Here is a 72,089-nt window from a genome sequence, read left to right on the forward strand (position 1 = left end):
ACAGTAACAAGTGTCCAGACGGGGGATCTCTATGCTTCAACTGTGGGGAAAGCGGGCACTATGCCAGTAGGTGCAAGATCAAGGAAAGTCTATGCTTCAATTGCAACCAACCGGGACATTTCTCCAGAGATTGTAAGGCACCCAAGGGCGAATCATCAGGGAATGTTGGGAAAGGAAAACAACTTGCTACAGAGGAAAGGATTCATACCAAGGAGGGGGCAAGAGCTGAGGGGTTGAACGAGGAAGAACGTGGGAACGATGGTAATATTTTAACTGTTCTCTTATTCTAGAATAACTTACTCCTTTATCTTCGAAACGAGTGTGACGCGCCTAACTTGTATTTACTACTTAGACTATGATCTTATGATTATTATTTCTAGTAGGACCTTATTCGAGGTTGCTCGTAATTTAACTATAGAAGTTACACGGGGTCTAGGATAGCACGCTGAGCTAGGGAGTTGTTTTACCGATGCGTCGATAAGGAAGCTAGGATTTCAGGGAAATTCCTTATGGGTGCGATACGTAGGATTTTAGGGCGTTTAGTTTTGAAGCGGAGTCGTTAAAGGATCTTTTGGCAAAAGGATTCATTCGACCAAGTGTTTCACCATGGGGAGCGCCAGTGCTTTTAGTTAAGAAGAAAGACGGAAGGTCGAGATTGTGTGTGGATTATCGACAACTGAACAAGGCGACGATCAAGAACCGATACCCGTTACCGAGGATAGATGATTTGATGGATCAATTACGAGGGGCTGCCGTATTTTCCAAGATAGACTTGAAGTCAGGCTTTCATCGTATCAGAGTGAAGATTGAGGATATACCGAAGACTGCTTTCAGAAACACGTTAAGGACACTACGAGTACTTAGTGGTGCCGTTTGGAGTGACGAATGTACCTGCTGTTTTCATGGATTACATGAACCGCATCTTTCATGAGTTCTTAGATCGGTTTGTGGTGGTGTTTATTGATGACATACTGATATATTCAAAGGACGCTAAGGAACATGAAGAACATTTGCGCCAAGTTTTGCAAGTGTTGAGGGAGAAAAAGCTGTATGCGAACCCTTCCAAGTGTGAATTCTGGCTGGAGGGAGTAAATTTCTTAGGCCATGCTATCTCGAAGGAGGGCATAGCTGTGGATCCAGCGAAAGTGGAGACTGTTTTGGCTTGGGAGCAACCGAAGACGGTGACAGAGATCAGAAGTTTTGTGGGTTTAGCTGGATATTATAGACTCTTCATTGAGGGATTTGCCAAGATTGTTGGACCTTTGACTCAACTGACGAGGAAGGATCAACCTTTTGCATGGACTGAGGCGTGTGAATCAAGTTTTCAGACACTGAATGAACGTTTGACGACGTCACCTGTGCTTATTTTGCCACAACCGGAGGAACCTTATGAAGTTTATTGTGATGCTTCGTATCAAGGCTTAAGATATAATATCAGGATATTTGTGACTACTGGAGGATAGGAACTCATTGTCTGTTCCAGTGGGTTTTTCTAAATTTCCACCTTCGATGTATTAGGCCTGATCAACCTAATATTGAGGGGGTGATATTCGGAATCACAGCTGGTCATGGACTTTGATAGAAGGATGTGTAAGATGAATTTGAGTCGATCGAGGATTAGTCTCGGGTTTGAGAGGAAAGTTCGTGTTAAGTAATTGATTTTCCTTGGGAAGGAGTTGTAGCTTTAAGAAATGAATATTCATTTAAGAAGTGTTGGAGAGTTAAAGGATATTGGTGGTCCAAACTTAGTGAAGGTTTAGATTTTAAGCCAATTGATTTTATTCCAAACGCGTGAGACATGAAGTCTTGTCAGGTTCTGATTGAGAGGCTAAGTGTTGGATTGATTGGAGGATGATTAAGTTACAGAAAGGAAAATGTTAGTGTTAAGATGAAGTCCGACAACGCTAATTTCTTTGCTTCGAAACCCAGATTCGAGCGATGGATGAAGACTTTTTCTATTCGGGACTTCTAACGAAGTTTCCGTCCATGTTGCCAGATTTGTTTCGACATTTCCAATCTTTCTCCAGAACAAAGTTTTGTCGTCCGACATTCACAGCAAAAAGTAGTTTTTCGGGACAGATTAACTTACACGCTTTTGGGATTTTAGATATCGTTTTTCCCAAATGTTAGAGATTTGTTTTGAGTTCTGGAATTCCGTCGCCAGAATCTCTCTTAGAATTCATCGGTGAACGTGGTGCAAAAATCGGAATTGCGAAATTTTCATTTTCCTGCGATTTCACCTAAAAATATCTCCCATTTTCTTCCCAAGGAGGCCGCGGATTGAGGAGAGGAGAGGGAGAGGAGATTTTCGCCGAAACTCGACCGATCTTCGCGCAGTTTGTTCCTACTACAAGGTATCGAGGTAACTAGCTTGATTCTTACCTCTGATCATCGTTTCTACTGCTTTTCTGTAGTCGTTTCTGTGCTCAAAGTTTCGAGCTTTTTGTAAAACTGTCCGTTTTTCCTGATTTCTCTGTTGGGGTATGTTCTCTACGTGCCCAAGAGCCTAGAACCTTCGTCAGTATTCGCCGATTGTGATCGAGTTGTCCAGGATCTGAAAAACTGATTCAAAACCCTTTTTGTCCCACATTTCGAAACTTTACTGTCGAAAAGTCGTAATCTGAATTCGTGCCTTTAGGATTTGTTGTCACGGCTGTCGTTAGGATCATTGCTGTCAAATTTGTTTTCCGAACTGATAACTTTGAGGTTTTGAGCTTTTATTTTGGACTAAAACGCCCCTGAACGGCCGTATTTTGATCGGATTGTCCGAAAATTGTTCCGACAGTTTCTTTGCCTTAGTTTTACCCTAAAACTACCTTGTAAACAGATTTGATCGAAGAAAAAGAGCCGGAGGCCTTTTTCCTTTTTGGCCGAGAGCTTGTATTGTTGGGGGGGGGGGGAGTTTTCGTTTTCGAAAACTTGTCTTTTCGTACCCGATTATCGTATTCTGAAGCTTTAATGCTTTGTCTATCGTTTATGATGTGTATTGCGATCGAACTAATCGATTTTGTTTGGATTCTGCTTTGTTTTCTCCGAGGTTCAGTTGAAGGAACTTTGGAAGTTTCAGAGCATTTGAGTGAAGGAACCTTTGATCACGAGACAGGAACAACTCGAGGTTAGGGCAACTTACTATTAGTTATGAATGCATGATAGGCGTCGATGAATTCGACTTATGCTTTATCTGATGATGAGTTGATGTTATGATGTTTTTCCATAACTTGTGATATTGTGACATTGTTGGATTGTGCGTTTTGACGCGACTTCGGAGTGGGGAACCTCTGAACTGATTGAAGTTGGTATTTCGGGTTGGATGAACAACCCTAGGCAAGTCCAAATGTGGGGTTTGAGACTTAGCCATTTGTTGTGTACTTAGACTTTCCCCGGGAAACTTCTTTTGGAGGGTTTTTGGAAAATTAGAATGAATAGAGTTTCGAAAACTAGAGACTTTGGGAAACTTAGACTTTGAGAAATAAACTCATAACTTGACTAATTCGAATTGAAACAATTTTTATTAACGTTTAAGCATAGGAGAACTGAAGGGGAAAATATTTACGAAAGACGGGGAAAAGTCGACTTTTGTTGTGGGTTTTGGGAATTGGGGAAAGCCACTGAGGTGAGCTACGGTGATGATTGAAAGTCACCGAGTACTTTAAGTACTCTTGTTGTTGGGGTGTGTTGTATTGACCGACACTAAACCCTTGTGTACTCTTGTTGTTGGGGTGTGTTGTATTGACCGACACTAAACCCTTGTGTACTCTTGTTGTTGGGGTTGTGTTGTATTGACCAACACATTAATAAATTCGCTAGCACTTTACAGCCAAAACACTGCTCGGTAAAATTCGAATATCTCGAGCTACAAAGGTCGGAATGACCTGATTCCACTTCGAGAATTTTCTACACGTAAAGGGCTACAACGCTCTTGAAGGAAGTTTTCCCAAATGAGATCGTTAAGACCCTCTAAAAATTCACTCAAGTTGACAGGCGTAATCTGTCAAAACTCAAACATAGCCAAAAGTCTCATTTTATTCAATATATCACTTAAGCATTACATAAGTAAGTCTAGGGTCTTACAGACCATGTTAAGTTCAAACGCATCATAACATTTTTAAAATCTTATTTTGATCATAACAATTTTATAGTAGAAGTTGAAGGTATGAAAAACGGTAGAAAGGGGGGGGGGTTTGAATAACGTTTTCAGTATAAAACTTCCACCTTAAAGATTTTGACAAATCTTTCGAGAACTTAAGTGCTAAAGATAAGAGATAGAGAAGCACACAAGGATTTTATCCTGGTTCACTTGATAAATCACTCAAGCTACTCCAGTCCACCCGTTAAGGTGATTTCTTCCTTCTTAGAATGAAGGCAATCCACTAATCAGGTAAGAGTTACAACTGCACTTGAAACCTACAAGTGACTAACAATTACACTGACTTAGCTCACACTAAGATTCACTCTCTTAGTCTTCTCTAGGATCCGATCAGCCTTGATCTCCTAAAGGAACTAAACAAACTGTTTATCAAAGAATTGTTTACAAGAGATTTGCTTCTAAAAAGCTAATAGTAAACTCAATGAATTTCAGATGAAAGAAAGCTTAGAAGAATTTAAGTTTGTCTTGCGCGTATGTGAATGCTTCTAGCCGTTTCTTTCAGTCTTCAGCCTCTTTATATACTCCAAGGATTAGGGTTGAGCGTTGCATGGGAAATGCTACCGTTGGAGGGCAGTTCTGGAAAATCCAGCTTCTGCTGTGTCTGAGACTGTTAGGTAAGTCGTCAGGAAGGTACAGTTGCTTTTGTACTTGGATAGCGACGCGACCTTTAAACCTAGGAGACTTCTGATTAGGGGAATGCTACATATTGGAACTTGTGAAGCCGGTTGATCAGAGTCAGAGGGAAAGCCCAGATCCTCTGACCATTGTTTCTTCTGATTCTGAACTCAGAGGGAAGAATATGGTCTTCAGAGTATCTTGCTTCTGGACATCAGAACTTCACTAATCAGCTTCTGGATCTTCAGAGTCTTCTACACCATCAGAACATCTGAGCCTTCAGTGTTTCTTGGTTATCAGACTTTCTGGATCTTCAGAACTTCTAGTGACTGAGTCCACATCAGAGTTTGTATAACTTCAGAACTTCTGAAGCTTTTCCACTGTTCATACTGAACATGGTGAATGCGAAAGCGTTGCTTGGGTTGCTCTTTATACACAGTGCTTCTGATTTGTGTGAGATTGAGTTGAGGTCAGAGCCTGCAAATAGCACACTCAGAAAAACACGTTAGAGTACCACAATTGTTCATATCAAAAGGTTAACTTGTAATCATCAAAACATAGAGTTGTACTACTAGATCAAAACTTGATCTTACAATCTCCCCCTTTTTGATGATGACAAAACTAAGATTTTTGATGAACAATTCTTAAACATTAAACTGAATTCACTCAGAGTTTAGAGATATAGAATAAGACTTATCCTGATGTGAATAGTTTATCTTGCTCATTCTGAAATCAAGTCACTGCTTGATTCTGAGCTTAGCTCCCCCTGAATCTAATACTTGATGAAAACGTTAGTAAAGTCTAGATTCTGAGCTAAATGATATAAGAGTTCAGAGTGAAAAACTTATGACATAGATGAAAATCGAGTAATCAGAGCGCATAAGTAATCAGAGTCACGGACAAGGTATCAGAGTCTTGGGTATCAGAGTCAACTTAGAATCACTTCAGAAGAAGTGAAATATATTCCTTGTATTTGCCCAGTGACACATCTATGGTCATGAAGGTGGAACTCTTAAATTCTCCAAAAGAAAAAATAAATCACACTAACACATCTTACACATCAAAAACTGGGTGTACTCCCCCTTTTTGTCATAAGCAAAAAGCTTGGGGTGTGAAAAACTTAGCTTGAAGTACAAGGTACTCCCCCTTAGAGAAGGTCTAAGTTTAAAGGAAACGAAAACGATGCAAGAACCAGAGTTAGGCGAAATAAATAGAAGAGTTAATGCAAGAGAAGAACGTTTACCACCGGTCAAGTGAGTAAAGAGAAGGGTCAGTTACCAAGAACTTAACCTCGAGAAACCGTAGGAGCATTAACTTTCAGAGAGAAAGTGAAGCCTATATAAAGTGTTGGAGAGAAAGGTAAGCTTCACACCTCGAACAATTTTCAGTAAAAAAAAATGGCATCATACATCGTAGCACTAGAAGATCTGAGGAAGAAGGCCTTTGAGGAGGACTTGTTCCTGAACATCAGGCATCCAGAGGGTACAACGACCATCGCGGAGCTGACACGGACACTGCTGGAAGAGGACCTGCGTCCAGAGGTGAAGAGAGACCTGAGGGAATTTTTTGCCTTCGTGGAGGAGGTGCAAGAACTTAGCCGGCTTGAACTCAAGCTGCTGGAAGAAAAAAGAGTTTGGAAGAGAAGCTCAATACCGCAGAAGAGATTCTGGAGAGGGATGAGCTAAAGGACAGGCTCAACAACATCCAGCATGCACTGGAGCGTCTGGAGAAGGATAGGTCAGAGCAGCGCCAGGAGTGCAGAAGAATGAGGAGGGATCCTCCATTCTAGACTTTAGGGAAAGAATGTATGATGTAAACATAAAGATATGATGAATAAAAAGATTTTTGCAAACATATGTGACACAAATATATATAGATATGCATAGATAATCACAAACGAACAAAGTAGAATAAGTAAATAAAAAGAAACAGAGTTTAACAAAAATAAAACAACGTTAAAGAAAAAGAAAAACGAAGAGATCCTAAAACTAAGGTTTATCAGTTCGTCGCATAAGTTCCATCATCATGTGCTTCATTTCAATTAGCATGGATTCATGAGTGTCAAGACGCTGTTCCATGATGTCGAGTCTGGATGAGCTTGACTGAGCAGAACCGGAAGGAACATTCTGAGCAGCTTGAGGATCTGGAATGGAAGCAGAAGCAGCAGGAGTAAACACTACTGGTGCAAGTGCTTGGCATCTAAGAGCCTCAGCCTCAGCCTCAAGTCGTTCTGCCTCTAATCGGGCTTGTTCAGCTTGAGCTGCTACTTGACGTGCAGCTTCTTCTGCTTGAGCTTTCTTTCTCTTGGCTTCTTCAATAGCTTCAAGAAGCTTATGTCTCTGTTCTTGTTCATGAAGAGCCACCCTTCGAGCAAACCTTTGCTTTGCAGCCTCAATGCTCTGACTTCCCTCTGCATGCAGGAGCTGCATCATAATTGGAACTTGAGCCACTAGCCAAGTGCCCAGATTGTTCCACTCATCAGCCACACGTTCAGCATTCTCACTGAGGTCAGTCTGACCGTGCACATTGCGTAGCATCAAAGAAGCTTCATGATAGAAAGTATTGATGCACTCAGAGAGAGATGTGGGTCGGAGGTGAGTGTAAGGAATTATGGAGAGGTTGGTTTCAGGAGAGGCTGGGTGATTGCTGCTGTGAGCTTCAGAGGCACCTTGTGGAGAGCCAATGTTAAACGTTTGAGCATTGGGTTCAGAGGTTCCAAGGTGAGGTTCTGAAGTTTCAACCAGAGGATGGGGTGATCTAACCGAGGATTGGTTAGACACGGATTGTTCGGGTTCAGGTTCTGGTTGAATAGGCTCTTGTTGGTCTGGGGCAGGGTGAGCTTGTTGAGCCAAAGGGTCTGCCTCTTGTAAAGGATTGGCCAAGATAGGTTCATCTAGGTCAACTAGACGTTCAGGTCTAGGGCCAGGATATCTCCTAGGGCTTGGACAAGTGAGGTAATACTCTTCTAAGGTAGACACCTTTTCTTTTCTGACCTCCATGAATTTTCTAATGGATTCAGAGTTATTGGAGGGAGAAGAATCAGCAACATTGGTTGGGAAGGATACAGGTGTAAAGGCTGTGGAAGAGTCTGTATCCGTGGGTTTGAGAGCCAGACGTTCTGATGCTCTTGGGATAGAGTGATCAGAGGTTCTGGGTTCAGGTTCTGTGTGGGTAGGCTCTGGTTGTGCATGAATGATGGGTTCAGAAGATAATGGGTTGTACTGAATGGTAATGGGAGAGGTAGGTTCTTCTGACCTAGAGGGTTGGTTCTGAAGCAAATTCCAGAGAGGTGCTTCAGTAGGGGAAGGTTGAAAGAATGAAGATCTTGGGGAATGTGGTGGAGAGGTGGTTTGTGCAGCTGGTTGGGATTCAGGAATAGGAGTGAGGGGATTTGAGGAGTGTTTGAGCATGGCAGATATAGGGAGTGCATCAAATAAATTCAAATCATCATCAGAAGCAAGTGCAGACTTACTTGAATGTGCTGATGATCTAGTCACTCTGGCAGGAGGTTCAGTCCTTCGGAGCACTTCAGCAGCTGGTTCCACCCGAGTAGGCTTCACCACGATTCTGACCTGCTTCTTCTTCTTCTTAGGAGGACCATCCTCATTATCACTATCATCACCATCATCAGGCTTTCTCTTCTTCTTTTTGACCAGAGGGACATCTGATTCCTCAGAAGATTCTTCTAGGATCATCTTCCTCTGAGCTTTCTTCTTGGGAGGAGAAGGAAACTCTGGAGCTGGCGGCAGTCTGCTGAAGAAATCATCGAGATCAATTTCGAATCCTTGAGCCCTTAGGTCTTCAACATAGCACCTAATGGCGTCAGGATTGTCTGCCTGAGTCCACAGAGGGTAGTCATTCAGAGGCATCCTTCTACTTCTGATCTCAGAAGATGTGTCTTCACGAGCAGGGGCGATTTTCTTCTGGACCAAACCCATCTTCTTCAGAGAATTTGCAGTGAAGACATCACTGACAATGGTGGTCAGATCCTCTACACATCCAGCATTGACCAGATCTTGCACCAGGTTGCTTTCAATGAAAAAGTCTGAGAGCAGTCTCCCAAAGGGGATATACTTGATTGCTGACTTGATGGAGGCAGTGGTACGAGACTTCCGGATACATTCCTTCAAGTAGGAGAACAGGAAGTAGGGAAGGCAGATCTTCTTCTGGTCTTGGATGAAGAACAACATCACCTTCTGGTTGAAGTTGATGTAGTCTGGAGAACTGCCCTTTGGTTTCTGGTTTATGCAGTGGAGCAAAATTTTGTGCCAGATCCTGAGCTTGGGATGAAGGTCCATCACCTTGTAATTCGTCTTGCCCGGTTTGTAATTGGTGTACAGGGCCTGGTTGATTGTATCCTTGGTGCTGGGTTTCAGCTTCGATTCCGTGAGTTGGAAACGATACCCAAAAGCAGTGTCTGCACCCAGCAAATTCACGAAAGACTTCTCTGTGATGATGATCTTTCTTCCAAGAATGTGAGATACCACCTGAGTATCATCGCAGTCGGCGTGCTTCCAGAATTCCTTGATTAGTTTATCATACACCGGTCCTCGAAGTCTGTTGAAGTAATTTCCCCAACCTTGAACTTGGACTTCAGGACGAAGATCATACCCATTTGTAGCCAGGTTGTCGAGGTCGAATCTCCATTCTGCCAGGACTTGAAGTTCCTCAGGAGCATATACGCAGTGAACGGCACAGCCCCGTTCTGCAATTGGAACAATCTGCTCTTGTGCTTGACCTTGATCTTGTGTCGGATTCTCAGGGCCCCTTTGACCCGTTGCTAGACCAACTACTATGTGAGGGAACTGGGGTGCATCTGCAGTAGATCTTCTGGTTTGACTCACCATTTTTGAAGCGGTTGAAGGTTTGAGGTAGAAGATGAAGGTTGAAAGATGAAGAGAGATCGAGAGAGAAATCGAGGATAAGCGGTTTTTGAAAAGCAGAGAGGGCGAGAGTAAAAACCGGAAGTGAAAGAGATCGTGTGTGTATAGTGGGTTTTGACAAATAACCGTTGTTGATTCAAAAAGCAATTTAAGATCAACGGTTGAAAATTAAAGATAGATAGTAACAGTAAATACACAAATCACACACAGGAGAGAAGCACATCTACACGCAATCATAACAGACTGTCACACGAGCACAAGGAACTATGCATCAGAAATACTGACACACGTGTTGCTGTCTCAGCTTCAGAGTCAGTACCAGTGGGTACACACACTCTGATTGAGTTACCTTCTGGACTAGACATCTTCTGATCAAGAAGTATCATAGTCAGAGGTTCTGATCCATCTTCACTCTGGACAAAAGTCCATGTTTAGATTTTTTAGAATAAAATTAAATCTATCCTCTGCTAAGGGCTTTGTAAAGATATCTGCCCATTGATGGTCAGTATCAACAAACTTCAGAAGAAGTACGCCCTTCTGTACATAATCTCTAATAAAGTGATACTTTACCTCAATGTGCTTTGCCCTTGAATGCAGGATAGGATTCTTACTCAATGAGATTGCAGCAGTGTTATCACAATAGATTGGGATATTGCTCTCAAGGATCTGATAATCCTCCAGCTGATGTTTCATCCAGAGCATCTGAGTGCTGCATATTGCTGCTGAGATATATTCTGCCTCTGCAGTTGATAGTGCAATGGTTGATTGCCTCTTGCTTGCCCATGAGACTAGATTGCTTCCCAGAAATTGACAATTTCCGGAAGTACTTTTTCTCTCTGTTCTATCTCCAGCATAATCAGCATCACAGTAACCTGAAAGCTTATACTCTGATGTTTTCTTATACATCAAGCCAAGGTTAGTGGTGCCTTTCAGATACCTTAGGATCCTCTTAACAGCAGTTAAGTGGGTTTCCCTTGGATCTGATTGGAAACGAGCACATAAATGAACACTAAATAGTATGTCTGGCCTAGATGCAGTTAAGTATAGAAGTGAACCTATCATGCCACGATAGAGCTTCTGACATACTTTACCACTTTTATCTTCTTTCTCCAGAATGCATGTAGGATGCATTGGAGTCTTGGCCACTGTAGATTCCAGCATATTGAACTTCTTCAGAAGTTCTTTAGTGTACTTGCTCTGATGGATATATGTTCCTTCTGGTGTTTGATCAACTTGTATTCCCAGAAAGTACTTTAATTCTCCCATCATACTCATCTCAAATTCAGCCTGCATCATCTCAGAAAATTCTTTGCATAGGGATTGATTAGCAGAACCAAATATAATGTCATCAACATAAATTTGCACAATTAAGATATCATCTTTATAAGTCTTGCAAAAAAGAGTTGTATCTACTTTACCCCTTACAAACTCATTCTCCAGAAGGAATGAGCTAAGTCTCTCATACCATGCTCTGGGAGCTTGCTTCAGACCGTAGAGTGATTTCTTCAATTTGAACACATGGTCTGGTTTCTTCTCATCTTCAAAACCTGGGGGTTGATGAACATAGACTTCCTCTGAGATATAACCATTTAGGAAGGCACTCTTTACGTCCATCTGATGTAGAATTATGTTGTGATTTACTGAGAAAGAGATCAACAGTCTGATTGCCTCCAGTCTTGCTACTGGAGCAAATGTTTCAGTGTAGTCTATTCCTTCCTGCTGGCTGTAGCCTTGAGCAACTAGCCTTGCCTTGTTTCTGACTACATCTCCTTTCTCATTCAGCTTGTTTCTGAATACCCATTTCGTTCCAATAACATGGACACTCTCAGGCTTCTTCACTAAGCTCCAAACATCGTTCTTGGAAAATTGATTCAATTCTTCTTCCATGGCCAGAATCCAATCCTTGTCCTGAAGAGCTTCATCTATGGACTTGGGTTCAATTAAGGACACCAATTCTTTCAGACTGAGCAAGGTCTCTTCAGAGGGTCTGAAGGCAGATCTGGTTCTGACTGGTTCGTCTTTGTTGCCCAAAATCAATTCCTTAGGGTGAGCTGCAGTGATTCTGCTCTTCTTCAGAGTTTGTGAGTTAGAGGGACCAGCTTCTTCCTCTGGTTCATCTTCCTCTGGCTCAGCTTCCTCTGGAGCTTTGCCTTTGTCAGAAACATTAATGCTTAAATCTGCAAACTTTTCAACTAGCTTTGACTGGTCAGAGTCAAGCTTATCGTCAAATCTAACATGAATAGATTCTTCAATAGTCTTAGCATCAGTATTATAAAATCTAAAACCTTTAGATCTCTCAGAATAACCGAGTAATAGACACTTAGAAGACTTAGCATCAAATTTATGCAATCTATCCTTAGTATTGAGAACATAACAAACACAGCCAAAAGGATGAAAATAAGAAATGTTGGGTTTTATGTTCTTCCACAATTCATAAGGAGTCTTATTCAGAATTGGTCTCATAGAGATTCTGTTCTGAATGTAACATGCTGTATTTACTGCCTCTGCCCAAAAGTGCTTAGCCATGCCAGTTTCTTGGAGCATGGTTCTAGCCATCTCCTGAAGAGTTCTGTTCTTCCTCTCAACAACACCGTTTTGTTGAGGAGTTCTGGGACAAGAGAAATCATGTGCAATTCCATAGGAATCAAACAGACTCTCAAACTTGTCATTCTCAAACTCTCCACCATGGTCACTTCTGACACGCACAATCCTACAAGCCTTCTCGTTTTGCACTTGAGCAATGAAGGTAGAGAACACAGCATGAGACTCATCCTTGCGGGTTAGAAACTTTACCCATGTCCAGCGGCTATAGTCATCAACGATAACCATCCCATATCTCTTGCCACCTATAGACTCAGTTTTCACTGGTCCAAAAAGGTCGATATGCAGAAGTTCTAACGGCCTTGAGGTTGAGACAACATTCTTTGCCTTGAAAGGGACTTTTGTGAATTTGCCTTTCTGACATGCTTCACAAAGAGCGTCTGAAGCGAACTTCAGATTGGGTAAGCCCCTGACAAGGTTTAGCTTGCTCAGCTGAGAAATCTTTCTCATACTGGCATGCCCTAACCGTCTATGCCATACCCACTGCTCTTCATTAACAGACAGAAGGCACTTCACATTCTGAGCCTCCAACTCAGATAATCTGATCTTATAAATGTTGTTCTTCCTCTTGCTGTTAAACAGAACAGAGCCATCGATTTGACTTACAGCCCGGCAGGACTTTTGATTGAATATAACATCATAACCCTTGTCAGCTAATTGACTTATAGACAATAAGTTATGTGTTAAGCCGTCTACCAATAACACATTATCAATGCATGGACTACTATCTACACAAATAGTACCAGTACCAACAATTTTACCCTTTTCATTTCCTCCAAAGCCAACTTCGCCTCCAGGCTTAAGTTTCAGCTCTCGGAACATACGCCTTTCTCCCGTCATGTGACGCGAGCATCCACTGTCCAGATACCATGATTGGTGTTTCAGTGGAGCTATCAAGGATATCTGCAACATAGATAATCTTGTCCTTAGGTACCCACTTTCTGGGTCCTCTCTTGTTAGTTACCCCAGAGGTTCTGATCACCTTGGGTGTCTCAACATGATATTTTAAAGGAATATTTGCATGATATTTAGTCATAGAGAAAGATCCCTTTTTAAGAGGGTTTTTAGCAACTTTAGCAGGTACAGGATCAGGCAATATGGTACCAGAGGGAACAAAGCATTCATACAAGGATTTAGCTTTAGACACAGAGGGCTCATTTCTAATTGGTTTAGAATAGCCAATGCCATGCAATCCATTTCTGCTTACGCCATAGATCATTGAAGCCATTAAGCTTCTATCCACGCTTTTAGCTAGGAATCTTTGAAAAGACTTTTCATACTTAGATTCATTTCTACAATCAGAGGCATCACAGGCAACAATTTCTTCTAACTTAGGAATCTGGTTCTTAAGCACAGAGTTAGAATTGATCAAGGCATGATTATCATTTTTCAAATCAGAAATAATTTTCTCATGTTCAGAAGGAGTCTTGGAAACAGCAGATAAGTTCTTTTTAAGCTTCTTATGCTTAGACAATAAGGAGTTATACTTATCCATAATATCAGACAATGCATGTTTCAGTTCAGAGGTAGAGAAAGAAGCGAATACCTCATTTTCATCGTCTGAGTTAGGATCTCCTTCTGATTCTGAGTCAGAGTCAACAACTCTCTTTGACTCTGCTTCCTTGTCTTTGACAATAGCCATGAGTCCTTGGACTTCACCATCAGAGTCAACATCCTCTGACTCTGATTCATCAAATGTCACCATCAGACTCTTCTTCGTCTTGAAGTGCTTCTTTGGCTTCTTGTCCTTCTTCAATCTTGGACAGTCACTTTTGTAGTGCCCTGATTCTTTGCACTCAAAGCATGTGACTTCCTTAAGCGAGGACTTCTTATGACCTGAGGATTCAGACTTTCCTTTTGCCTTTCCAGAGCCTTTGTATTTGCTCTGCCTGTGCTTCCAGATGCGATTGAGTCTCTTGGAGATCAGAGTCAGCTCATCTTCATCGGAATCTTCTGATGCTTCTTCAGATTCCTCTTCTTCAGCTTGAAGAGCTTTTGACTTCTCAACCTTAGCCTTTTCAGATTTGGATTTCAAGGCTATGGACTTTTTCCTCAGATCTTGCATCTCTGAGCGCTTCAGCTCATGGCATTTCAAAATGCTGATGAGTTCTTCTAAACTCATATTCTCAACGTCTCTCGTGAGCTCTATTGAAGTCACTAAAGGCATCCAACTTTCAGGAAGACACCTGATGACCCTTATGACATGATCTTTTGTTGTGTAGCTCTTGTTGAGAGGTCGTATGCCAGCTACAAGCAACTGAAATCTGGAGAACATTTCTTCAATGGACTCATTTGGCTCCATGATGAAGGATTCATACTTTTGGATCAAAGACAATGCCTTTGATTCTTTGACTTTCTTGTTTCCTTCATGAGACATCTTCAGAGATTCGAAAATGCCTTTCGCAAACTCACGATCTGTAATCTTCTGGTACTCTTCATAGGAAATAGCACTTAGAAGAATTGCTCTTGCTTTGTGATGTTGTGAGTACAGCTTCTTTTGATCTGCAGTCATCTCTGACCTTGGGATCTTCTTGCCATCTGCATCAACTGGACGCTCGTAGCCATCCACAATAATATCCCAGAGATCTGCATCGAAACCCAGAAAGAAACTTTCCAGTCTATCTTTCCAATATTCGAACCTTTGACCGTCGAACATAGGAGGCTTTGCATTGTAACCATCTCTTTGAGTTTCACTGGTGGTGGCAGCCATTGTTTTTCACACCGGCCCGGATCACTGAACACTGTTAGGTGTGGTAATCAGAACTTGCGCTCTGATACCAATTGAAGGTATGAAAAACGGTAGAAAGGGGGGGTTTGAATAACGTTTTCAGTATAAAACTTCCACCTTAAAGATTTTGACAAATCTTTCGAGAACTTAAGTGCTAAAGATAAGAGATAGAGAAGCACACAAGGATTTTATCCTGGTTCACTTGATAAATCACTCAAGCTACTCCAGTCCACCCGTTAAGGTGATTTCTTCCTTCTTAGAATGAAGGCAATCCACTAATCAGGTAAGAGTTACAACTGCACTTGAAACCTACAAGTGACTAACAATTACACTGACTTAGCTCACACTAAGATTCACTCTCTTAGTCTTCTCTAGGATCCGATCAGCCTTGATCTCCTAAAGGAACTAAACAAACTGTTTATCAAAGAATTGTTTACAAGAGATTTGCTTCTAAAAAGCTAATAGTAAACTCAATGAATTTCAGATGAAAGAAAGCTTAGAAGAATTTAAGTTTGTCTTGCGCGTATGTGAATGCTTCTAGCCGTTTCTTTCAGTCTTCAGCCTCTTTATATACTCCAAGGATTAGGGTTGAGCGTTGCATGGGAAATGCTACCGTTGGAGGGCAGTTCTGGAAAATCCAGCTTCTGCTGTGTCTGAGACTGTTAGGTAAGTCGTCAGGAAGGTACAGTTGCTTTTGTACTTGGATAGCGACGCGACCTTTAAACCTAGGAGACTTCTGATCAGGAGAAAGCTTCATGTTGGAACTTGTGAAGCCGGTTGATCAGAGTCAGAGGGAAAGCCCAGATCCTCTGACCATTGTTTCTTCTGATTCTGAACTCAGAGGGAAGAATATGGTCTTCAGAGTATCTTGCTTCTGGACATCAGAACTTCACTAATCAGCTTCTGGATCTTCAGAGTCTTCTACACCATCAGAACATCTGAGCCTTCAGTGTTTCTTGGTTATCAGACTTTCTGGATCTTCAGAACTTCTAGTGACTGAGTCCACATCAGAGTTTGTATAACTTCAGAACTTCTGAAGCTTTTCCACTGTTCATACTGAACATGGTGAATGCGAAAGCGTTGCTTGGGTTGCTCTTTATACACAGTGCTTCTGATTTGTGTGAGATTGAGTTGAGGTCAGAGCCTGCAAATAGCACACTCAGAAAAACACGTTAGAGTACCACAATTGTTCATATCAAAAGGTTAACTTGTAATCATCAAAACATAGAGTTGTACTACTAGATCAAAACTTGATCTTACAGAAGTTTCATTGAATATTTAACTACTGAAAACGTTCTCAATTTCAGGAGAAATTCGAACATATGTCACACGCTTCAACTTTCTATCAATTCTTAAAAACATATCTATCTCAGAAACTAGAAGGAACTCTGTCTTTACAGAACCGTTCTGTAAGTGGTCGCGTAGTTTGAAGACTCTGACCGTTTCAACGCCACGTCATCAGTCAGATATATCAAGACAAATTTTGAGCGCCAAAGTTTTAGTTTGATTTCAACCAGCTGTCTTACATTCAAATCCAATGACAACCATTTGAGTTTTATTCAAACTGAATCACATGAAGACAAGTTTGCTTTAGCAAAAGGCACGCTGACCAACGAGGAAAAGTTCAAGCTGTCAACATCAAATTGCCAAATTGTCTCTTGTCTGAAAAGTAGCCCAAAGTCTATCACCACCTACTAGCTGACAAACATCACCTTTTGAGCTAAAGGATAGACTTGCTTTAGAAGTAACATTTAATGAAGCTACCAACCAAGCCTTTTGAATCAACGGCCCGATATCATTTCTCAACGGCTATCTCAACGATTGGATATTGTCTCACAACGGCTACAACACTAGCAAGCAAGTATTTAAGACATTCTTGAAGATCTGAAGCACAATGAATTAATTCTGAGAATACAAGCATTCATTTTCAAAACTTCTCAACAACATTCAAAGCTCAAGCAGATATTCCCAAGTGTCAAACACAAGCCATTAAATTCTGCTCAGTAAAAGAGAAAACCTCGTACCTTAAAAGAGTCATATCTCTTTATTCTCTTTACACTCCTGTAGTAACTCTTAAGTGATCCAATAGTCAGATCTGAACCCAAACACTTAGATATTGAGTGCTATAAAGTCTCTACCCTTGCTCTTGAAAGAAGAGAATCTCCGTAGAGTGATTTAAATCTTTGTGAGATTTTGGAGAAGTCCGGTACAATACTTATAAGAGGAGTCCTGCAGAATACTTGGAGAAGTCCGTGATAATACTTGGAGAAGTCCTGTCTAATACTTGTATTGGAGAAGTCCTTGATACTTGCTAGTGAAAATCTTGGTGGTGGCCCTGGACGTAGCCCAATTGTTTGGGGTGAACCAGTATAAATCTATGTGTGCTGATCGTTCTGTTCTATTTACTATTTTACTTCCGCTGCACTAAACAGTTTGTGAAAAGTCACACTTAAACGTTTTTACCAAAGAACTAATATTCTTTTCATAAAACAAAGTTTTAAAAAGTAATTTTCAAGAACACAATTCAAACCCCCCCTTTCTTGTGTTACTTATTTCCAACTCAGGCCACATGTAGCAGTTGTCTTTGGATCTCACTTCAGTCATGACCACTTCCTCATTCTCATCAGTAACTTTGCAGCCAACTTTGTTGAATGAGACATTCAGATCCAAGTCACACAGTTGACTTATACTGATCAGGTTTGCAGTTAATCCTTCCAACAGTAGTACATTATTCAAATTTGGAGAACCACCACTAACAATCTTCCCAGATCATTTGATCTTTCCTTTAGCACCATCACCAAAGGTGACATAGATGGTAGAATGTGGCTTGATATTGTCAAGGTACATCTTCACACGTGTCATGTGCCTGGAACATCCACTATCAAAATACCAATCCTCCTTAGAAGATACTCTCGGAGAGGTGTAAGCAACAAGTGTTGTAGCATTGTTCTTAGGTTTCCATTCTCTTCTTTTGGACTAGTATAAGTGTGCTTTTGGGTAAGTTTCCAATTCTGATGAGCTCCATACAATCTGTAACAATATGGTCTTATATGTCCATGCTTACCACAGTGATGACATCTCTAGCTTGAGCTTCTCACTTTCTGAACAGGGGGATAAGAATAAGGAATCTGGCGATACACATGTTGAACACCATGTTGTGACATCTGGTTTGACATCTTGAACTCAGTCTTCTTCTCAGCAGGAATGAATTTGTTAATGACATTTTTGTTTTCTTCTGATGGAGGGTCATCAGCATAGCCTAAACCTGTCATATCCTTCGCCACTTTTCTTGTTTCCAAAATCAGATCAAACACATCAGTTCCTTTATTCAACATACGAACATATTTTATCATACCTTCAATCTTTGATTTCAATAAAGTGACTTCTTCTTGAAGATTGTCATTTTGAATCAGCAAATTCTGCTTCTCAATCTCCAGATCCTTGACAGTCCCTTCCAATTCCTTTCCTTTTCACAAGCATCCTTCCAATTGTTGAACATGAGCTTATAGGTTTCAGCAAGTTCCTCCTCAGATATTTCACCATCACTAGACTCAGTTTCAGGATTACATTTCACAGTGAGACCCATAACTTGAGGTTCATCTTCCTCCTCGGTATCATCATCTGATCAAGTAGCCACCATTCCTTTTCCTAGCTTCTTTAGATAAGTTGCACATTCTGCTTTAATATGCCCATATCCTTCACATTCATGACATTGAACTCCTTTGCTTTTGTTAGGTTTGTCTTCTTCCTTGTTTCTGCGAGCAAAACCAAAGTTCTTCCCAATGTCCGACCGCTTGTCTGGCACATTTGGTCTATGCCTTCTTTCAAACTTCCTCATAACTTTGTTGAATTTTCTTCCAAGCAGAGTTATTGCCTCATACCAATTTTCATCAGACTCTTTCTCACTTAGATCGTCATCTTCAACATTTGACACAAATGCTATGCTTTTATTCTTCTTATCTGACCTTTCATTAAGTGACATCTAAAAGGTTTGCAAAGAGCCAATTAGTTCATCAACCTTTATATTGTCAATATCATGAGCTTCCTCAATAGCTGTAACCTTCATATCAAATCTCTTAGGTAAGGACCTGAGAATTTTTCTGACAAACTTTTCTTCAGGTATTTGTTCTCAACGAGCAAATGAGGCATTTACCATGTCTCGCACCCTCATGTGAAATTCAGAGACAGTTTCATCCTCCTGCATCTTCAGATTCTCAAATTGAGTCGTTAGAAGTTAAAGTCTTGACACTTTGACTCTTGTAGTGCCCTCATGAGCCACCCTGAGGATTTCCCATGCATCCTTTGCCACAATGCAGGTGTTGGTCATTCTGAACATGTTCTTGTCCACTCCATTGAAGATGGCATTCAGTGCCTTTGAGTTTGCTAGTGCTTCATCATCTTCTTCCTTGGTCCATTCTTCCTCAAGCTTCAGTTCAGTGGTTGAAGTTCCTTCTTTGTCACTCTTCACCGGGTGCTTCCAGCCTTTGACAATAGATTTCCAGGTCTTGCTATCAATAGATCTCAAGAATGCAACCATGCGTGCTTTCCAGTAGTCATAATTAGTACCATCCAAGATAGGTAACCTATGAACAGATCCTCCTTCCTTGTTGTTGTCTATAATACCAGAAGTGCTTCCCTAGATCTCACCCAGTAATAGAACAAGGGTGCTTGCTCTGATGCCAATTGAAATTCTGGCAACTGTTGGACCTGTTTTGCACAATGTCTAAAACATCTTCTACAACATTACAACATTACACATTAAATGTAAGACCCTGAATTAAATAACTAGATTATTGATTTATTTTCGATTTATTAATTAATTGAGTGCTTATATTCTATTGTTTTTATGTTATTTTCCTGGCAAGTGTTCCATTACGGAACTTTCGACTGTAAGATCGATAAGTTTCGCTTCCGGAAATCCCATAAAGTTAGACTTTATCTCCGCAGGGACATAAGTGAGACCCTGAACCAAATGAATTTGTGTTCGCGTTGTCTTACTCCTTTCATATCTAGAAATTTTTTCCGTGAAGAAAGTTTTCTCATCCGGAAAATATTTTTCTAATCAGTTTCATGTCAGATTTTGGAACAGACTGATTCTAAATAGATTCCAAAATATTTTCTCCTCAAATGATAATAATTATTATTATCATTTTTCTTATAATTTATTCTAGCTTAGATGCATTAAATGACGACATTACTTTTGCTCTAACTGCCTCACGATTATTCTTTACCTCAGTTTTTATTCATTTTCTTGTCAATGGATCATTTTATTTTGCTCAAAGTGATTCAAATATATATTTTATTATTTCATAGAGTTCCTCATAATTTTTGTGATAATAATATACCACCCTTATATTTTTTCTCTTAACTATATGAGCTAAATCATTCAGTGTCTAAATCAATTCATTCCGGTTTTAAAAATATCTTCTCAAAATATCTTAAGAAAATATCTCCCCTAAATATCTAACCATCCACCCTTATCCTCTCTCACTCACGTTCTCTCTCATTCAGAAGCATCATCACCAGCTTTCTTTTCTTCTTCATTTTCTTTTCTTTCTCCCACATTCACGTCCCTTCTTTTCTTTTCCTGCGGCACTTCTTCTTTCTTTCATTTCTTTTGCTGAAGCACCCACACCACTATGGTACCTCTCACTCACGTCCCTTTCTCCCTCATCATGCCATCTTCTTCTTCTTCATTTCTTTTCTTCCTTGCAGCACCTAAATCACCCATTTCTTTTCTTTCCTCCATGGCTGGCCAAACGCACCACAACCCTCTGTCCTTCTTCCTCACGTAGCTCCCTTGGTTGGACAGCCACGGTGACCACCAATCTGCCCGCTTTGAGAACCACCATCATCGTCATCTTTTTTTGTGGTAAAACTTCTTCTCTTTTCTTTGATCATGATTTTAGTCAATTAAATTTATCCTTTTAGATTCCACACATAGTGTTTTCATTAAAGTTATGAATATGGAAATGATTTATTGAAATATGATTTTTGTTTTCAAAAAGGTTGAGTTCTTGTCTTGTCTGATGGAGAAAAAAAAAATTCAATTAGAGCTTTTTTCCAAAGTGCTTTTACAAATGTTGTTCCCCATCACCGGATCTATGGATTTCACCATTTAGTTTTCTTAAAAGTTGTTTTTTTTAGTTAAGTGATTTTGGGATTTTAAGAGCTTTAATTTAAGTCTTGATTAGTAGTGCTTAAATGTTAAAAATGGCTTTGAAAGTGATTTAGGGAAAAAGGGAAATTTGTACATGTTTATTTAGGTGTGGCCGAGCCTATGGCATGTGTTTTGGGTTTGGAAAATTACTTCTGAACTTGTTTTTGTTTAATGAAAATCAAAAGTTAAGTTTGAGGACCTTTATGTGATTATGTGTTTGTCAAGGGACTAGGGTTGAATTACTTAAAAGTTGAGGAGTTGTTTTCGAAATGGGCTTTTGAAGGACCTTTCTTTAAAACTCACAAATATTTTCTTTTGGACTTTAGTCCTTCAAACATAAAGCATTTATATTAGCATAAGTAAGTTAGAAAGATTAGCTAAGATTGTTTTGGAACTTTAGATGTGACCTTAGAGGCTAAGGTTTAGTATATGAACTAGTGAAGGGTACGAAGGACGAAAGCGCCTTGCGGCGAAAATAAAGAATAGAACGAAGCGAGCTGACGCGGAAAACAAAGATGTGATTTGACCGGAGTTGCAGCTTAGAAAGTAAAACGCTTAAGGTAAGGGTAACTCGGTTTTAGAAGCATCTTTGAGTCTTGCATGTTTCAATCACACTGCATGCGTTTGAGATGAAGGTGTTTAATTGTTTGGCAATTGATTGAAATGTTGACATGTTTTGATATGTTGTATACTTGCTTATGTTGATTGTTCTGAGGCTTGTGCCAACTGTTTTCTGAGGTTGCGGCCATTGTTAAACAATAGAGACGTTCGTCTCCGTTTTCTAGGGCTTCAGCATTGGTTATGGTTGATACTCTGACTTGATTATTGGATTGAGAATTGTGAATGTTTTAATTGTTGATGTAAGGCCCTATTTTAGTTTGTATTGTTTTTGAGAAAGATTGAATAAAATGAGGGTTTTGTTCAAGTTTGAGAAATTGACAGATTACAACTGTCAACTTGTGTGAAATTTTAGAGGGTCTTAACGACCTCATTTGGGACAACTTCCTTCATGAGAGATGTAGCCCTTTAAGTGTAGAAAATTCTCGAAGTAGAATCAGGTCATTCCGACATTTGTAGCTCGGGATATTCGAATTTTACCGAGCAGGGTTCTGGCTGTAAAGTGCCAGCGAATTTATTAATGTGTTTTTATTTTATTCCGATTTTGGTTGGGTTTTTAATTAAAAAATAGTTGGGTTTTAATTATGTTCAGACCTGATTAGGGTTAATTAGTGGGTCATAGGTTTAAGTGGTTTGGGCTTAAAAAGGTAAAAGCCAAACCCTAGCCCACATGTTGGTTTGCATGGGTTTTAGTCAAGAGGGGGGGGAAACCCTATTTTCTAAGAATCAGAAAACAGAAGTTGCACCCACACTCTTTCACGTTAGAAACCAGAGGAAAAGAGAGAAGAGAGAGCTTGAGAGAGAAGAGAATCGCCGCCGCCCAAGCCGCCATCACCACTCACGACGCGCGCGCGAGAGAGAGCTTGCGAGAGGGAGAGAGATCGCGAGTGGAAGAGGGAGAGACCGAGAGCAAGGCAAGGAGGTTTGGACAGCAGGAGAACCATCTTCTTTCTTTCTATTTTCAAGCTCTAAAACAAGGTAAGGGCTGGTCCTAGGATTGGGTAGGTTGTTAGGGAATTGTTGCCATGATTTGTTGTGAAAAGTTTTGTTGTTGGAGGGTTTTGCATGAGGGTTTGGTTATGGGATAGCTTGCTGGACTTTTATGATCATGATGCTTGCTGGATTTTGCCATGAGATACCATGTGTTATTGTTTCACTATTTGCTATTCTTGCCTTAGACCTTGATGCTTTGTGAGGATCCCATGCAATACTTGCTAAGTTTGGCATGAAATTTATTTGTCCAACGTGATGATTGAGATCTGTTAGGTTCTGAAATCTTTTCTTAGGGTGATTCCACATGAATATATGACGTTTTGTTGCTGGAAGGTGGCTTTGAAACTTTGCACATGCATCTTCAAAATTTTAATTTAGGGCAGAAGTGACCCTTCCAGTTTTCTGTACTGGGCAGCGGACTTCATGGCCCGATATCACCTATTTCTGTTCTTCAGATGAAAACGTGGTAAACTAGGAAGTTATAGATCTTCGAATTATCTTGCTAGGCGTATAAAGAAAAAAAAATTTGGTTTAGTAATGAGGTTTGGAGATCGGTTTTCGTGACTGATACACCTGTTGTTTTTCCTGTACCGGACAGCGATCTTCAGAGCCTAATATCACCAAGTTATGGGTTTCAAAAGAAAAAGTGTTAAACTAGAAAGTGGTAGATTTTGGAAATAGCTTTCCAGACATGTATAGTATGTCATATTCGGTTGAGAATTGAGTTCGGGAGATCGTTTTTAGTGATCGTTGTTCCTGCTGTTTTTTTTTAGAAAATGAATATGACACTTGTTTTCAGAAAACTTGAATCTACTGGTTTTTGGGTTGGATGTTTTTCTGAATTTGGAATATCTAATTTACTTGTATGATATTGATGTATTTTGTTACTGGCTGGATTATTCTGTAAAAAGGGTCGATGCTCCTCTAGCTGTAATTCCCGATGTGTTTGTGATCGCTTTATTTTTATATTTATGCGACGAATGTGGTTGTATAAAGAGAAAAATAAGACTCTAGGTTGGACATTAGAGCCAAGAAAACCAAGTAAATGAGACTTGTTGTGATGTAACTCGCTTGCAAGTGAACTTAATTAATGGAACATAGGTCGGTGTAGACTATGGTCCATGAGAACGATGGGCTTGCATGCGAGGGAGAATTTTGTGGATCATTGCGGCTCCACGTATTTTGGTTGACTGCGGTCACCGTGAGACTTTTGTGGATCATTGCGGCTCCACGTGATTTGGTTGACTGCGGTCACCATGAGATTTTGTGAAGTATTGCAGCTTCACGTGATTTGTACATCTGCGGATGTATGTGATTGGCCAAGGAAGGTTTGGTGGGTTGTGTGATGTGTGATGTGAGATTTCGTTAGTAACTGACTAACTGACTTTATTCCCATAAAAGACATATAACGTACTTATATTGTGTACTGTCGATTTTGTTGTTATCATTTCTGTTGGACCTGACCCTTGCACTACTTATTTATTTGTTATTTGTGGGGGGGGGGGGTAGATGGTCGTGAAGATAACAGCGACGACCCATTCTTGGGAGCTGATACTCCGTGACGAGCCACTACCGGATGACAACTATACTCCTGATGAAGAGGAAGAAGATAAAGAGAAAGAGGCCAAGGAATAGGTCTGGGTTGAGAGACATCCATTTTCTCTTTGGGTTGTGAGTACCGAGTTCGGGAAGCATTGAACAATTTTTTTACTTTCATTTGGATAAATAAAGTTTATGTAATTTACTTTGGTTTTAGATGTATATTTCATACTTATTTTATTCAAAAGTTTTGGGATGATGTTTACTTCCGCGAGATTTGTAAAGGTTAATCTTTCAAGAGTTTCGCAATAAAATGAATCTTTGTCATTAATGTTGGTTAATAATTGTACTACGAAAATTCTTTGCGAAAATTGGGTTAATTGGTTACTGTGTGACACTCGAGAAATCAGGGCGTTACAGTTGATGTGGTTGATGTTGGGATGGATCACATACTAAGTATGTGCTAAGTAGCTATATGCTGTGTTGATATTTGTGCATATACGTTATTGGATTGTATTGTGTGGAGCCTGTGTGGCATATTGTGGGGCCTGTGTGGTATATTGTGTGGAGCCTGTGTGGCATATTGTGGGGCCTGTGTAGCATATTGTGGGGCATGTGTGGCATATTGTGTGGAGCCTGTGTGACATATTGTGGGGCATGTGTGGCATATTGTGGGGCCTTCATGGCATATTAAGTGGCATTCAAGAGTTATCGTTCTCTGTCTGTCCCGTCTATCAGGGGCGTTATTAAGTGGCCTTCAGGAGTTATCTTTCTCCGTTTGTCCCGTCTCGCGAGACGCTTTTGATTGGACCTGTCTTGGTAGTAACACATTATTGTACTATAGGGCACTTATATTGGTTTTATTGATATCTGATTTGATGTTATATTGTTGAGGTTAGGCTAAAAAGCATTTTTGGCCCCTGATGTTTCAAGTTTGTGCAAATTCTGCCCCTATCTATTTTTGTCGATGTTTCTACCCCTCATGTTTTCAAACAGTGCACCGTCAGGAGGGGTAGACGGTGCACTGTTTGAAAACATGAGGGGTAGATGATGCACTGTTTGAAAACATGAGGGGTAGAAACATCGACAAAAATAGAGTAGGGGCAAAATTTGCACAAACTTCAAACATCAGGGGCCAAAAGTGCTTTTTAGCCTTGAGGTTATTGTTATCTGATTTAAATCTATGTTATTATGTTGCTGGTATCTGATTTAATTATATGTTGTTGATCTTGTTTATATCGGATTTAATTATGTGTTGTTAATCTTGTTTATATCTGATTTAATTATACGTTGTTGATTATGTTTATATCTGATTTAATTCCATGTTGATGATTTTGTTGATATCTATCTTGGATTATATTGTTCGCTTATCTATTGGAATGTTTTGACTTACCCAAAGTGGCAATGAGGTGGGTATGGTCCCACGCGATTGTCCCGTCCATTATGACGCTAAGTGGCGATGAGGTGGGTATGGCCCAACACGATTGTTCTGTCTTGCGAGACGTTATTGATTGACCCATATTGTTGGTTTTATTGATTGATCTATCTTGATCTATAATGTTGGTTTGGTTGATAAGTGATTTAACTCTATATTGTTGATTATGTTGATATATGATTTGATTTCATGTTGTTGAATATATGTTGTCATCTATATATCTTGAATTAAATTGGTAGCTTACTTACCATGGCATGTATTAGATTTGAATAACATGTTTTTCTCTTTTATATGCGGTAGTTGTATGGAGTTAACTCTTTCTGTTTGCTACTTGTGGTTTGGGCGCTTAACGCTATTATGCAATTGAGAATCTTCGATGGAGCTTAACCTTTGTGCGAGTGGAGATGAGGACTTGAAGAACTGTGTAAGACTCGAAGAATAGAGTCGGGTGAAGGGCTAGAGCCTTTAGTTAGAGAGTTTACCGTTATTGGTTTAAGCTTGCATAATGATTTTAGAAATTTATATTTGGGGTTTCGGGTACTCGCCTTATTCAAGGCTCGATGTAAATCTATTTGTAGCTCAGAGTATGCATGACATGTTTTGGAAACACTTTGAAAAGAAAAAATATATTAGCTTTTATGAAACCAATTTGGAAATCATTGCTTATTTACTTTAGCAGGTTACTATGGTGACCCTCGAAATTCGGGGCGTTACATTAAATGACAGAAAAACTAAAGTCACACAAGAGATTGTTTACTCAGTTCGGTGCAATATCACCTACGTCTAAAGGGTTTTCACCCGAGAAAGGTAATCCAGTTTATAGAGAAATTGTACACAAAAGGTCTCACAAGAACTGCCTCAGTTCAACTACCTTTTCTACCTATCTCTACCCATGTGACTTATTACTTAGGTCACCCCCTAAGTATGAGAACCCCCTCTCACTTTCTCACTCAAAGTCAATGCCACAGTGATTGAACTCTGACAAGAGTTATAAAGACAAATCTCAAGATCACACAGAACTCACAACAATTGAATAAAGCTGCTAAGAGAACACTCAATATGAACTCAATGAAACCCTAATACAATACTTTCACTCAGTGCATAGAAACTAGGTCTTGGGTCTTCATAAGTAATAGTCTTCTAGGCCTTGTCTTCGTTTGGCTTGAAAGAGCACAATGCCCACACACACGATCAGGAAGTTGTTTCAAAAACAAACACGTAACAAATCTGCACAGGATCTTCCAAGGCGTGAATAAAGATGTAGATTCAAACTTCCACAAATAACTCCAAATCAAACCCCTTTGAACCGGGTTTGATTACACTAGGAATATTCCTTGACGGAACACAGAAGCTTCCAACAAAACCCTAACTTGATTATCAAGTACTCAAAACAAAGCTTCACAAACAACTTAGCCAACTCACAGCAAAAACAAAGGGACAGATGTCACAGGCAAGATGTTACAACATCGGGTCTGACATGTTGGCATAAAATATACTTAGCTAAAATGCATACAATCATAACAAAGGAACAACAATCTCCCCCTTTGTCAAATTTTAGCTAATATAATCCACTCCCAAAAAGACTCCTCAGAATACTTGCAGCTTGAAACATTAGAGAAGAGTAAACCAGAATATATCAAGGTAGCTTACACACAAACACACTTTAACAAAGCTATTAGCAGTTAGCAGTAGCTAAGCACAAACCAATCCCAGAAACATACCACAGTGCAGTAACATAACCAGATCAGAGTTCAGCACAACACCACCATAGCAAACAACAAGATGTTGTTTGAACACACAACTTCACATAAGACTAAAGAAGCACACACATCAACAACTACTGCAACTTCTGCTACTTACTGCACAAACCAACAACTACACTACTCCCCCTTCTTAGCATAATTTGGCAAAGACTCAAAGAAGATCAATGAAGAGCTATCATAGTAAGTTAAAGTAGTCATCCAAAGTGCACAGAAATCATATCCAGACTTATTACAGACCATGAGAGTAAAATTTATAGAGCCAGCAGACTTCACCAAATACATCTAAAAAGAAAACAAACTAAAGAGATGCACTAGCAATGGCAGAACTGGTGGAATCAGTTACATCTTCCTTTTCTTCTCCATTAGACTCTTCTTCTTCTTTATCAGACTCACCATCATCTTCACCAGCAGTTTCATTGTGATCTTACTCTTCTGCAACTACAGCATTTTCATCCTCTGCATTCTCAACTTCCTCTTCAACCTCTTCTTCGTCATCAAAATATCCACATTAAGTTTCCTCACCTTGCAGGCCTGGATAGTCTCTTGCAGAGTCTTGGAAACTTCCTGCAATTCAGCCACAATATCCTCCTTGCTTGAACCAAGTGCCTTAGTACCACTGGCATTGGCAGTTCCTCTAGCAGAAAACATGATGTCTCGAACATGTGGACCAGCAAACGGTCGAAAATCAAATTTCAGAGGTTGAGGCTTCTTACCTAAAGGCTCATCAGCCCACAGAATGGTGGGATGTTGTTGCAAGATAAGTCCAGAAAGAAGACAGGGAAACATAATAGGCAGCTTCACAGCAAAAGAGCCAGCGTGCTTGAGGGTCTGCTCAGAAACAAGATTACCAAAATCAAATTCTCCTCATGTGCCAATCAGGTAGAGCATTCTGGCCAGAGGTAGAGTCACTCCAGAGAGATGTTGAGTAGCCATCCAGTTTGCAGTGCCTATTTTGTAGAGCACATCATACTTAGCAGTAAGCTTTCCAGAGGGTAACAACCCATTCTTTGGCCACTTCTTGACCAACTTTCCAGTAAGGGTGTTAGCAACCCTATCCAAATCAGGCTCCTCCTCAGTCACAGCATCAGGGCTTCTGCCCAAATAAGTATTGATTACTGCATGAGAGAAATCAATTCCTTTTCCTCTCACAAACACATTCTATACTCAGCACTGTCCTCATTATCACAATTAGATGGAATGTTCACAATGAATTCCCTTACCAGTTGAATATAACACTTACCAATTCTAGCCACAGTCTTCATCAGGCCTGCCTGTTCAATGACAACCATGATTTCAGTGTAGCTTAAGGCTTCTTCACTCAATTAATTATCTTTCTACAACAACCCTCCTCTGAAAGACAAATTTCCATCTCTGAGCAAACTCTGCAGAGTGGAAAGACACTGTCCATGGGTGCATCTGGAACATTCAAAGGAATTCTCTTTCCCTTGACTCTCTTCGTGGCAGTGGTGGAGATGTCTGGGACATCTTGCTTGACATCAGGGTCAGAGTCAGTTTCAGATACATGTTTCCTCTTCCTTCCAGTAGAGGCAGCAACCTTCTCCTCTTTCTTTTCTTTCTTTTTCTTCTTCTCAAGAACTGGGACCTGAGATGCTTTTGGAGTCTTGAGGTTCAGAACACCAGAGCCTTTTTTTTTCCTTTTCTTTTTATCTGCAACACTCTTGCTTGCAGAAGCAGTTTCCTTCTTGCTTGAAACTTTCTAGATCAGTTCTTCATCATCAGATTCCTCTTCTTCAGAGGCAATCAACATTGTTTTCTTACCCTTTTTGGATAAGGGTTCAGGAGATTTCACAGGGGTTATCTCAACAGAGGGAGTCTTCTCTCTTGAAGAGTCATGGCTTGCAACATCAGAATCATCGCCCTTCTCAGCATCAGACTCGTGATATTTCTCTTCAGATTTGGATTCAGAACCACGATCTTCCTGTGATTCAACATTTGGTGCAACATCCTGTGCAGTGGCAGCATCAGCAAGAGTTTCCAACACATCATTGACGGCTTGAGTTGCTTCATCATCAGGAACATCGATTTCTTGATCAACATCAACTTGGGGGTCAGGTATGGAATCTTCAGACATGTCTTGAACACTAGAAGCGTTCCATGTGCCCCTCTTGACAACATGCTTGATTCTCAGACTTCTTGTCCTCTTGGCTGGTCCAGAAGATTATGGAGAGGAACCTTTGGAAGAGGAGCGCGTAACCCTAGAGGGTGTGGAAGATGAAGTCTTCAATCCAAGAAATTTGACTCCATGAGAATTCTTGACAGGCTTGGGACCAGCAACATTCTTCTTTCCTGAATCTTGAGTCATGATTGTGAGGAACTTGAGACAAACACAAAAGTAACCGTTAGAGGTTAGAGAGCAAGATGAGCGAAAATAACTGAAATTTGTGGAATCAAGAAAGTTCAGTTCTGTGACTTCCTCAATCTCATCAAGGGCGGTTAAATAGAGAGAAAAGTAGTCGTTTCCCTTTACACGTGTCAATAACTGCTATAAGTCAATTATTACACAAATCCCTAATTTTCCTCTAAGTCTTTCAAACTTTGCCACATCTAAGGCTTTAATAAAAATATCTGCTAACTGTAGATCAGTTTCCACATGTTCAAGAGTGATGATTTTTTCTTCTACCAAATCTCTGATGAAGTGATGACAAATATCAATGTGCTTGGTACAGCTATGTTGAATGGGATTCTTTGAAATGTTGATGGCGCTCCGGTTGTCACAGTACAATGTCATAACATATTGTAAGACATTGTATTCCTTCAACATCTGCTTCATCTACAGTAACTGAGTGCAACCACTTTCAGCAGCTATGTACTTAGCCTCAGCAATAGATAAGGAAACACAGTTTTGTTTCTTGCTGAACCAAGAGATAAGGTTATTCCCCAAAAAGAAACATCCTCCTGAAGTGCTCTTCCTGTCATCTGCATTCCCTGCCCATTCTGCATCACAGTATCCCACAAGACTAGAATTTGTATAATGAGCATAGAAAATACCATAGTCACTCGTTCCACAAACATACTTGATAATCCTCTTCACTTGAACAAGATGGCTTTCCTTAGGAGCAGCTTGATTGCACACACTCCTACTGCAAAGGAAATGTCAGGTCTACTAGCAGTGAGGTACAGAAGACTACCTATCATACTCCTGTAAAGACTCTGATTAACATCAGGTCCACTGTCATCTTTTGTCAATTTTATGTGAGTAGCTGCTAGAGTTCTCTTATGAGTTGAACCTTCAAGACCAAACTTCTTCATAAAGACTTCCTCAAACTACATTTTTTGGTTAAAAACCGTCTTTGCCGTCGATGAAGCTCCGGACGCCATGCCCAAGTGTAACTTTGGAGCTGACGTGTACTTTTTTTAAAAAATAAAATAAAAAATAACATAATTAATTATTAATTAAACCCCCAAATCTTTCCTAATTTAATTTCTAAACCCTAAAACTAAAACTAACACTAACCTTCTTCTCCTAATAAAATCAAATCAAAACCCCTATTTCATCTCTTTCGATATTCATATTTCAATTCCAGAAAAAAAATGCCCAGTAAGTATCTTCTTCTTCTTCATCTTCTTTCACATTCCCCTCTTTCCCCTTCCCCCAAAATCACTAAAAGATGCAACTTTTTCCCTTCTCCCTCCTTCCCCACATTTCCCCTTTCCCCATATTTGAGCTCACCTAACCAAGAAACCTCATACCCAGACACTGGAAACCCAGAACAGAGCTTAGGTGTGATTTTCTTCACCCTATGGCCGCTCATTCTTACCTTAACTCCAATGGTCGTCCCTTTCCCTCTCATTGCTTCAGTTTCGTTCTCCATATGGGTAAAGTTATGATCTATGTCGCACAACACAAAGGGCAAAGACCATAACACCCAGAGGAAGGGGAAAGTAAAGTCACGCTCATGGACTCCTGCAAATCGGAAAACCTCAAAAACATAGAAGAACAATAGAGGAAGAGATCAAGAAGCCAAAATGAAGAGCCCCAATTCCTCTTAAACTTACCAAAATAGCTCTCAGGTGGTTCCTGGCAGTGAATCTCAATTTCCTCAACATCATAGCCTTGAACATCACCGGCGGTTGCGCTGTTGAGGCATCCCTCATCTCTCAGAGCTTCTCGGTGGCCAAGCCTAGAGTAAGCTTGTGGCAGCGGCGCTGGTACTTGAAGTCGTTGATGCAGCAGAGCATCTGTGCGACAGAGACGTAGAAGATGAGGTGGACGAGGGAGAGGAGCGTGATGGGGATCTAGCTGTGGAGGTACTGGAGGCGCTGCGACTGGGATTGGAAGAGGAGCACGAGGGTAAGGAAGATGAAGAATGAATGGAAGAGCTTGTGGAGTTCCTTCTTCTGCAGGTCGATTGCGCGCTTCTTCTCGATGGTTTTCTCGATCTGGAGCTGGATTAAGGTGTTCAAGGCTTGGAATGTTGTCTCCTTCGACACTGTGGGTTGATGTTGGTGGTAGTGGGTGTCGTATATCTGATTTTGTTCTTTGATTTTTCACAAAGCACATTGTTTGATGCAAAAACCCATTCTTCATGCAACATTGCTTCATATTTAAATTTTTTAATAACCATTCTTTTATTTAATGATTGCAAAGTTTTAGATCTAATTTTGTGCTTTGATTGTTAGATCGAGATTGATTTTTAATATTTTGGATTTTGGATGGAGAACATGAAGATGATGATGATGAACAAAATGAACATTCATATGTTTTTGAGTTTTTAATATTTTAAATTTATATTATGGGTTTTTTGTTCTTAATGGTGAAGATGATGAAGAACATATGAAGATTCTGGGTTTTGAATTCTGAAGGAGGAAGAGATGAAATGAGGGTTTTGATATGATTTTATTAGAAGTAGAAGTTAGGTTAGTGTTGGTGAAGATGATGAAGAACATATGAAGATTCTGGGTTTTGAATTCTGAAGGAGGAAGAGATGAAATGAGGGTTTTGATATGATTTTATTAGAAGTAGAAGTTAGGTTAGTGTTAGTTTTAGTTTTAGGGTTTAGAAATTAAATTAGAAAACATTTGGGGGGTTAATTAAAAATTAATTATGTTATTTTTTATTTTAGTTTTTTCAACTCTAAAGTGACACCTGGGCACGGCGGCCGGAGCTTCATCCATGACAAGGGAAGAAAAACATAGTTTGAGGGCGTCCTTAGGAAGATTTTCCGACGAGGGAAGAAAATCAGATCTCGCTCAAAGTTCAGGGACGGTTTTCATGTTTATCCCTAAAACATGATATTACAGTGAGATATCAGAAGTAATAACCTGGAAAGCATCAAATCCGTAAATTAAACAGTTGATATACCAAATAAAATGATTATTATTTACGGTACTTAATAGAAGATGCTAGACTAAATCAGGTACAGATTTATTAAACGATTTAAGGAGACTCAGAATTTTCGACAATGATTAATATGTCTGACGAGAAAGACAAAGGTACTCTGTGGAAAGGGAGTCGGCAGTGCTTGGCCTACATGTTTTGAAACAGGCAGAGATAAATAAAAATTAAATCAAAGTCCTAAATCAAACTTTCATGCTATAGCCTCTTCGTTCAAAACGTGGACCTGTCATGCCCGTGGCCGGGTCTGTTCCAGGAGTCTTCCAACGATGATGTGTGTTTGATTTCTGAATGTGAAAGTTGGTTCACTCAACTGAAGAATGACTTCCTTTCACATTAAGGTGCATTGGATATTGGAAATCTGAATTACGAGGCACACAAACGTTGTGGTAACTAGAAACCAAAGATACATGCAAGTAAATGTAAGGCAGATGTGCAGTTACAAATTTCTGGTTTGAAGGAGGCAGAAGAGGCTGATAAAATGCAGAGTGGTAGGTGAAAAATTATGAAACCTCAAATGGTGGAGGCAAAAGCTCCGCCAATCATCATGAAAAATCCTTTCATGGAGCTGTCGTGGACTGAGGCAGCACAGCAGTGAGAAGTGTGTGGATCATTTTCTCATTTGTTGCTAGCACTTACATCTAGAAGCAAAAAATAAGAACACAAGGAAATCCCTTCAGTTATCAATGTGTATAAATAAGCATAAACCTCATGTTGTTTACCATAGCACATTAACTAATCTCCCTCAATTCCATTTCTACATAATTTTTTTGGAACAAAACATGATACAGGGGTGCTTGTAGCTTTCCAAATATCTCAATGAGAATATGAGTAAGCAACCCATTTGTCATCGCTAATCGGCAAAATAGTACCACCATCTTCAATTTTCACATTGGTCTTCCGTGAGTAAACACCGAGCTTTTTTCTGGGTGATGAGCTGCTTACTGCAGTAGAAGATGCATCACTGGTCGCAGAAGCTTCGTTGGTGATGCCAGATAATGGAGGTACAAACTTGCCATTTGATAAGGAAGAATCCCCTGAACAGTGATTTGAATTCCCAGATGTTGAAGATCCTTTCTTCACTGTAACAATATCTGAAGATAAAATCGCAGTATTATGTGTTCAGCCTTTATGCTAGTGATGATGTTACAGAGTGGATTTATCAATGCACTGCAAACTACTACTATGAAAATACATCTGAGTTTCAAACATGAAGTTCAACAGTATTTATCTTAATAACATATCATTTATTTTTTGCCCGAGTTTATAGATGGCACAAGGCAAAAAAAATAGTAGCATTAGCATATGATTTCGTAATTGATTTTTGACTGCTCTCATTCCATAAAGCAAGCAAATTAGAAATCGACGAAGGTCGTGCAGACCCATTGCAGAGAAGACATACAGATAAATAAGATGAACTCTTAAGATAAATCAAGTAAGAAAAATTCTATGAACACCCTTTATCCAACACTCATTAATTTAAATTCATGTGGGGTCCAATAAAAGTATGAATCCCATATCCAATTTCTTGGAACCTAAAAAAAAATTAACCAATAAATGAGAGTGTTGAAAAGAGTGTTAAAGTAAGTTTTACAGCACTCCTTAACTAAGAATAATTATTAGTTCTTCAAATATTATAGATTTCCCTCACATGCTTATGAAACTAATTCAAGGTAAAATCATGAGAAGATCTATATCTTCAAGGGTTTATACTTATACAGAAGACCATTCCAAACTGCATGTTGTTTGCGGATGATATAGTCTTAATTGAAGAATCAAGAGAAGCCGTAAATTCTAAACTTGAGATTTGGAGCACATTGAAAATTGAAATCTAAGGATTTTTGATTGAACAGAAGTAAGACAAAGTACATGCATTGCAATTTTGATAAGACTGATGTCGGAAGTAATATGGAAGTAAAAATTGAAAAAGAACTCGTGCCACAAATTTCACCGTTTGACTACCTCGGATCGATTATACAAGAGAATGAGAAATTGACAAAAATGTTGCACAAAGAATTCAAGCCTGGTGGTTAAAATGGACGAAAGCATCCAGAGTTGTCTATGACCGTAAAGTAGCTACAAAGCTTAAAAGAAAGTTTTAAAAAACCGCTATAAGACCTGCTATACTCTATGGTAGTGAATGTTGGGCTTTAACGGGACAACACGAGAGAAAAGTTGGAGTAGCAGAAATGAGAATTTTAAGATGGATGACTGACCACCTAGAGAGAATACGATACGCAATGAGAGGATAAGAAAAGATATTGGAGTGACGGATATCATGGAGAAAATGACAGAAAACTGGTTAAGGTAGTATGGACGTGTACAAAGAAGACCTATGGAGGCACCTGTGAGAAGGGTTGATAAAATGACTTTTAATACTGCAAAGAGAGGTAGAGGGAGACCAAGAAGGTGGGAAGATATTGTTAAAGATAAACTCATTATCAATATTCTCTTCCATAGTTCAGTTTTTGATCGAATGGAAGTTTAGTTTATAATAAGGGACATGAGATTAGATTGATTTGTTGCTCGCGCCTTAGGAATCAAGGAAAGGGACTAATAGTTGGTGGCCTGATAAACAACTCTCATCTTCAATTGAATTATTCATAGGCACTAAGTAATTATACTAATGAGATTGAATTGGAAGTTTTATTTGACTTAAGGAATCAACATCTAAAGACTTAGGCTAGATCAACCATAGAATGAATTCTATGAGCTTCATACACTCTTAGTTATTTTGAACATAACTTGAATTGGTTAAACTAACCCAAGTGCTAGTTTTATCATCATTCCTTTGTTTCTGAGTTAAGATCATCTCCAAACTGAATATACATTGCTTTTCCTTTTCTTATGCTCTAAAGAACTATTTCTTCTTGCAATTTGGTTTATCACAAAATCCCTGTTGTTCGATAATCTCTTCTATTCGATCGTTCCGTGCACTTGCGGAATACATATCAGTTATAAACCTACATGGAGGATCAAGAACAGGTATGGACACAGAGGCATCCTTCTTGCGAGCGGATTTGACACGAGAAGCGAATCGCCCTTGACAAAGTCCATTTCTAGTTGCACACTAACTTCGAGAAATTCTTGATTGATTTGACTCAATTATGAAATCCCCCTTTTATAAGGGTTGAGTACAAGGTGTTGAAAACTCTAAAATGTAAAACTGAACTTCATTGATTGAAAAAGCTAAAAAGTACAAGAGGTGCTCTCAGTATTTATAGAGAGATTACAAAGCTTGCAGAGCAAGCTAACAGAAAAGAAAGGATTCAGTTATCTCTAACTGATTCTTTTACATAGCACATACTAACTAACTGAACAGTAAATGCCTAGCAGTAATTACTTAACAGAGTAACATATACTATACAATAATAGGCCCCCTCAAACTTAAGGCGGGTGAGAAAGAGATTTCACAATCACATTGAGTTTTGCACGCAGACCTCAAAACGAGTGAGAGAGAGAGCTTTAGTAAAGTGACCTGCCTGCTGATCAATGGAGAGATGTGATGCATAAACAAAGACTTGTTGAGCACTTTCTCTCTGACAAAGAACATGTCTAACTCCATATGTTTCATGCGAGTGTGAAGAACTAGATTGTGGGTCAAGGCCACTGCTCCCATGTTATCACAGCAGTTCTGCAGAGGTGTTAGCCAAGCTTCGGTACTGGATCTGGCCACGAGGGTTTGCTTTCTGGAACTACAAGATACAAGATTGAGACCAAAGAAAACACATGAGCCAGAAGTGGATCTCCTTTTATCTGGATTAGACCCCCAATCGGCATCACATAAGGCAACCAATGAGACAGGAGAAGTTAGAGAACAAGGTTTAAGGTGCAAGTCATGATGAACAGTACCCTTAAGATACCTAAGGATCCTTTTGACAACCTTCCAATGGTCTTCTAGTGGTTGACTGAGAAATTGACAAACTTTGATAACAGCAAAGCTTATCTCTGGTCTTGTTAAAGTGCCATATTGAAGTGTGGCCTAACAATGGATCTGTAAAGAGTGGGATCGGCAAAGTAATCAGCTCCATACTTGCTTAATTTTGCACCACTAATCATAGGAGTAGAGATCCCCTTTGCTTCTCCCATATCTGCTCTCTCAACTAGGTCAGTAATATACTTAGTTTGAGTGAACAATAAGGAACTGTCCGGTAGATGATGCACTTGAACACCAAGAAAGTAATCTAGCTGACCTAATTGTTTCAAAGAGAACTCAGAGTTGAGATTCTGAACTACCTTCTGCACAAGGGGCAAGGAGTTGCCTGTAATTATTATATCATCTACATAAACCAGAATGTAGATGCAGCAGATTGCATTGTGAAATGTGAACAAAAAAGGATTACATCGACTAGGTTTGAAGCCATAATTGACTAGAGTTGACTTCAACCTCTCAAACCAAGCTCTTGGAGCTTGCTTAAGGCCATAGAGTGCTTTGTTGAGTCTTGAAAACCAGAAGGGTAGTCATATATACCTCTTTTTGAAGGGCTCCATTGAGAAAGTCATTATTCACATCAAGTTGGTGAGTATGTCATTGCTTTGTAAAGACTAAAGAAAGAATCAACCTTATGGTAATAGGTTTAACCACTGGAGAGAAAGTCTCAGAATAATCAAATCCCTTCACTTGATGGAAGCCTTTGGCTACAAGCCTATCTTTGGGAAGAGGAACCAAGGTCCAGGTGTTATTAGCCATTAATGCATCATATTCTGCTTGCAGGGCTGCTTTCCATTTAGGATCTTTAAGAGCTTGCTTGGCTGTAGTAGGTTCAGCTTAGGTAAGCAGCAGTGTAGGGTACAATCTGGGCACCACAATGCCAGATTTGGCTCTTGTTTGCATGGGGTGAACATTGCCCACTGGAGGATTGACTGGACCAGATGATGATTGATAGGTACCAGAGAAATGAGATTAAGAACTAGAACTGGAAAATGTATTAATGCACTGAAACCCCTGATATGAACCAGAAGCAGTGCTTGAAGGAAATACAGGGAAAAGGAAATACAAGGATATGAGCAAATTCGAGAGTGCTCTATCTCTCCCAAGACCAGACTAATTTCTGCCTACCTCTCTCTCTCTTCCTAACCAACATATATTCTATTTCCTATGGTCCCCCCCTCACCCACATGGGTACTGCCACCTCACTAGGCGGTTATCTAGGGATCCTAGCTTCTAGAAGCAGCTGACACTTGCTTGGGCCTTCTCTCATAAACCCTGCCAAATCTGGGCCTCTTGTTTGGGTTTGCAACATCTCTCCCCCCTTGAAGAATCACCTTGTCCCCAAGGTGATGGTTAGGGAATTGTTCCAGGAGTTCAGTAAGGTCTTCCCATGAGTTCTCAAATGCTGGAAGGTTCTTCCATTTCACTAGAACCTCAGTGTTCCCCTGCTCCCTTTCTCTGACCTCCAGAATAGGTTCTGGTTCTACCTTGAGTTCCCAAACCTCTGTCAAGAAAACCGGTAGAGATTGGCAGGGGGTCCCTTCATTGATTGCCTTCTTGAGCAAGGAAATGTGGAAAACTGGATGGACTAGGCTCCCTTCTGGTAATTGGAGCTTGTAGGCAGCAGGGTTGATCTTTTCAATAACTGGAAATGGTCCATAGAACCTGGGACTCAGCTTCTGATTCTTTCTTTTTGCAAGGCTCTTGAGCTTGTAAGGTTGTATCTTGAGGTACACCATATCACCCACTTCAAATTGTACATCCCTCCAATGCTTGTTGGCTTGTTGTTTCATCCTGTTTTGAGCCTTTTCCAGATTTTCTTTCAATTCCGTAAGGATCAAGTTTCTCTCAGCAGTCATTCTCTCAACTTCATCTATTGATGTTAGGGAATCAGTCCCCTTAATTATCACAGGGGCCTCTCTCCCATAGAGAGCTTTGAATGGAGTAGTTTTGATGGCAGAGTGATAATTGGTGTTGTACCAATATTCTGCCCAGCACAACCACTAAGGCCATTGTTTTGGTTTAGCTCCTATCACACACCTTAGGTATATCTCCACACATCTATTAACAACCTCAATCTGCCCATCTGTTTGAGGGTGGTATGCAGAACTGAACTTCAGCTTGGTTCCCGCCAACTTGAATAATTCTGTCCAAAATGCACTCAAGAAAACTCTATCCCTATCAGAAACTATGGATGTTGGAAATCCATGTAGTCTCACTATCTCCTTGATAAATAGGCCTGCAACTTCCTGTGCATTATAAGGATGTGACAGTGCAAGGAAATGTGCATACTTGGTGAATCTGTCTACCACTACCAGAATTGTGACTTTTCCCATTGCCTTGGGTAATCCACCAATAAAATCCATAGATATATCAGTCCATACCTGCGAGGGAATTGGTAAAGGTTGTAAGAAACCAGCTGGACTCAAGGCCTGATACTTGTTTCTTTGGCAGGTCTCACATTTCTGGATATAATTCTGAATGTCCAATTTCATTCCTTCCCAGGAAAAGAGGCATGATATCCTCTTGTAGGTTCTGAAAATTCCTGCATGCCCTCCTTGGTTTGAGTCATGAAACTCCTTCAAGATAGTGAGGATTTTCCCAGATCCTTTGTGAATAACTATTCTCCCTTTGTAAAGCAATCTTCCTCTCCTCAATTGGTAGCTATCCGCAGCAGTTCCTTGAGTAATTGATTCTTGCATGATCAGCTTATATTTCTCATTTGCCATAATTTCAGCTTCTAGATCTTCCCATTCTGCACAGTGAACTGATGAAATAGCAGAAAATAGCAGCTTCCTAGACAAGGCATCTGCAGCTTTATGCTCAATTCCTGGCTTATATTTGATCTCAAAATCATATCCCATAAGCTTAGATACCCATTTCTGCTGCTCTTCTCCCATCAGCCTTTGATCAGCCAAGAACCTCAAGCTTTTCTGATCTGTGTGTATAATGAATTTGTGGCCTAATAAGTAGTGTCTCCATTTCTGTGCAGCAATCACCACTGCCATTAATTCTCTTTTATATACTGATTTGGCTTGTGCCCTCTCTGATAGGGTTTTACTCATATAAGCTATTGGTTTTCCTTCCTGCATGAGCACAGCTCCTAACCCCTTCCCTGATGCATCAGTCTCTAAGACAAAGGTTTTCTCAAAATTTGGGATTGCAAAAACAGGGACAGTGGTCATTACTACCTTCAGTTTCTCAAAAGCTTCAGCTGCTTCTTTACTCCAGCTGAAATTGTTCTTTTTCAGTAGATGATTGAGGGGTTGGACCAGTTTACTGTAGTTTTTGACAAACTTCCTATAGTAACCTGTCAACCCAAGGAACCCTCTTAGTCCTCTCACTTCTTTTGGAACAGGCCAGTTCAACATATCCTTGATCTTGTTAGGATCAGTTGCTACCCCTTCCTTTGAAATGACATGGCCCAAGAAGACCAGCTCATGTTGTCCAAAAGAGCATTTCTTCTGATTTGCCACAAGGTGATTCTCACTCAAGGCTTGCAGCACCTTCCTCAAATGATCCCTGTGCTTTTCTTCACTCTCACTGTAAATTAGTATATCATCAAAAAATACAAGTGCAAACTTCCTAAGATAGGGCCTCAGGACATGGTTCATGAGAGCTTGAAAAGTTGAAGGTGCATTGGATAGTCCAAAGGGAAGCACCAAGTACTCATAGTGACCCTCATGGGTCCTAAAAGCTGTCTTAGGGATATCTTCCTCCTCTCCCTCTACCAGAACTAATTGGTAGTTTCTCATTGCACAAATGTGCTCTTTTCCCCACTTCTCCCCACACTTAAAACACAGCCCCTTCCTACTTCTTTCTAGCAGTTCTGACTGAGAAAGTCTCTGTCCTCCATTCCACCTCCTCTCAGGAATTTTCCCTCCATTACCTCCTGTTCCCCCTTTTGTCATCTGGTTCTTCCCTTCATTTTCTGGGTTTCCAGTACCACCCTTAGTGTGGTTAGTGATAGCTGTGCTAGGAAATTTCCCCTTGCTGTCTCCATTGTTGGAGAAAAATCTTAGTCCAGCACCCCCTTTATCCTTCCAACCTTGTTTGTCATCTTCTCTTGCCTTCCCTCCTCTCATGGCAGAGTTCTTTTCTTCTAATAACAGAGCTCTATCCATCAACTCTGCAAGATCATCCACTGGGTATAGTTTCATTTCAGCCTTAATTTCTTCCTGTAACCCATTCAGAAAAACACCCTTTAACACCTCCCTATCGGCGTTTCTCACGGGTGCGGCTAGGAGCTCAAACGCTTCTCTGTATTCCATGACACTTCCTCGCTGTTTGGCGTTAAGCAAGGGTCCAAACGGGTTCTGGACCAGATCCGATTGGAAACGACGAATCAAAGCTTGCTTGAACGGTTCCCAGGCGCGTTCAGGGGCTTGCTCTTCCCACCACTGGAACCAGCTGAGGGCTCGATCCTCCATGGAAATCATCACCATTTTGATCTTCTCTCCCTCGTCGACTCGACTAAGTCGGAAAAAACGCTCCACCTTCGCTATCCACCCATACGCGTCATTACCGTTGAACATCGGAATGTCGACTCTTCTTCCGGTGACCGCTCTCAGATGATGGCGGTGTTGGTAGTGCTCTCGGTGTTCGCGACCGAGTGTTGGGTCTCGTGACCCGGTTCGCGACCCAGAATGTGCCCCAGCGTCGCTTCGCATCGCATAGACTGAGCTCACGTCTCTTGACGTTCGCCGATGGCGTGGTGTGTGGGAACGACCTCGAGTGCGCCGCCGGTCGCGACCCATAAAAAGTCGCCGGAGCTCCTCATTAAACAAATTGAAAAAAGGGCTCACATTGCCCAAAACCACAGTAGGAAGCCTATTAATAAGAAAGACAGCTGTTAAAAAAGCATGATCCCAATACTGAGATGGCATTTTAGCATAGGCCAGTAAGGATAACCCAATTTCCACAATATGACGATGCTTCCTTTCAACACTACGATTTTGATGGTGTGTATAGGGACATGTTAGCCTATGAACAATACCAAGCTTAGTAAAGTAAGGGCTAAGAGGCTTAAACTTAGTGCCATTGTCAGTTTGTAAAGATTTGAGTTTCAAACTAAACTTTAATTCAACCATTGCTTGAAATTGAAGAAAAACTGAACAAGTTCTAAAGGTGCAGTGTAAACAGTACTAGAAGAGGAAGAAGGTAATTTGTGAGACTTTGCCAACAAGATGAACAACCTGTAAACTTTGCTTTATTAGGTACTGGAATTTAACAAGCAGATAAAGCAGTATGCAGAGCCTCATGATGCGGATGCCCTAGTCTACAATGTCACAAGTCATAGGGTGTAGGGGATACAAGAGGGATAGTAGGTGACTGTGGTGTGACACTAGTACTAGGTACATCAGAAATAGGCAAAGAAAGAGAAAAGGCGGAAGAATTAGCAACATGAGAAACAGAAGAAGCTTTGACAGATTGTTAGGACTCGAAAATCCTAACAGGGAAATTTTGGTAGAGAAAAAGAGGACAAACAGGAACTGAGAGGCTGGTTCCTCTTCAAAACCAAGAGGCTGGTTCCTCTACAATAGGGTCGGTTCCCTTTACAAACTCAATAATTCAATCCATAACTCTAACCTAAGGAGGGGACTCCTATTTATAATAACTAATCCTAATATCAATAACTTAATGCCTAAGAAATACAGAAGATAGACTACTAGAATAAGAGATAACATCCTAATATAAAAGATACTATCAAGAGCAAATTTACTGACACTAACTAGGTTCTTGGTTATATTAGGAGCTAAAAGTAGGTTATTAAGAGTAAGTGTTGTGTTATGGTGATAAGGTGAGGGAAAAGAAGCAGAGCCAATAGAGTGAATGGGAAAACCTTGTCCATTCCCCATTAGAATATGATAATTACCAGCACACACTGTCTGAGATCACTGAAGCATCATTTGTAACAAGGTGAGAAGCATCAGAATCTGGAAACCAGGAGCTCAGATTTGTTGTTGCAGAAGTAAAAGAACCCGCAACTGAAGGAGGACCAGTAAGCAGAGCTTGAGGAGGCTTGACTATAGGATTTCCAGGCCTGAAACTACCAGCAATTTGAGATGCAGAAGAGTGACTCTATTGTGAACCACCAGAGGGTGCATAACCAAACTGCTGAGCATGATTACCCATGCCTAAGCCCTGATGATTATGGCCAAAGAACATGCCAGGAAAAGAAAAGGGACTGAAACCTCCAAACTGAGGAATACCAAATTGCGTTGGATGGCCAAATTGGGGATTCCCATAGAAAGGAGAGAATCCAAACTGAGATTGCATTTGAGGATGCATAGGCATTCCAAAGCCAGATTAATGCATACCAAACATGCCATTAGATCCAGAAGTGGATGAACCACGATGATAGAAATTACTAGCATCATGGTGTTAGAATTAGAGAAGCAATGAGAGAGAGAAGAGAGAAATAGAAATATAATGGAAAATAGCGGAGGGTGGATTTGTGCTCAGCTGGCGATTGCGAGCCCGATCTAGACGCGCTACATGCGCAATGATCATGGCTTCAACTTACGAGATCGAGCAAGGAGCCTCACGATTGTAAACCATCGTCATGAGAGGACTGTAATCATCAGGAAGACCATCGAAAATGGCCTCAAGGGCTCGCGATAGGTAATTGGATCACCGATAGTGATCAACGCATTCACGATGGACTTGATGCGCTTGAGATACTCTGATGAACTCTTTGAGCATTTGGTTATGGATCGCAACTCAGATCGAAGCTTTGTGGACTGTGTGAATGAATGAGCTTGGAAGAAATCAAGTACTACTTCCCAGATCTGCGATGATTGAGTACAATTTACCACTGAGTACAATTTATCTCTAACTGATTCTGTTACATAACAGCCAATGACTGCTCATGCTAACTATAATGACAGCTCATACTAACTAACTGAACAGTAAATGCCTACCAGTAATTACTTAACAGAGTAACATATACTATACTCTAATACGAGGAAATAATGAAACTAGAATCCTATCTAAGTATAGAAAAAGAACCTAAGATCTTATCTACTACGATAAGAAACAATAAAAAAAATTCTAATAAAGAAAGACAATCAAATCCTAACTAATAAAGAAATAATAATGAAAATAGAAATTTCATAAATTTACCTAACAAATTAAATCTGCCTCGGAAACAATTAAGAAAAATAAAAACAAATTAAATCAGCATCCATATCATCAATTAAAATCTGCATCGGTGTCAAATACATGGTTTAGTTAGTGCAAACTGTGTACCTTGAATCTGTATTTCTTTATTTTAACATCCAAGCATCTAGTCTTCAATTAGTATTCTAGATTAGGGCACTAGACTAGATACAGTAGATAACTTCTAAAATACATGCAGTTGTTTAGATGAAATCCACTATATTGTTTCAGAATGAGCGAAGGGTATAAATGACAAGGATTGTAAGGACTTACTTTTATCTTTGCCAGGTTGACTCTGGGTGACTAATCCAGGGTTAACAAGTGATTTTGGATTGACAGTGTGTTGCACGTTAGTTATGACATTTGACTCTGATGTATCAGTTGAGGACTCAGGATCTTGTCCTTGTTGAGCTGACAGAGGAAATAGAGAACTCCTATTTGACTTACTTTTATCTTTGTCAGGTTGACCCCGGGTGGCAAATCCAAGGTTAACAGGCGGTTTTGGGTTAGCATTGTGTTGCAGGCCAGTTATGTCATTGGACTCTGATGTATCAGATAAGAACTTAGGATCTTCTCCTTGATGAGCTGGCTGAAGAGATAGAGTGCTGCGATTTGACTTACCTGACCAAAAAAAAAAAGCAAGCAAAAGGGCAATGATAACCGTTTCTGCTTAGATCGGAAGATACCAATTCCAAAACCATTAAGAACCTACCATCCCATTGCTGACCTAACAAACCCGGTTAATTACGGAGTTAAGCTTTTCAAAACTGTGTATTCTATGTTTATTCTTTATTTCTGACATCTACATATCTACTCTCCAAGTTTAAGCTTTCGCTAACTGTGTATCTAGAATCTATTCTATATTCTTTATAACTAACATCTACATATCTTCTCTCCAATTTTTGTGTTAGATAATCTATAAAATGCTGGCCGAATTCAAAGATAAAGTCTGTCATCAACCAACTATCCCAAAAGTTTAAACACTTGGGTGAAGACACATGAAGGCTTTTTATATTTTATTTCTAATGCACCCCCTGAAACAAGAGCCTATTGGGCTTGAAGGTGTCAAAGATCAAAAGATGACAAGATAGATAACAAGAAATCTGTTCTGGAAAACTGTATGGCTCTTAGTTGGCCTGCTATCTTAAATAGGCAGAAATCACTAACTGTACAGTTACAAGAAAGCCTACAGTTACAAACTAATTACCCCAGAAAATATAACAGCTAAAACACAATCAAAACATAACAGTTACAATTAGGCCTAATACTAATTGCAGCAGACCAGCCTAATAATCAATAGTTAATTTCCTGCTGACATTAACAGAAGGGTGGACAATGCACAGATCCACCTACTTTGTGCTGAAATTCAACCTTTTATTAGAATAACGGGAATAACAAGCATCAAACTCCATACCACTTTATCAAAGAGGCTCTAATACCATACCATGTTATGAACCAACTACCTGAAACGATTAAGCTATTAGGTGAAGAGTGAACACACATGAATGGATTATATTTCTAGCAAAATCCATACATTTGTTTCAGAAGGGGGCAGGAAGTTAAATAGTTAGGGCTTTGAAGACTCACACCTTCATCTTTGTTAGGTTGATTCCGGATGACTGAGCCATGGCTTACAGGTGATTTTTTATTCGCATAGTGCTGCAGACTAGGTATGACATTTTCCCCTAAGCACTTAGGTGAGAACTGAGGAGCTTGTCCTTGATTAGCTGACAAATAAATGTACAATAACATGTATTTCTGAGTAGATAGAAAGATAGTCTTTTCTCAATAATAATGACAATAATTGCAATCATAGAATCTAGATATCACTATAATTCAAAGGAACCTTGAGTATTTGACAATAATTGCAATCATAGAATCTGGTATTTCTCAATAATAATGACAATAATTGCAATCATAGAATCTAGATATCACTATAATTCAAAGAGAATATGCAGTTGATGCATTGACAAAGATAGTAGTGGGATCCTAGTGGAAATGATGCTTTAGGTATGTGTTGGTCCTCCTCCTAAGTCCTAATGTTTTAAAAAGTGGAATCCGAGGGAAGATTTTTCACTATCTGCCTTCATCATGAATACCAGCTGAAACAGAAAGGGGTGGGAATTGATGGGCCTCATCATGGCCCTTCAATTGAGGTCTGCTGTTGGAGAGAAGAAGATTAAGAGTAGGTTGGAAAAATAATGGGGAATAGAGTGAGAGTCTGTATGCAAAATGGTGGTTTGTTTTGCAAGCCTTCTGTAGAATGGACACATGGCTGCATGAGATTGGAGAAGTAGGTTATAAGAAAATGAATATAAAGTGAAGGAGGAAGTGAAAAGCACGCAATCATTCGATTAGTTTTGGGTGGCTATGCCACATGGCAGAGAAGGTACCTTCTATTATATTTTTTCCTTTCTATTATGTATTTTACTATTATTTACTACTGTAACCAGAGCTTACTTTCTGAGTTCTGTTATAAATATATACTAAATTCCAGCTCCTATCACAATATGAGAAAAGAAATACCTTTGCGTTCTTTCAAAGCTGTATAAGCAAACTTGGCTGCACTTGTCTCAGCCAGCTTCTTAGATTTAGCATGATCTCCTGTAAAAAGCTCCCCCCCTATCTCCACTTGTGACACAAATATAGGTATATGAGCCTGACCAGATTTGTTGGTACTATAAACTGGTAAACGAAATCCTTCCTTTTGAACCAATTCTTGTAAAAGATTCTTGTATAACCCGGTAACATCCTGAAATTTTTAGACAATCATGTGGACATAAGGACCACCAGAAAAAAAAGGATTTAAGAAGCTCTAGAATAAGTTATCAAATTGGCCACAGTAATAAAGACTAGCCTCTTGAACTCCCCCTGGTGATAATGACATTAAAGCAACTTTAGCTGCAGCATGTTCAGCATCCTTCAATGTAGAATAGAAAGAAGGACTCTCGTAGCTCTGTCCATCAATTGTGACTTTGCATTTGAATTTCATAGCATGAGGAGGCCCCTCCCACTCAGAAGAGTACACCGGAAGACCTATGTTTCTCTTTTGAGCATAGCTTTGCAGTTGGTTTTTGCACAAATGTAACATATCTAGGACAACATTGAATGTAAAAAGTCATAAGTACTACTATTACTGCGATTTATCATAAATAAAAGAAAATAAATCCATGATAGAGAAAGGTTAACAAACAAAAAGATCAAATATTTTGTGTGGATATAATGAAACTCTTTCATACTTCTTCCTATTATAGCTTGGTTGATCTATATATCAAACGCAAACTAGTGGTACAAGGATCATTGTTGTTTATTGCTTTAAATTCCATAGATCTGCATTGTCATTCAACAAATCACCAAGATCTAAAAAAGATACTCTATATAAAATCTGTTAAATAAGTAATAGATATTGTTGTGTGATATAGTAACCATAATTTGTAGAAACCTAATTTCATAGTTTATAAGATTAGGACAGATATTGATTTAGAATGCGTACGATATACACTATATTTTGAATCTTGAATCGTTTTTCCTTAAATTTTCAACATGTTTGTGAGAACTGGTAAAGAAAGAGAAAGAAAGAAATGTATATTACTTCAATGGAGTTCCCAGCATTGACCCAATGTGAGGGGACTGATAAACCACAAGACTACAAGAATGGACTGAGTATTCAAGAGAGGCAAGAACTCTCTTCAACTCCCACTCAATACAAGTGATACCCGATCCTTACTTCACCTCATCTATTTACTTTTAGACTAATTGACTTACATCTAACTCCTATTCAGTTTATAACCAGTTGCATCTAACTCGCACATAGGCTATTATCCCGTGTCTCCCTATATCTTGTCTCATAGACCCTTGAAGTTCAGCGTCTCAGCCTATCAATAACCCCATAAATGAGCAATCTTATCCTCAAGGTGGAAGGTAGAAAAGGCCTCTTGAATTTGAGCAGCAAATTCCCAGCTACTCTCACAAGCTGGAGCGTTGCACCCCTGGACCAAAACTTCAATTTGCCAAAAGAATTGTATCTTGTACTAAGGATCTATCTTTGTGATAATCTCAACCTTGTATCTCTTTCTCACAACCGAATTCTCCATGCTCAAATGAAGCACAGAGAACTTGATCTTTTTTATCTCATAAAAACGGTCATCAGCAAGTCTCTATGAATTGAGCACGAGAAAAGAAGCTGCACCTCGTTGTCATGGTAGTACCTATAAAATCTTTTAAGCCCTCTGTTGTAAATAAGGAATTAATATAAGAATTATTATTAGAAGATTATATTCAGTATGTTAGAATATAATATAAAACCATTAAAGTGACCCTTACCCAACAGCTTAAGCTTTTGGGATAAAGTGGTTATTTGACATGGTATCAGAGCCTCTATGGCCAAGAGGTCTAGAGTTCGATCCTTGCTCCCCTCACTTTCTAATTAAAAAGTGGAATTTAATTAAGCACATGGTAGGTGGGCCTGTGCAGTTATCCACGCTTCAAGCCCAAAGGGCTCTTACGTGAGGGGGCGTGTTAGAATATAATATAAAACCATTAAAGTGACCCTTACCCAACAGCTTAAGCTTTTGGGATAAAGTGGTTATTTGACACAGTATTAGGAGATTTATTCTCTTATTAGGAGATTATGTACATAATTAGTTATTTCCTTATTTAGGATTAGTCTTCTTCTATATAATGTAATTACCCTTTGTATTCTGATTAAGAAACAATAATACAATTTCTCCTATTCAAGTTGGTATCAGAGCTCCCGATCTTGGGAGTTCTGCTTCTGCAAAAAAACCCTAGCCGTCTTATTACGGCCCTTTTATCTGGTAACGTTCCTTGTTTTGCCACTGTTGGCTTCTACCGTTTGGAGGCTTGTGCTCTTCATCACCGGCCTGCCAACCTCTGTTCGTGACTGCGATTGCACAGAGAGGGTTCCTCGTGCCTTCTGGTCCTGTTCTGAGGGTCGTTTCCTCACTTTGTTGGTTTTTTTTTCTTGAGAAGCCTTTGGTTCTTCCATTCAAGGAGAGTGCAATCTTCTCTGTTTCTGTTATTTTTTCCTCTTGATTCCCTTCTACAGTAACATCTCTCAGTATGTCTGGAGACGAGATAGAGATTCCTTTACCTAAGGAGAAACCTGCTTCTGGAGTGAAAGTGGTCTCTCTTTCACCTTTGACCCACAAAGATCTCCCGATATTACAAGGTTCCTTTCGCTTGGATGGGCGCAACTACCTCCAATGGTCCGAGCTCGTCCGTCACACTCTCATAAGTCGCAAGAAAATCAGTTATATTGAAGAAAAATCCCCAACTAAAACTGATCCACCATATGACACATGGCGTGAAGAGAATTCCCTAATTATGACCTGGTTTTGGTACTCCATGATTCCGGAAATTAGCCGGAATTATATGTTTTTCCCTACTGCTAAGGAGATTTGGAATAATCTGTCACAAGCATATTCTAAGAAACAAGATCTCTCAGCTTGTTATGAATTGGAAAATAAAGTTTTCAATTCTAAGCAAGGAACTCTCTCCGTGACAGATTACTATGGGACCTTGAATGGTCTCTGGATTGAATTAGATCAGTATCAAAATCTGAAGATGAAGTGTGAAGCTGACTCCACAACATTGAATCAATTTATTGAAAAACCGCGAGTCTTTAAGTTTCTCTCTGGGCTTAACTCTGAATTTGATCCGATTCGGGTCCAAATTTTGGGTAAAGAGCAACTCCCTTCTCTCTCAGAGGTGTTCTCTATAGTTCGTGGTGAAGAAACTCGAAGGACAGTGATGGTGGAAGACAAATCAGTTGATGGTTCAGCCTTAGCCTCTGGAAAGGGTCCCATAAAAGGACCCACCTCTTCCGGACGCCCTAACCGTGATGATCGCTTCAACCGTGATGATCGTTGCACTTACTGTAAGAGGCCTAATCACACCAAAGAGTATTGTTTCAAACTTTATGGAAGGGAAAATGTCCTTGGACGTATGAGCGGGTCCAAAGGTGCTCCGCAGAGGCGCGCAAATCACACAATTCTGACATGGAGAATGATGGTGAAGTCCCACCTGTACTACCAGCGGAAGATGTCCCTAGCCTTAGCAAAGCAGAATTGGAGCGTTTGCGAGCTTTTATGGACTCATTGAGTAAGCCCTCTGGTTCTTGTTCTCTCACAATGACTGGTAAGAGTTTCTACCTTCTTATCTCTTACTGCTTTGAGTACTGAAAATGACTGGATTATTGACTCTGGTGCTACAAATCATATGACACCTCACCCCTCACATTTATCTTCTTATTCCACTTACCCTGGAAAACACTATATCACTGTTGCTAATGGATCCCGAAACCATATTACGGGATGTGGTAACATTCACCTTAGTCCATCTCTTCCCTTAAAGCGTGTGCTTCATGTCCCAAAGCTTTCTAACAATCTTTTGTCCATCCATAAACTCACTCGAGACTTGAACTGTGCAGTAACTTTTTTCCACTTTCATGGTGTTTTTCAGGATCTTGCCACGGGACAGATAATTGGGATTGCTAAGGAACAGGACGGGTTATACTGTCTGCAGCACGAGGAAAACAAGTGTCATCAGACGAGTTCAGAGTCCTGGAATACTTCTCAAATATGGTTGCGGCACAAGCGTCTTGGGCATCCTCCTTTTAGTATTCTTAGGACCATGTTTCCCCATTTATTTTCAAAAGTGTCAGTCGAATCTTTTCATTGTGATGTTTGTCAGTTTTCTAAGCATCATCGTTCAACTTTTCTTCCTAGTAATAATAAATGTGCTCAACCTTTTGATCTTGTTCACTCTGATGTGTGGGGACCTTCGTCCATTTCTAATGTTTCTGGTGCAAAATGGTTTGTTACTTTTATTGATGATTGTACTCGGATTACATGGGTTTTTCTTATGAAAGATAAGTCTGAGGTGTTTCAATTATTTGTTAACTTTTTCCACATGATTAGAACACAGTTTGGGAAACCTATTAAGAGGTTAAGGTCAGACAATGGGAAAGAGTATGTTAACAAGAATTTTTCTGAATTTCTTACAAAAAATGGTGTTGTTCATGAGTTGACTTGTGTTGACACCCCACAACAAAATGGGGTTGCTGAAAGGAAAAATTGTCATCTTCTTGAAATCACTCGAGTTTTACTCTTTCAAATGAATGTTCCTAAGTTTTATTGGGGGGAAGCTGTCTTGACTGATGCTTATTTAATTAATACGTTACCTTCTAGGGTCTTATCTAATGTTAGTCCCGTGCAGGTTATGACCAGCTTCTTTCCGTCTATGCCCATTAAGTCAGGTCTTCAAAGTCGTGTATTTGGCTGTTCCGCCTTTGTCCATGTTCATGGTCATCATCGGGGTAAGTTAGATCCTCAGGCTATTAAGTGCATCTTTATAGGATATGCCTCAGATAAAAAGGGATACAAGTGTTATCATCCTCCTAGTCGTCGTGTCTATATCTCCATGGATGTTACTTTTCAAGAATCAGAGTCTTTTTATCCCAATCCTCAGCTTCAGGGGGGAATACTCAGGAAGCTTAATCTCCAGAATTGTCTGTTATTCCTCTTCTACAGGAGCCCTTGATGCCTTCCTCCATTCCTATCACTGAGGACAGTGATGATGATGACAATGGTCCTGAACTAGTACCAAATCAGAATGATGACAATGGTACTGAACTAGTACCAGATCAGAATAATGTTGACAGGTTCAGGATAAAGTACCAACGGAAAGTAAAGCCCGTCCTGATTCAACAACAAGTCCAATCGTCTGATCCTGAGGTAAGTGTTCCTAACCCTGAGCCTAGTAATTCCTATGAGCATAACCTTGATGACTTACCTATTGCCTTACGAAAAGGAAAACGTTCTTGTGCCAAGTACCCTATATCCCAGTTTGTGTCTACTCAAAATCTTTCTGTGCAGCATCAGAGTTTTATTTCAGTTATTGACTCTATTAGAGTCCCTACATCAGTACAAGAAGCATTAAAGGATAAGAATTGAATTCAAGCCATGAATGAAGAGATGCATGCACTGGACAAAAATGGCACTTGGGAGATTGTTGAGAAGCCAAATGACAAGAGAACAGTAGGTTGCAGGTGGATATATACCGTGAAGTACCGATCTGATGGCACACTTGACAGGTATAAGGCGAGACTAGTTGCAAAGGGATACACCCAGACCTATGGAATTGATTATGAAGAGACATTTGCTCCGCTAGCAAGAATGAACACTGTAAGGATCATTCTTTCCTTAGCAGCTCACTTTGATTGGGAGTTGCAACAATTTGATGTTAAAAATGCTTTCTTGCATGGAGATTTGGAGGAAGAGGTGTATATGGAGATTCCACCGGGGTATGACCCTACTTCAGGAAGAAATATGGTGTGCAAACTGAAGAAGGCCCTATATGGGCTCAACCAGTCACCTCGAGCTTGGTTTGGGAGATTCACTAATGCTATGGTGTCCCTGGGTTATAAACAAAGCCAAGGTGATCATACACTCTTTATCAAACATACTCGAAATGGTAAACTCACTCTTCTGTTAGTCTATGTAGACGATATGATCATTGCAGGTAATGATGAACTTGAGAAGCAGAATCTGAGGAAAGAGTTGGCAGCCCAGTTTGAAATGAAGGACCTTGGAAAGTTGAAATATTTCTTAGGTATGGAGGTGGCATACTCGAAGCAAGGGATTTTCATATCTCAAAGAAAGTATGTCCTTGATCTTCTCAAAGAGACTGGAAAATTGGGTTGTAAGCCCATTGGAGTGCCTATAGAGCAAAACCACAAGATTGGAAGTAGTGAGGAGGACCTTAGGGTTGATAAGGCTCAATATCAGAGACTTGTGGGGAAGCTCATTTATCTATTTCACACTAGGCCTGACATAGCTTATCCTGTTAGTGTTGTCAGTCAATTCTTGGCCTGACATAGCTTATCCTGTTAGTGTTGTCAGTCAATTCTTGCATGACCCACATGAGAAACACTTACAGGCTGTGGATAGAATCTTGCAGTATCTATGGAGGTCTGCTGTTCAAGAAGAGTGAGCAGTTGTCTATGGAGGTTTATACTGATGCAGATTATGCAGGGTCAATTGTTGACATGAGATCCACTACAGTATATTGTATGTTCTTGGGTGGAAATTTAGTTACATGGAGGAGCAAGAAGCAGAATGTAGTTGCCAGATCAAGCGCAGAGGCAGAATTCAGAGTCATGGCTCAAGGAGTTTGTGAACTGTTGTGGATGAAGATCATACTGGATGATTTGAAAATAAAGTATGAAGCTCCCATGAGACTCTTCTGTGATAATAAATCTGCCATTAGTATTGCTCACAATCCAGTCCAACACGACAGAACAAAGCAAATAGAGATAGACCGGCACTTCATCAAAGAGAAATTGGATAGTGGTCTTATATCTACACAGTACGTCCCCTCAGGACTTCAGTTGGCTGATGTGCTCACTAAAGGACTTCCCTTGGAGCGGTTTCGAGAGCTTACTTGCAAGTTGGGAATGATAGATATCCATTCACCAGCTTGAGGGGGGGTGTTGTAAATAAGGAATTAATATAAGAATTATTATTAGAAGATTATATTCAGTATTAGGAGATTTATTCTCTTATTAGGAGATTATGTACATAATTAGTTATTTCCTTATTTAGGATTAGTCTTCTTCTATATAATGTAATTACCCTTTGTATTCTGATTAACAAATAATAATACAATTTCTCCTATCCAAGTCCCTCCTTAATTCTATGGTTTCATACCTATACAGCTTGGAAATACCTCTTCTTCTAGTGTGTGATTGGTTTAGCCATCTTTCCCTGCCTAGAAGCCTTGTCAGAAGCCGTTCCTTTTTGTGCCTTCTCATCGCACCGGCGATCACTTCCCGCCCTCGTGGACCAAGGGCGTCACACTTATTGTCCAGCATGTCCTTGCCCACCTTTAGCTTGTTGATGGTCTCACGTCCCTGCCCACCTACAGCTTGTTGATGGTCTCACCAAGCCCTTGACCTCCACCAATTCGGCTGAATTTCGCACCAATCTCAATCTCTATTGCTTTTCACTTTGATACCTTTGAACTTGAGGAGGGAGGACTATAGTATACAACCTAACATAGTCTTGCTTTAATAAGATCCTATCCTAGCTGTAGTTTAGGCTCGGATAGAGTTAGTATTATATATCTTTTGTTTCTTCAAAAAAAACACATTTTCTCTTAGAAACAAAAGATCCTTAAACTACTCAACTGGAACTAGTTATAACACGTGAGCACATCTAATCATTGATCTCAATGTAATTAAACAAGCAAAGAAAAGATAAAGAGCAATAAAATTACTTTTCTGATCTTGTGTTATCATGACATCTTTGACAGCTGTGACGGGACCACTAGTCTGAGAAGTTTGGCATGCTTCTTCCAACTTTAGTTGTAACCGTCTGTCTGTGGGGAGCATGTTGACAACATCAGTGCTGGAGCCAGATGAAGCTGCAAGATAAATGCAAATTAACATTAATTATTAGTACAGATTAAATCTGAAATATGTCTATTAGAGAATAAAGCAATCTGCTTCTCTTAAACATTGTGTTAGTTAATAGGTTGTTATAACTGTTCAGTTTGTAACTGAATCAGTTGAAGTTAGTTTACTGTGACAGTTAGTTAACAGAGTTAGTTAGAGTTAGTTGTTCAGTTAGGTTAGCTTGCTCAACAAGCTTCTACTCTCTCTATAAATACTGAGAGCTATACTTGTAACCTTTACCTTTGAATGAATGATAATTTCAGTCTAGTTTTTCAGGTTCAGTTTAGGTTCTCAACAATGTCCTTGCAAAAATCAAAAAGCTGCTCTTTTTCGAATTCAACTATGTAGTATTACATGTGCACCATGAAGAAGATGAAATGTCTCCATATTTGATTAACGAATAAGGAACACAGCAGAATTCAAGTCTGCTACCTACAATGACACCATACAGTAGAGATCTTTAATGTATATGAGAGCATTAACCTAACTCATGGTGTTACGCACCCAACTTGTAGCCTCATTAATTCTGTCATAAACAAAGAAGAATCGCTTCGCAACAAACGGAGAACGAAAAGAGATGCATAAAATCATTTAAGGGTGTCATTACGTCCATAACAGAAGGTCCCACAGGCCAGTATTGAATACAAGGAACTTATATCACATTATTTGGATAATTGTAACCCTATGAAACAGAGATACTCCAGAAATGGAAAAAGTATTAGTGTCATGTGTACTTGACGACAATATGAGGACAATACGCCCAGATATGTCTCCAGGAAGTATTCTCCATTTTTTATGTTTTACTAAGCAATACATTTGGAAACACCTCCAAAACGGCTTACCATACAAACATGCAGCATTCTGACCATGGTTAATACCATGCAAAGAGAAAGCTGACAAATTTAAAATGCACATGGCTTGCACACCAAGAAATAAAATGAAAAACCTCACCTAAGCAGTTCAGTAAAATTAACGTAGCAACTTCCCCAATTTTCAAATCATCAATATAATATCTATCAGTTTATAATTTAAAGATGAGTTACTATCCTTCCCAAAACAAAAAGGGGAAGAGCATCAAAATAGATGCAGCAATTCATAACTGCATATATGCAAAAGAATATACAAAACCCACGATAGTAGACCAGCCAAAATTAACACAGACAAGGAGGAAAATAATTCAAAACCAGGCCCCAATTCGGAACGAGAGAGAAATGAAATTTTGATTGAGCTTCTTATGATGAATAGTCACAAGAATCACGACTGTCTTCAAAGGAAAGTAATATACAGAGCAATTAAATGTAATGAAATAGAATGGTATTTGAAGAAGAAAAAGAATGTGTTTTGGTCAATAAACTAGGGACGCAAATGCAAATAATAATTAACACGTGCTGAAATAACAAGAATAAAAGATTAAATAGTCAAATTAATCATAAAGATATTTGAATGAACTGAAAGTCTCTAAATATATATTTTATCTTTCAAATTATTACTCGAAAGTCAAATATATTTTTCAAAGATAATCGTGTTGGGAATTTAAGTGAGTTTTGAAGTCTTATATGTTAGAAAAAAGAGTTAGGAATATGTTGTGTCATGGCAAGCCACTGCCCTGAAGTAAATTTCCGGTGGACACTGGTGCAAATCCCTACAGCCGGTTTTGTGTTAACACCAGGGTTGTCAATAGCGCGCGATAGCGGCGCAATGCGCCGATGCGTGGCGGCGCGGAGGTTGGGCGCGACACAGGAGGCTGTAGCGGCGCGGAAATCGCGTCGCGGTGGTAGCGGGCGCGATCGCGGCCGAAATCGCGCCTGGTTGAGCGCGACGGCGGCGCGAGGAAGAAAGATTGATGGAAAACCCTAATTTCAGGGCGAAAACCCGAAATTGCCCCCAGTTTTAAAAATTAGGTTAAAAAATTTAAGGGCATTTTGGAGTTTTCCCATCTTTAATGAAATGTTGTGTTTCACTCTGTGCAATAAAAACCCTACTCTGCGAAGGAAAACCCCAAATTGCCCCCAGATCTAAACAATCCTTTGAAATTTCAAGGGCATTTTGGGGTTTTCGCAGCATTAATGAAACACAGCGTTTTGTCTTTCTTCTACCTTCAGCCTCTGCAATCTTCTCCCTTTTTTTTTCACGATGAAACCTGTGATTCCAGCCTCCTTCTTCCTTCTTCCTCCTCCTTCTTCCTCCTTCCTCCTCCTCCTTCTTCCTCCTCCTTCTTCAGCGTAGCGGCCATAGCGCTACACGCTATAGCGCTATAGCGTTTTTTGGCCTTGCCGCTACGCGACGCTATCCGCCATTGACAACACTGGTTAACACAACTAACGATCTGACCCTTCACTCGAGGCAGATCGTTGTGGAGCTTTACAAAATATTGCACAGAAGGAGTAAGTCTTTGATAGGGGAAAGAAGAATGAAAGAGTAGAAGAGTAGTCAAGAACCACATGAATCAAAGAACCTTGTGTTGCCTTTGGCCCAACATAGCATACGTGTATAACATACAATTTTTTATTTTATTTTTTCACAGCAAAATCAATTTATTAAGAACAAACAGCGCCATCATACACAACCCAAGTGAGTGAGAACAAACTATCTCAAGTGAGGGGGATGTACACACACTCAAACCAATCAGAAGCACTCAATATAATGAGCCCAAAAAATTGAAAAGTGACACCCCCAGCATCTCTAGTAATAGAGACCCAACCACACAATCTACGATTAAAAATAAGACTTTCTGAATAAAGGTTTAAGTTCACGGGAACTCAAGATGATTGCTGAGGTGGGAACCTGAACAGATTTGGAGGTTTACATGTTGGAAGGTGATAAAAATCTGGTTTAGGAGAAGTATAAAGAGGGTACTGGGTCTGAAGTTTGTTTTGAATCAAAGGAGAATAACTCTTCTGGATTTTGGAATCTGGGCAACATGGTTTACACCCATTCTTCGAGGGGCTGTTGCAAGCTTGAAGTACCACAGTGTTGAGTGAAATAGTGGCTTTGGGGGGTTTTCTTTTTAAGTTTTTTCCTGCTTGCTACTTCAATGGGTGCAGGACTACAGCTTGGTTTGTCCCAGTTATTTGGGAATCTGGCCCAACACTTCATGCATGGAGTACTCTTTACAAGTTCAGCAATGGGATCCTGGTGGAATCTGTGGTGATGTTTTCCAATCACACATGGCGGTATTTTTACAAAGGGAGCAAAGCTATAAGTTGCAGTGGGATCATAGGGAATTTTGGCTTTCATCAATTTTTCAAAAGGTTGTAGCAGAAAAATCCCATAAGAAATTGGTCTGCATGTGCCACAAGCTGCAAGCAGGAGAGGGTGGCCAAGGGAATACAAGTGATCGACAATTTTATATGTTCTTCCAGCAATGGGACAAAGACAGAATTCAAATTAGAAGCTCAAGGAAGAAGCTTATTAGTGCATTCATTGCTTATTTTTCATGTTACAGCAGCCTAGGGAAGATGTTTCCCAACATTTACTATGCTTGGATTTTGTACTTTCAGCCGTGGGATCCAGGCGGAAGCTGCTTTGATTGTCACCTTTTGGTCTGTGCAATAGCTGTTCATTTTGTTGCTTGTATTCAGTCCTTCACCTTGAGGACAAGGTGAATTTTCAGGGGGGAGTATTGATAGGTAACTGGGGTTAGCTTGTTAGTAGTTAAGTAGGGTCAGTAGTTTGTTAGTTAGTTATAGGGTTAAGAGGCATGTTTTCTATAAATAAGCGTGATCAGAGAACATTAGGTTATCTTGTTATTCAGTTCAGGAATTGGGTTAGAGAGAGAAGTGGTTCTCTCTTAGGCTTGGAAGGGTGTTTGGTATCCCTTTCTCTTGTATCTCTCCCTAGTTTCCAATTGGGAATTAGGGTTTTCTATCAATAAAAATCAGGTTTCTATCATTCTTCCTTTCTTTGTATGAGCTAACCCTTACAAGGCCTAGTCTATTTTTAGACAGTTTAGTTTAGGACTTTGAGGCTTAAACTTCTAGGTTACCTTGGTTTTCCTTTGTTTTATGTTTTGTTTAAGACAGCCATCATCAAAGCTACACGCTATACCACAATAGCATTACCTATGATAACGGAGTCTAACATGCAAAATGCCTTTATTTCAGGGAAGAATTTGACAGACAAAACGACATTTGAGACCAATTTAATAGACAATTACAAAATGCGATTCAAGGGGTGTCTAAAATGACATGATTATTCAGTTGATGACAAGACTTACCGGAAGATGATGTTGAATTAGCGCCAAAAGAGGGTTGTGGAAATGAATGGAGGTTAGGTAGGGAAGGAACAGGGTTGGGTTTAGGATTGGGAATAGGAAGGGGAATAGGAGTAGGGTTTGGTTGAGAGAAGTGGATGAATGCGAGCATGGCGGCGTCGTTCTGAGCGAGTTTGGCAGAGCAGGAAGGGGAGGCGGAGGAGAAGGGAACGCCGTTGACGGTGACGGTGGAGGAGAAGCGAGGGTTGTGATCGGGCCCTTCTCTGCTCGTTTCGTAATCCGGCAAGCTCCATGAATTCTTCTGACAAAGCACTTGCAACTTGGTTTTGTACATTGCTGATTCGCTTCCTCTACTTCTTCACTCTTCCACCTTCGCGGGCTTCGGCTCCTTCCAACTTCCCATTGGGGTGGGGTCTGTCAGTGTGACGCGATAGAGTTTCTGTAAGAATTTGGAACCATAGAGAGAGAATAGAACACTTGGGAATAGTGTTATTAAACTCAACCGGTCATCCACTTGTTGAGCACCCTAGGTCAATAGGTCACTCGTTGAACCAATGAGTCGATAATTGGACTGTTTGACTCAGTATATATTAGAAAATTCTAAAAAATCAATCAATATATATATTAAAACAGCAAGGGTTATGAGAACCCATGCATTCTGCTCTCTGGTACATTCTTAAGGTTAGTGGATTTCCTACGTGGCTCTTTCTCCTTTCTTCCCTCCTTTCCTTGATTATGTGTCATTCTCTCCTTTCTTCTTATTTTCCAGTCAGCTTTCATGTGGCACTCATTCACCAATCATGTTGCATGCTTTGCTGACTGTGACAATTTCTCATTTATCACTTTGACAGGAAGCATCCCAAAAGAGTGCATTTTCCAATTCCTTTTTTAAATGCTTCACACATACCACAGAAGCATGCAAGCCTTCATAATTATTTTTTCCCTATTCAAATTCATCTCTTCCATCAATGGCCAATCAAATTTCTTCACTCCCACTTCCCTTCTGCAGATTTCGTGTCCCAAGGAAGGCTCTACACAGCTCCCATGAACATGTGAATTTCAAAATTAAAATTTTGTGGCTCTCTAATCTGCCCAACCACTTTATCCAGCTTATTCACATACTCCTATGAATTATTATCAAAATTTCTTCCACCCTCCGGTCTCTCCCAACTTGCTTTCTAGGTCTCATCTCCTCCACGACCTCCTCCCTCGCCTAGCTTCCCCACGCTAAGACTCACCTTCTCTGACCTCCTATGCTCCCAGCCCGAACCAGAACCTGCGATCCGCAACGCCCCGTCCCCTTCAGCTTCCTCTCCCACCAGCGTTTCGAAGGCGGAGGAGTACTTTATCTACAAGGTCTGCGATCCGCACCGCCACCGTCCCCTTCGGCACCATTTCCAGGCCAAGACTTCGCCAGTCTTACTGCATGACCGTCGTCGGGACTCTCACGAACAAGATGGTCACTGCTCTTCGCAAGTAATCCCCTCTTCCCTTTCCTCCCTCCTATCTTTTCTAGGGTTTTCTAATTTTCTTCATTTGATTTCTCCTTTTCATCCCTCCCTCTCTGAACCATTTTTTTTTTTTGCTGATTTTGTTACAATTTTGTGTTCGGATAAATGTCATATTAGACATTTGGGACTTCTTTAGAAGAATCGGTTCTTTATTGGTGTTTTTTTAGGCTGGAGAAACATGAGGTTCTTTCAGATCATGAAGAACTATACGTTACTTTCAGCTGATTGATTTTTGGAACTTTTGTTCTGTTTCTGATATGAATTGTTAATGGGTGCAGATGCTTAAAATTTCAAGGTATTTGCACAAGTCATTGGCTACCAAGCTGTATTGATGGCAATAGAATATCTTAAATATGAGACAGTGACGTTGTATTGTTTTTTGTTCTAATTCCCATATCCACTGTTTTGTGCTCAATTTCCTATATTTTGTACCCCTATATTTTCACATCTGGCTCTTTTTCCTGATATGAGTTTATCCATACAATGTTGTTCATGTCTTCTGTTCCAATTTTCATTGTTTTATGGCATCTGGATTTTTATATTTTGGTTTTTCTACTAATTATTGGCTGATCCTGTTGAAACCTGAGTTAACAAGCTCATCTTTGGTGTTGACAGGTCATAGAGTCCAGCTACTGTTTATAGATGCATTATACCCCAGGTGAGCTCATACATGGGTCGAGAAATCTGCTTTCTTTCCTATAGATAGTTGCTAATGCAATTTGGTGCTTTTATTGTTCTTTTTCTGAGCAACTCATTTGCTGCTCAAATGTCACAATTTGAGTTTTCTATGTAGTTTTGATCATGCCATTTTGATTACTTTCTGAAGGTCATTTGAGCAGCACATAGGAAATGCTTTTGGAAACTCTAATGGGTGTCATAAATTGGAAAGGACCATTATTTTGTTTTAAACTTTAATTATGGTACCAAAATCCAAGCTTATTGTTCTAGAAGATTATTTGGTAAAACTGACCAATATATATCTATTAATGGTCCTTTGTGATGTTAAACAAAAAGGAATAACATGATGTTATATGCATACTGGTGTGATAAGGATAAATGCTTGCTGCTCAAGCAGTTGTAAGTCACATGTTAGGATGTAACATAAGAGTAAATTACTTAGCTACTGCTAGGTTAGTTAGGGATTATTACAGTATTTAGTTAGTACTAGGAGGGGATTAGCTATAAATAGAGGGAAATAAAATTAGAGGGATAATTTCATGGTTATTTTAATTACTGTAATTTTCCTTCAGAAGAAGAGAGAAAGTGGTTAAGGCCATCAAGCTAATGTTCCTTTTTTATGTCATTTTCATCTTCTTAAAAGAGCAAGGGTTATGAGAACCATTTTTTGATGTGTCACTTCCTCATGCATTCTGGTCTCTCATTCAATCTCACTGCCTCCTAATACTGGTGTCCCCCTTCTCATGAACTTAGCTAATGTTCACTTTTTGAAGGTGTAACTACTCATGTTCATAAAATTAGCCAATAAACTTCGTAACATTAAATTGTGGCATTAAATTGTAACTAAATGGAGTTTCTTTTGAAATTTTGCAGGTCAGTATATGGGTATTAGGAGCAGCGCTGAATGATTGGTGGAAGTCATGCAGACAAGCAAGAGGATTGAGGAGAATAAGAGAACATGCATGCACGGGTGCAATGAGTTTATATCTATGTATATCTTTTTTTTCTAATATATCCTTCTAATTAATATCAATACATTGTCATGCCAAATACTGCATTAGAGAACAAATGTGCCCCATAGTCTTAATTCTGCGTTTTTGCTTATTTTATGCCAAATGCTGCATGCACCGCATTCACTTTGGTTTTATTAGAGAAGCCAACTTAAATTACTTCTGTCAGTTTTATAGTATTATTATCTGCAATCAGAATTAGTTTAACTTGCCTGATATAAATTCAACTGCATGTTTGACATTTGAAGATCTAACTTTGACCATCAACTCCAATGAGCTCTTTTGTTGGCTTTGCTGAGTTTTTATGATGAAAGAGGTCTTGGAGACACCGGGGGGGGGGGGCAGAGATTCATTTCTATTATGAAAGTAAATTAGAAACAAAGTTATGATGGTTAAGCTCAAGCAGTTTCTATGAGTGATCTTTGATTGAAAGGGACTTATTGTTCATTTTGCAGAAAAACTATAAGGATTGGATTTGAAGGCAATGGTACTATAGTTCTTCAATTATTGGTGTTAGTTTTGAAAGTGTGTTTTTCAATTCTTTGCCATGTTTTCTGTTACACACATTAATGTTCCATGTTGGTTGCCTATCTCAGGTTAGCAAGATTGTTTAATATTACTAATTTCTTTGTTTTTGTTCTGCAGAGTATGAGATTGATTGAAAAGATGTCATTTTCTGAAACTGGGCATTCAAGGGGGGGTTTGAGTGATTTGGTTACCGTGGTATTTGGAGTGGATGTCATTATAGAGCAATAGAGAGCAACTGCGACAGAAATCTTGGGTGAGAAAGGGTTGCAATTTGTATTAACTACATTTTTCTTTTTGTAGAACTTATTTTTGGACTTGAATTTTTTATGGAAACCATTTTTTATTCTTGGTGTTAAATTTACAGGTTATACTAAAGGGGGCTTGACTAAGGGGAGACTTTAAATAGCAAGTGTAGTTAAGCATATAAAGGACGCATTCAATTTCAGATGTGGTATCGTTTCTTTTTTTCTGGACTAGAAGTGTACCTTGCTTTATTTTGAATGCTTAAACTAAATTCACTTCAGATATTCTGCTTCCTTTTGTTTTCAATGCTCAGGTATTGAAAACTGAGAAAGAAAGGCTTTAGATATGCAATTCTAAAAAAAAGACTTGAAGCTTTTCAAGTTGTCTTTTTCTTCAGTATAGTGAACGATGAGTGTAAGGCCCAAGTTTTAACGTTTTGGATAAGTGAATAAAATAAATAAGTTATTTGATTAAGATAAATTTGGGAAGGAAAGAGGTTCAGGAAAAGTCCAAGAATGTATCGAAAAACCGAAAGAGTTATAGCACGACTAACATACGCTTAAATCCTAGGTCGAAGGTATTAGTGAATAGTTAATTTACGCTTTAGGACACGATGGAAACTAATTCCAAAAATCCTCAGAGAAATGTTAGAACTTCTCTTTTCCGTCCTTAAACAACCATTTCGATGCGAAATCCTGGAATGTACGAACGTCAAATTCCAATTCTCGGAAGTTTGCCGAAACGGAATCCCTGATAGTTCGGAAAACCTAAGATCGACAGACGATGAAGACTTTTTCTATCCGGAAACTCAAACGAAGATTCCACCCGCGTTCTCCTACTTCTCTCATCATTCCTAATCTTTCTTCAGAAGGAAGTTTTCTCGTCCGACGATCACTGCAAAAAGTAGTTTTTCGGGATAAACCGACTTACACCGACTTATGCCGATTTTGGATCTTTTGGTTTAATTCCAAGAATTCTATTTTGAGTTCTGGAATTCTGTCGCCAGAACCTATCTTAGAATGCGCAGAGGAACGCGCAGGAAAAATCGGAATCGCAAAAAAATCATTTTTCCGTTTTATTCAAAACCTATAAATAGTTGAAAAATTAGATTTTTTTCACAAAAACCCATTTTCCCCACCCCCCAAAGCCGCGAGTTTCTAGAGAGAGAGAGAGATCCGGATCTTCGTCGATTCTTGCCCGTTTGCTTCACCGTTCGTCACTAATCGAAGACCTCGAGGTAGGTAATCTATACTCTCCTTCGAATCGTCGTTTCTGTCCATTTCTCCTGCGACTTTCTGAGTTCAAAATTTTGAGGTTTTTGAAAAACTGTTCAAATCAGTTGATTTCAGCGTCTAAACTTCTTCCCTGCATGCTCCTGAGCGTGTTCTGCGGATTAGATTTTGTCAAATGTCGACGAAATGCCGCCGGGATCAATTTCTACCCTAAATACCCATTTTTCGCCAAAGTCGCAACCTTTACGCTCTAATCTATCGACTTGGCTTAGTGCTAGTAGGATTTGTCGTCATAAACGTCGTTGTGGACGTCCCCATCCAATTTGTTTTTCAAAAATCCAATTTTGAAATTCTGAGCTAAAAATAATGACCAAACTACCCCTACATCAGTTTTCGATCCGAAAATTTTTCCGAGCCTAGAACCGTCTTAGTTACGGCTTATGTTAACCTAGGAACCAAGTTTGATCGAAGAAAAATCGACCCTCCCAATTAAGGAAAGTGGCCGAGAGCTATATCAAGGGGGGAGGAGAATCCGATTTTTCGAAAACTTGTCTTAACGCGTTAGATTGTCGTACCACGGAGGTAGTAGTGTACTGTGTAACCCTAGGACTCTTTGATTGCTGAGTTTCTGACTCTTGGTGTTGATTTCTGTGATTTTTGCTTAAGGTTCGTTTGAGGAGATTCCAAGAAACCAAGGAGAAGAGCTTGAAGAACATTTGGAGGAGGAAGCTGGAAGACCCACCGGTGAGGGCTACTCTCTGAATTACTAGATAATGCTTTAGGTGTCGATGAAATTCGACTTGATTTATGTGTTATGCACCTAATTGCTAAATGTCTGAAATGATTTCTGAGGCTTCGGCCGAACTTGTTGAGTACTTGATGCCATGATATTGTGTGCTAAATGATTCACATGCTATGTGCTACATGGTTAACTTAGGATGTGTTGGAATATGCTGTTTATGTCTTTTGGTTGAGCTGTTTCAATGATGCTATTCCACTTGTACCTGAGATTCTGAAAAGTGAGGATTGCGGGCAGGTCATGCCGAATTTTTATGAGATTTTGAGAGAGTTTTAAAAGGACGAACGGAGTTCGGACCTTGTCATGCTCCAATGGATCGAGACCTTCTCAGGGAATTACTTGGGTTTATGGGAACTTTGAACTCATAGGGAATACGATAAGACTAAAAAGAGCTATTTTTATAAAGAAATTCATAAGATATTAAACAACCTCTAAACCTTTAAATAAAGATAACAATCTCGGATGCAAGCTTTGGATTGAAGTTTAGTTTTGGAAAATGAGAAGTGTCGTCGGATCCAAGTGTTGGGAAGATTTCGAGTTTTGGGTATGTTGATACTCATTCGCTCTGGGAGCAGTTTGTTTAGCCATCCAAGGGATGAGCCGAGAAGCTTCACGGAGGTGTGAGACCTTGTGAATGCGTGATACTCCACTGAGGCGTGAGACCTTGTGGAAAGCATGGATCTTCACTGAGGCGTGAGACCTCGTGAACAGCATGAAACTTCATTGAAGCGTGAGACTTCGTGCAAGTGTGTAAATTCACTGAGGCGTGAGACCTTGTGAAAGCATAAAACTTCACTGAAGCGTGAGACTTTGTGAATGTGTGAGACTCCACAGAAGCGTGAGACTTCGTGAGAGCATTGGTGACTCGAAGAGTTGTCGTGAGTGGTTGCACTCTTTTGTTTATGATTAATTGTATTTTGTCGCAGAATCGACATTTACCTTAGGGTATTCTTTTAGAGACTTTAAGTTAATCTAGAACACGTGGCGACGTGTCGGGTGAGGTCGGAGACGTTGTTTGGCTAATCACTTGCATTCATGCACTCATTTTGAGGTTAATACACGGCGTGATACCGGACCTCGGTGGATTCCAAAATGGTCATAAGACCCGGATTTCCATATTTAGGACACTACGGTGGTCCTCAGTAGCAGACGGAATGGCAGACCTACGGGTTCACTGCTGATCTGACTACTTTTGTGTGGTGTAAGAGACACGCGAGCAGGAAGGTACCCACCGTGGCTGGTGTTAGGGCCGTCTCGTTGATGTCCATCCTTCTTCCGGAATGCATTTTGTTACCCAGCATTGCATTTCATGCAACATACATGCTAACTTAGTTGCTGAGTGTGATTGGTAACTGTTTATCCTATTTTTGAGGCATGCTACTTGTTTTTATGGCTCTTTATATTTATTGTGATACATGCAACCCTAGGAAGCTATCCCAAAACTTATAAGCCTGAGAGGCTAGTATTTATTATTCTATAATTATATCTGGTTTTATTAATTATATAATTCTTTGGAGTTGACCCTCGCGTCTGCTGTGTGTGTTTGGGCGGACTACGCCATTTGTCAGATGAGTATGGGGGATTGGTTTACCATGGTCAGCCCGTCAGGGGGGACCAGGTACGAGATGCTTGACCAAGACGACCCAGGTGCATGGGTGGTCGATCCCGAGGGCCACCGTGCGACCTACACCGGTCGGATCATGGAGGACCGTGTCGATCGATTCGGACGCTTGACGGAGGGAGTGATGAGGAGGCACATAGTGAGCTTCAACCTGCCTCCAGGAGTACACTGTGGACCCGGCTTGGGAGTACCTCCACCGCCACCATCTCCTTCAGATGATGAGGACCCTTCTGAGGAGTTGCCAGTAGGTGGGGCTTCGACGGAGTCTAGTCCGTCTACTGCTGCTGCTGTCGTTGCGGATCTCGTTCCGGGCCCCGAGCCCGAGAGTCCAGTGCGGGAGCGCATTAGGGTGGACAGAGAGGGCAGTGTTGAGTACGTCGACCTAGTCGTCCTGGATGCAGATTCGGATGACGACCGCGCTAGCATGTAGGGTCGAGTGCTAGTGTGGGCTCCTCGGGTAGGGATAGTGTAGGAGTTGTGTCGATGCTCTGACCGTCATGCTTCCGTTTTGGGGACAGGGTAGTTTTCCTACCGGTAGCTTTTGTGTGGTTTCCCTATGGAGATCACAGAGAGCTGGTTGGATTTAGGGGGTCTTTTCTTAGGCCGCTGGGCCAACTTGCTCTCAGTTTTTGTAGGTTAGTGTTGCGGACACAGTATCTTCATCTTGGACTGTACATATTGCCCTCGGGCGTTACTCTTTTCTGTCACCCGACACTAGGCATGTATATATATTTGTATAGTAGTTCCTTTTATCTTTTGTTGGGGAGTTTTATTGCTTTTTGTCTTTAGTTATATTGTCGAAAAAAAATAATTCACGTTTTTCCGCTTAAAGTATTTTCTTTTGGTTACTAAAGTGACGCCACCGAAATCGGGGTGTTACATTTGTGGTATCAGAGCTTGTCGAGTCTTTCGGGAGTCTTTGGGGAATAGGTCTTCTGTGCTAGGTTGTGTGACTCTGCAAAGAGTAAAAAATTGATTGTCTGCCAAGCGATTTTTCGCTTAGAATTGTTTGAAGTTATTGCTTAATCATATTGTATAGTTATTTTGGATGCTATCTTATGATGAGCACTAACTGTTTGTTAATTTAGCAGAACATGGTGAACGCTAACCAACTAGCTGAGATGATGGCCACTATGGCCCAAGCTGTGACTGCACAGGCAAACGATAATGCTATGAGGCGTGCTGCTGAGGAGGCACGTGATCAGCACCAACGCCAGAGGGAAGTGACAATGGATCAGAACAGAGGCCTGAATGATTTTAGGAGACAGGATCCACCTAAGTTCTCGGGGGGTACGGACCCGGACAAAGCGGATCTCTGGATCCAGGAGATTGAAAAGATCTTCGGTGTATTGCAGACTGCTGAGGGGGCCAAGGTGGGAATGGCAACCTTTCTACTGTTGGGTGATGCTGAGTACTGGTGGAGAGGCGCCAGAGGAATGATGGAAGCAAACAACCTGGAAGTGAACTGGACTTCGTTTCGTGCTGCTTTTCTGGAAAAGTATTTTCCAGATAGTGCGCGGGACGAGCGTGAGTCGCAATTCCTGACACTTCGTCAGGGTAGCATGTCCATCCCGGAATATGCTGCCAAGCTGGAATCGTTGGCCAAGCACTTTCGATTCTTCCGCAATGGGGTCGATGAACCCTACATGTGCAAGCGCTTTGTGAATGGGCTGAGGCCCGATATTGAAGACTCGGTGAAACCGTTGGGGATCACTCGTTTTCAGACTTTGGTTGAGAAAGCCACTGAGGTGGAGATAATGAAGAACAGGAGACTGAACCGTGTTGGGACAGGAGGGCCGATGAGGTCGGGCTCTCAAAATTTTCAAGGCAGAGGGAGATTTCAGAGTAGGAAGCCGTATCAACGTCCTGCAGGTAGAGGAATTGCTTCAGGATCTTATAGGCCCATGGTGGGTACTGCTGGAGGTTCTGGAGGTCAGACTGTGAACAGGGAGATGACCTGTTACAGATGTGGGCAGCCTGGGCACTATGCCAATACTTGTACTGACATGAGGCCCAAATGCTTTAACTGTAACAAGTTGGGGCATACTGCTGCTCAATGCAGAGCACCTAAGACAGAACCAGCTGTAAACACTGCTCGTGGGAAGCGTCCTGCTGCCAAGGCAAGAGTCTACACCATGGATGGTGAAGAAGCTGAAGATGTTGATGGTCTGATCAGGGGAGATTGCGAGATTGACGGTAATCTCCTAACTGTACTTTTTGATTCCGGAGCAACGCACTCTTTTATCTCTAGGGAATGTGCTACTAGATTAAAACTTCCCGTTACTGCTTTGAGTTTCGATCTTATAGTTACCACACCTGCCAAAACTCTGCTTGCCAATACTGCATGCATGTATTGCCCAGTAACCTATAGGGATAAAGTTTACCATGCTAACCTAGTGTGCCTAACTCTCAAGAACCTAGATGTTATCCTAGGGATGGACTGGTTGTCTCACTACCATTGTCTTCTGGACTGTAGCCGAAAGAGAGTGGTATTTCCTGACTCGGACCTTTCCGAGTATCTATCCGCCAATCATATTAATGTCTCTCTGAATGAAGGATCTCAAGAGTATTCAGTTTTGTTGAGCTTGGAGAGTAAAGGAAATTCGGAAGTGAGTAATATTCCAGTTGTGAGGGACTTCGCGGATGTTTTTCCTGGCGATGTACCTGGTTTGCCGCCTGTACGCGACATTGAGTTTGCTATTGACATCGTACCGGGAACAGGACCGATTTCGATTGCACCATATCGGATGGCACCTGCGGAATTGGTGGAGTTGAAGTCTCAACTTGAGGATCTTCTGTCGAAAGGATTCATCCGACCAAGCGTTTCACCTTGGGGAGCACCCGTCTTATTGGTGAAGAAGAAGGATGGGAAATCTAGACTTTGTGTCGACTATCGACAACTGAACAAAGTAACCGTTAAGAATAGGTATCCGCTACCCAGGATTGATGATTTGATGGATCAACTACGAGGAGCTGCGATATTCTCAAAGATAGACCTGAAGTCGGGTTACCATCAAATTAGAGTAAAGACTGAGGATATCCAGAAGACGGCATTCCGGACTCGTTATGGACACTATGAGTATCTAGTGATGCCATTTGGGGTGACAAACGCACCTGCTATCTTCATGGATTACATGAACAGGACATTCCATCCGTTCTTGGATCGATTCGTCGTGGTGTTTATCGACGACATTCTGATCTACTCAAAGAACGCTGAAGATCATGAAGGGCACTTGCGTCAGGTTTTACAAGTGTTGAGAGAGACAAAGTTGTACGCCAACCCTTCTAAGTGTGAATTTTGGCTCGAAGAGGTAAAATTCTTGGGCCATGTGATTTCTAAAGAAGGTATAGCTGTGGATCCAGCAAAGGTAGAGACGGTGTTGTCATGGGAACGGCCAAAGACCGTGACTGAGATTAGGAGTTTTGTCGGTTTGGCGGGATACTATCGTCGCTTCATTGAGAATTTCGCCAAGATCGTTGGACCCTTGACTCAACTCACGAGAAAGGATCAACCTTTTGCATGGACCGAAGCGTGCGAAACTAGTTTTCAGACAATGAAGGAACGTTTGACGACGTCACCTGTACTCGTCTTACCGCAACCAGAGGAACCGTATGAAGTGTACTGTGATGCTTCGCATCAAGGTTTGGGATGTGTGCTGATGCAGCATCGGAAAGTGGTGGCTTATGCTTCACGACAACTGAAGACTCATGAGAAGAACTATCCGACTCATGACTTAGAACTTGCTGCCATTGTGTTTTCGTTGAAGATCTGGAGACATCACTTATATGGATGCAATTTCACCATATTTAGCGATCACAAGAGCTTGAAGTACTTGTTTGACCAGAAGGAGTTGAACATGAGACAACGACGTTGGATGGAGTTTCTCAAGGATTACGATTTTACCTTACAATACCATCCTGGAAAAGCTAATGTTGTTGCTGATGCATTGAGCAGGAAAATGCATATCTCGTCAATGATGGTGAAGGAGCTACAACTGCTGGAACAATTCCGAGATTTGAGTTTGGACGTAAGATTATCCGAGGGAGAACTGAGGTTCGGGATGATCAGGATTACCAATGGATTGATGGAAGAAATCCGAGACCAACAGTTACAAGATGAATTTTTACTCGGAAAAAGGAATTTGGTAATTCAGGGTAAGGACCCGGAATTCAAGGTAGGAAGTGACAATATCCTACGGTGTAAGGGTAGAGTTTGCGTACCCAACAACCCTGACCTAAGGAGGTTGATATTGGACGAAGGTCACAAAAGTAAGCTGAGCATTCACCCTGGAATGAAAAAGATGTACCAGGACTTGAAGGTAAATTTTTGGTGGCCAGGAATGAAAAGACAAGTGGCAGAATACGTAGCTGCATGTTTGACCTGTCAAAAGGCGAAGGTGGAACATCAGAAATCTGCGGGTATGCTACAAAGCTTGGATGTACCTCAATGGAAATGGGATAGCATATCGATGGATTTTGTCGTGGCATTACCAAGAACTCAAAGAGGATATGACTCGATTTGGGTAATCGTGGATCGACTGACTAAGTCGGCTCATTTCATACCGGTGAGAACTACGTACAACGTGGATAAGCTATCAGAGATTTATATAGCTGAGATTGTGCGACTTCATGGAGTGCCAACAAGTATCGTTTCCGATAGAGACCCGAAGTTTACTTCACATCTGTGGGGAGCTCTTCATGAGGCTTTGGGAACGAGGCTGAGATTAAGCTCTGCTTATCATCCACAGACTGATGGGCAAACTGAGAGAACTATCCAATCATTGGAGGATTTGCTACGAGCTTGCGTGTTAGACAATAAGGGCAGTTGGGACACCCTATTGCCACTGATTGAATTCACATATAACAACAGTTTTCATACGACCATAGGTATGGCACCGTATGAGGCATTGTATGGCCGCAAGTGTAGAACACCTTTATGTTGGTATCAAGATGGAGAGAATTTGTTAGTAGGACCGGAACTTCTGCAACAGACAACTGAGAAGATTAAACAGATCAGGGAAAAGATGAAGGCTTCTCAGAGTAGACAGAAGAGCTATGCAGATCAAAGGCGCAGAACCCTGGAATTTGAAGAAGGGGATCATGTGTTTTTGCGAGTTACCCAGACTACAGGAGTTGGTCGAGCAATCAAGTCAAGAAAGCTGACGCCAAAGTTTATTGGACCTTATCAGATTACTCGTCGTGTAGGACCGGTAGCTTATCAGATCGCACTACCGCCTTTTCTATCAAACGTTCACGATGTATTCCATGTGTCACAACTGCGGAAGTATATTGCTGATCCGATGCACGTCATCGAGCTGGATGACATTGAGTTGAAGGATAACTTGTCTTTCGAGACACCGCCAATCAGCATTGGTGACACAAGGGTAAAGCAGTTGAGGGGTAAAGAGATCGAGTTAGTGAAGGTTATTTGGAACAAGGACACCGGCGATGCAACGTGGGAGCTGAAGGAAAAGATCAAGGAACAGTATCCAGAACTTTTTACTGACCCTTAAGTTTCGAGGTCGAAACTTCTTTTTGGAGGGTAGTAATGTAAGGCCCAAGTTTTAACGTTTTGGATAAGTGAATAAAATAAATAAGTTATTTGATTAAGATAAATTTGGGAAGGAAAGAGGTTCAGAAAAGTCCAAGAATGTATCGAAAAACCGAAAGAGTTATAGCACGACTAACATACGCTTAAATCCTAGGTCGAAGGTATTAGTGAATAGTTAATTTACGCTTTAGGACACGATGGAAACTAATTCCAAAAATCCTCAGAGAAATGTTAGAACTTCTCTTTTCCGTCCTTAAACAACCATTTCGATGCGAAATCCTGGAATGTACGAACGT

General features: G+C 40.4%; 2 protein-coding genes and 1 pseudogene across 4 annotated transcripts; all 3 read right to left on the reverse strand.

The window, feature by feature from the left end:
* Nucleotides 1-27,920: 27,920 nt before the first annotated feature.
* On the reverse strand, nucleotides 27,921-29,574 carry LOC130736439 (uncharacterized). Its single transcript, XM_057588275.1, has 5 exons — nucleotides 29,262-29,574; nucleotides 28,864-29,150; nucleotides 28,632-28,753; nucleotides 28,392-28,575; nucleotides 27,921-28,310 (listed from the first exon to the last, which is right to left on the reverse strand). The coding sequence occupies exons 1-5, from the start codon at nucleotides 29,572-29,574 to the stop codon at nucleotides 27,921-27,923; spliced, it is 1,296 nt and encodes a 431-aa protein (XP_057444258.1).
* Nucleotides 29,575-31,424: 1,850 nt separating this feature from the next.
* On the reverse strand, nucleotides 31,425-32,038 carry LOC130736440 (uncharacterized; annotated as a pseudogene).
* Nucleotides 32,039-32,847: 809 nt separating this feature from the next.
* Nucleotides 32,848-59,096, reverse strand: LOC130738009 (double-stranded RNA-binding protein 1-like). 3 transcript variants are annotated; one of them, XM_057589892.1, is made up of 7 exons: nucleotides 58,624-59,093; nucleotides 54,230-54,376; nucleotides 46,788-47,023; nucleotides 46,457-46,682; nucleotides 45,520-45,657; nucleotides 44,204-44,551; nucleotides 32,848-33,932 (listed from the first exon to the last, which is right to left on the reverse strand). In XM_057589892.1, the coding sequence occupies exons 1-7, from the start codon at nucleotides 58,952-58,954 to the stop codon at nucleotides 33,655-33,657; spliced, it is 1,704 nt and encodes a 567-aa protein (XP_057445875.1). In that variant the 5' UTR covers nucleotides 58,955-59,093; the 3' UTR covers nucleotides 32,848-33,654. The 3 variants fall into 3 exon arrangements, with proteins under 3 accessions (XP_057445875.1, XP_057445876.1, XP_057445877.1); XM_057589893.1 differs by lacking the exon at nucleotides 45,520-45,657 and having other exon boundaries at nucleotides 58,624-59,096; XM_057589894.1 differs by lacking the exon at nucleotides 44,204-44,551 and having other exon boundaries at nucleotides 58,624-59,094.
* Nucleotides 59,097-72,089: the final 12,993 nt, after the last annotated feature.

This window comes from Lotus japonicus, chromosome 2, assembly GCF_012489685.1.
Source record: "Lotus japonicus ecotype B-129 chromosome 2, LjGifu_v1.2".
In the NCBI taxonomy this organism is placed as follows: domain Eukaryota; kingdom Viridiplantae; phylum Streptophyta; class Magnoliopsida; order Fabales; family Fabaceae; genus Lotus; species Lotus japonicus.

Coding starts and splice junctions, on each gene's coding strand:
- LOC130738009 (XM_057589892.1), bottom strand. CDS start 58,954: ATGTACAAAACCAAGTTGCAAGTGCTTTGTCAGAAGAATTCATGGAGC. Junction 47,024..54,229: donor GATAACACAAGATCAGAAAA/GTAATTTTATTG, acceptor ATGTTGTCCTAG/ATATGTTACATTTGTGCAAA. Junction 33,933..44,203: donor TCAACCTGGCAAAGATAAAA/GTAAGTCCTTAC, acceptor TTTTATCTTCAG/ATATTGTTACAGTGAAGAAA.
- LOC130736439 (XM_057588275.1), bottom strand. CDS start 29,574: ATGTCTGAAGATTCCATACCTGACCCCCAAGTTGATGTTGATCAAGAA. Junction 28,754..28,863: donor GTGTCTTTCCACTCTGCAGA/GTTTGCTCAGAG, acceptor GTCATTGAACAG/GCAGGCCTGATGAAGACTGT. Junction 28,311..28,391: donor CTACTCAACATCTCTCTGGA/GTGACTCTACCT, acceptor GTTTCTGAGCAG/ACCCTCAAGCACGCTGGCTC.